Source organism: Rattus norvegicus, chromosome 4 (assembly GCF_021556685.1).
Source record: "Rattus norvegicus strain SHRSP/BbbUtx chromosome 4, alternate assembly SHRSP_T2T, whole genome shotgun sequence".
Taxonomy (NCBI): domain Eukaryota; kingdom Metazoa; phylum Chordata; class Mammalia; order Rodentia; family Muridae; genus Rattus; species Rattus norvegicus.
In genome coordinates, this window is record NC_141537.1 from 35,722,086 (window position 1) to 35,794,174 (window position 72,089).

At 43.0% G+C, this 72,089-nt stretch overlaps 1 protein-coding gene and 1 long non-coding RNA gene across 2 annotated transcripts; one reads left to right on the forward strand and one right to left on the reverse strand.

Annotated features, from left to right (window-relative positions):
• Nucleotides 1–23,791: 23,791 nt before the first annotated feature.
• Nucleotides 23,792–59,322, reverse strand: LOC100912227 (uncharacterized). The gene is made up of 2 exons (XR_015685943.1): nt 59,163–59,322; nt 23,792–24,093 (listed from the first exon to the last, which is right to left on the reverse strand). It is a non-coding gene; the product is annotated as an uncharacterized LOC100912227 (long non-coding RNA).
• A 1,562-nt stretch (nt 59,323–60,884) lies between these two features.
• Dlx6 (distal-less homeobox 6) lies at nt 60,885–66,236 on the forward strand. The gene is given in 3 exon segments (NM_001427389.1): nt 60,885–61,443; nt 62,650–62,843; nt 64,723–66,236. Coding segments are annotated over 3 exon segments (897 nt in total). The 5' UTR covers nt 60,885–60,992; the 3' UTR covers nt 64,975–66,236.
• The last annotated feature ends 5,853 nt before the right edge of the window (nt 66,237–72,089 follow it).

Below are 72,089 nucleotides of genomic sequence, written 5' to 3' on the forward strand. Positions count from 1 at the left end.
AGAAACTTCATCTGGGGTCATATACAAACATACCTGATGATGTATATTCAGTCCCTGGAACTCACATAAGAGAAGAAAGAGCCACCTGTGTGTGTGTATCTGTGACATCAGTTTCTCTGGCAAGCCAGGAGGCTGGCACAGGATAATCACCAGGAATTTCCCAGGCCAGCTAGTCTGCAGTCTACAGCAGGACAGGAAAAGCAAGAGAGACCTTGACTCAAGGAGATAGAAGGTGAGACAATTTCCCAAATGTCCCAAATTACCTTATGACCTCCAGATGTATGCCGTGACACAGACAGACAGACAAAAATGAACAATATATGCATATATATTTTAACTTTTTTTGAAGAAACTTCACCTGGAGGCCTATTAGATCTGTGTGTGTGTGTGTGTGTGTGTGTGTGTGTATTTGAACTTTCTTCATTCTTATTCAAATCAACAGCCTGATACTTAACCTGTCCTAGTTAATCTGGTGTGTCCCTTTCATCAATGACACCTATGACAATTTTTTTCTTCATCTTCTATATATACTTTTAAGTAATTCTGAAGCAAATAAAATTGCTAATAAATTTTGAAAGCATGATCCAGAAGATGGCTGAGATGGGAAAGTGATGCTAGCTAGGTTTTGAGTCTGCCATATTTTATCAGACTCGTTAAGTGTTCGCTAATATGAGATTCACAATAAAATTGTTCTAAAATGGTCAGTGGGGTAAGGAAAACCACCAACTGTGAAAAATCAAATTTTCAAACTGCTTTGAAGAGAATTGACTATTTTTGCAAGACTCATTTCTCCATCCTTCACCAAGGCTTTTTTTTTTATCCTGAACTGTGGAGGTTAGTGGGGGAGGGAGAAAATTCAGCGTGATACTGCAGCAGAATGTCTAGGAACCTTGGGAGGGAATGCCGCATACCCCATGGCCCCTTTGTGTCCTGCAGTAAATTGCTGCTTTGTTATTGCTTTGTTTTATGCCTGTGCATTTTGAATACATATCATCCTGGCTTTTGTGATTGTCGGAGGGAACCAAACAAACAGCTCTGTGATTACAGAGCTTCTGTAGAAGCTGGCCAGGCAAAATTATAACATAAGCTCGAGCCAGCACAAAAGGACACAGCAAGAAAGTCCAGGTAAAATTAAAGGGACTAGAAGAGTGAAAGGGAAATGCATTTGTCTTTTTGTGAGGTAGAACTGTGGGGTGACTTGGGAGTCAGGAAAATAAGGGAAATGACATGAGAGGGCCGAGATTTCAGTGTAAGCATTTAGCTGGCTCCCAAGGCTCATATATCCACTGGTCAGTTACTGTCCAATCCAACTCAAAACCAGAAGGGGCCAATTCCAGACAGTGAATAGGCATGAATTCTCTTGCATCTTCCCATTTTGATCCCTCCTTACCTCTTTTTTATCATTTCAGTTCTATTTTAGAGAGAAGGTTGTTTCGTTTTTGTTTTTTTCCAGAGACAATGTTTCTTTGTGTAGCTCTGGCTATCCTGGAACTCACTCTGTAGACTAGGCTGGTCAAGAACTCAGAGATCTGTTTGCCTCTACCTCCCAAGTGCTGGGATTAAAGGCATGAGACACCACATCTGGCTAATCACTTCATCTCTTATACTTAGATTTTGATAAGGAGAGTTCATAGAAGTTCACAGGAGAGTTGAGTCTTACAAAATAAAATGTGGCATCACTTTGGATGAATGTCATTGCTACTTGATAGATCGAAGGATAAATATATGATAGGATCATGAGATATGAAAATAGATAGGTGATAGACACATAGACAGATAATAGATATATGGTAGGTAAATAATTAAAAGATAGATGACAGATAACAGATAGATAGATAGATAGATAGATGGATGGATGGATAGATAGGTAGATAGATGATAGATGGATAGATAGATAGGTAGATAATAGATACATGATAGATGACAGATAGATAACAGATAGATAATAGATGATATAGATAAATGATAGATAATAGATCAATAAATAATAGATAGATAATAAATGGATAGATAGATAATAGATACATGATAGATGACAGAGATAATAGATAATAGATGATAGATAGATAGATGATAGATGACAGATATAGATAGATAGATAATAGATGGATAGATAGATAATAGCTGGCATATAGTTAGATACATGATAGATGACAGAGATAGATAGATAGATAATAGATGGATAGATAGATAATAGATGACAGATAGATAGATAGATGATAGATGACAGATAGATATAGATAGATAATAGATAAATAATAGATGAATAAATAAATAGATAATAGATAAATGGTAGATGACAGATAGATAATAGATGGGTAGATAGATAATAGATGACAGATAGATAGATAGATAGATGATAGATGACAGATAGATAGATAGATAGATGATAGATAAATAATAGATGAATAAATAAATGGATAATAGATAAATGGTAGATGACAGATAGATAGATAATAGATGGATAGATAGATAATAGATACATGATAGATGATAGATAGATGATAGATACATGATAGATAAAGTTAATGTACTACTGGCTATATAAATTTGTACAACAATAATAAAGACTGTGAAACCACTTACAAGAATATGTATTTTATTTTATATTGATATGGACAGTCCTTTGTACCCTCACCTAAGTATTGTCACTTGCTCCTCTTAACATTATAAACACAGTAAAGTGATGTTCCCACTTGACCAGGCGGGAAGCTATGTGAGAAAGCGCTCTGCCCAGGATCGTACCTATAAGCACGAAATCCCAATCCAAAATCACTCCCTTTTCCAACTTTTAAGTCAGTTGGACTTCCATCTGGGATAGAGATCCTGCCGAGCCCTGGACCCTCAGCAAGCTGTGCCATCTCTGAGTATTGTTGTATTATGCTGTGTATCACGGTGTGTGTGTGTGTGTGTGTGTGTGTGTGTGTGTGTGTGTCTGTGCTATGCCACACTGTACATCAATCACTCAGTGTGTCACACTGTGCATGACACTGTATTTAAATTATTGGGTCATTCATCATTCATCCCCACTTCATCAACTTCAAGCTTCTTTTTTTTTTTTTTTTTGGTTCTTTTTTGTTTCGGAGCTAGGGACCGAACCCAGGGCCTTGCGCTTCCTAGGCAAGCGCTCTACCACTGAGCTAAATCCCCAACCCCAACTTCAAACTTCTTGATATGAAGAACTGTCACATCTATTTAAAATTTTTTAAAAAATCCAATTTACCTTTCATTGTATTATTATTTTATGGTATGAGTGTTTTGCCGGAGTTTATATCTGTGTATTGTGTATTCAATGCATTCTGAGAAGGCCAGAAGAGGGTATTGGAATCCTTGAAACTGGAATTGTGAGCTGCCATTGTGGGTGCTGGGAATCCAAGCCGAGTCCTCTGGAGCACTAATACCCCTAATGACCAAGCAACCTGTCCAGATCTTTATTTACCTCTGCAACGACAACAAACTGGGGACAGGGAAATGGTTCCGTGGATAAGCACACAAGCCTGACAGCCCAATTCAATCCCTGGAACCAATGTTTAAAAATATGAAATCAAATGTATTGGTGTGCAGCTGGAATATCAATATTTCTACAGCAATAACGTTAATAAAGAGACAGGAGACTCCTTCGGATCCTTGAGGGCCAGCTAGCCTATGGTATGCATTGAAGCAGCAGAAACAAAAGAGACTCTGCTTTAACAAAGTAGGGGGGAAAATCCCACAATGAATCAATCTTGCTTGGTATTGATTTATGGTTCCTTCAATTGTTTAAATGAAAGACTCCATCTTGAATCTCAGGGGCCACCATGAACCTACACAACCTACACAAGAGTAGAAAAATCACACGCAACCAAACTCACGTTCAATGGGCAAGCACGCACACTGCCTCGGAGAGCATGCTGTTCTAGGTCAAGTGCTATCTGTGATGTGTGATCAAGGAGTTAAGTTCTAAAGGAAATGCCGACAGTCTGGAGTGGACACAGTACAGGTCTGTCTCCTTCAGTCTTCAGTTAGGGAATCTTATCCTTGACGCCATATCCGTCTTGGGAATGGTAGCCTCACTAAGTGTTTTGTAGGAGTTACGCGGTATGGGCCAGACCCTGGGTTTGGAAAAGAGGCGAAGCAAAATGACTTTGTGGCTCACTATGAGATCCTGGGAGGGGCGTGGAGTGCTGCAGAACTCTCCCCTAGCAACCCTCACAGCCTACTATTCCCTGGGGAGTCTCGCTCCTTTTATTTTTTCATGAAAGTTTGGCAGGCTGAGTAAGAAAGACTAATTGGAGAAAAAGTCCTCTCAGCACAGGTCTCCTTTGGTATGACCTGTGATGACAGCCACACGAGGAGATTGTGAGGCTGGGTTCCTTCTTTCATTGAGTCTGTCTTACTGAGAGGGAAAAACTGCTTTGTGTGATGGCTTCATGGCAAATGCTGGCAAAGGCTTTGCCTGCATACTGAGAGACATTTCTGACCGCAGCTCATGAACCACACTTATTTACTCTGGCACATGCCCACTATTTGTTCATAGGCTTTCTGTCTCTACTAAATGTGTTCCAATTTTGGAGGCTAAATCATTGCCAGTAGTTTCCAAGACATTCCGCTAGGCTAAGCAAATTGCCCTAAGTGGTAGTCAGAAACGACTGGCATGGTACTGTAAATACAGACTATTTGCAGAAAATCAACGACAAAGGACATCTTATCTTTCCTGTGCCACTGAGACCCATAGGTTGTATCCTTCAGAAAGGCATCCAAGGTGGTAACAAGAAGAATACAAGGGATTTTATCTGCACTAGCACTCAGAAATTGCACCGACATTAAAAATGAGTTAGATAGCCTAAAACAGTTCTGGCTGTAGTATTCGGGAGGTGTGCCGCTGACCACAGACCAATTGGTATCACCTTTTGCCTATGACGGCTTTAAGATGAGCATAATGAGATCCGAGAGCAATGGAGAAGAAAATGGTGGTCTTCGTGGTTTCCTCACAAACCGTTTCTCCGTCTGTTTACCCCATCCCACGGGGAATCAGCACTAACGATGACAGCGTGTGCTATACTGAGTGATACTGACCGGAGATCTGGGGTGACTGGGAAATTCTCTTTCTGTACTTAAACTTCCCAGTACTCCTAAACTGATCTGGGCCATATCGCACCCGAGGCAGACGAAACAAGAGATCTACTGTTTGCCGTTGCTTCCCAATATGTAACTTCTTTGAAATTCTCTTACTAGGTTTGTTCCTAACCAGAGATGAGATTTTAATTACATGTGCTCGTGAAAAATAAATCAGTCTGTGCACTACATGGCTGGAAACATTAGTATCAGCTCACCAATATGACATGGTTTCGTTTGGAAAGAGTTTACTCCAAAAACAAATAAGCGATTAGAAATACTGATTTTTCTTTGGAGGAGGCAAACAAAATTCTTGCAAGTCCTTACATATTTTATGGTACCTCTTGAGTCACACTGAAACTAGTGTCTTTCAGCCCAAGGGTGAAGCAAAATTAAGTTGAAACAAGCCACAATTAAAACTCTCTGTGGCGGGTTAGAAGGGAGACAGAAGAGCCTACGAATCTCTCTTTGTATGTATTCTGTTACCATTTCGGCTGTTTTAACGTTGGATGGCGAACAGCATGACAGAGGACTAGGTAGGAACAAGGCTACCACATCAAACTGATAGTGGGTAGAGAAAACATTTGACACCTCCCGCCTTCCTTGCCCCTTGTCTGTTTTTAATTTTGCTAAATCATTCCCGTCTGGAGATTGTATATTTTAAATTGACTCTCTGAGCAACATAGAGGTACAGTGTCAGGGAGCCCGAACTCAGGCTTAGGCAAAGATCTGCAGAAACTGTAAGACTCTAAGTCACAAAAAAAAAAAAAAGAAAACAAAAGTCAGACAAGGAACAGGGTATCTGACAGCTCAAATGGCGTTACCTTTACATCACCTGGAAAGATGGCCTTTCGACAAGGTTTCTCTCGTCATGAATTGAAAATTTAGTGTGTTTCGAAACTTTTTGAGGTGATGCCCTGGGAAATGAGAACCTCCATTAAATTTCACTGAAAAAGAGATTTAACAGTGGAGAGAACTTCGAAGTGGGCCTGTCTGCCCACCAAAATGCAAAGCTGATAAAAAGCAGAAAAACACTGAACAGACTCCTCGGGTATGGGATGCATACACATGCTCGCACAGAAACCCTGGTAGCATTGGAAGCATCAACACTGGGTGTAAGAGCAAAACTGACTTCTGTCTCAGTGTGTCCTGGGCTCCGTCTCTGGGAGTGGCAGATGGAAGGAATTTGAAACTCACTTGTTTTAGGCAGTAGCTTTTAGCATCCACTCCCAGTGCATATGTGCCTGTGTAATGACGGCAAGATGCATGATGGTAATTTCTAACCAAGGAGTAAGTATGAGGCTCAAATGAGATCAAAGCCACTATGGTTAAGTTCAGGAAAGGGACAGGTAAGTAATCAAAAATTGTTATCCACTGTTTTTATCCAGAGACTTAAAACAGTATATGGGGTGATAGATAGATAGATGTACATATATACATATGTATGCATACACATATATGTATACAGATATAGATATACATACACATATATGTATTTATATGTGTTAATATATTGTTATTAATACTAATTAATGCATATATTAGTTTCCTTTCCTGGGGAACTAGCCTTGACCATAATCTATAATTACTGTTATCATCATTGACTGCTTTATCATAAATGTTTTCTCCTGCACAGTTTGGAAGAGAGCTCTCAGAATTTGGCATGACCATGGCATTGCACATCCCTGTAATATCTCTTGGCATCATTGATACTGTGGTTCCCAAGCAAGCAGGCTTGGTGTGGGCTTACACATAGATCTGCACCATGCTGTAAGGGAAATTCCTGTTGAATGGCATTTCTTCATGTTTTTGTCAACATTACCATTTAAGGGAGTGACCGGGATGACTTGTTCATTTTTTTCACTAATAAAAGAGATACGATTTCTTTTTCCGTGGCCTTGCTTCCAAGAAAAATTCATGTCTAGAGTCAATGCCATTCTTAAAAGTGAAGATTTACCATGACTCTAATTTCTTTGGAGTACAGATTTTATTAAATTTACTTGTGTGTGGAGGGCAGGCGTTGACCCCAGGCATTTTACTCAATCACTGGCTACCTTATTTCTCAAGATCGGTCTCCCACTGAACCTCGACCTCACCAATTCAGCTATGCTGGCTGGCTAGCAAGTTCCAGAGGTGACTGTATCCTCTTCCTGGCATTGGATTCAGGGTTTTGTTTTTTTTTTTGCTTGTTTGTTTTATTTTTTGAGATGGAGTCTCTCTGTGTATCACTGGCTGTCCTGGAACTTGCTCTCTAGACCAGGCTGGCCTCCAACTCAGAGATCCTCCTGCCTCTACCTCCTGGGTGCTGGGATTAAGTGTGTGTACTACAACTGCTCAGCCCACGTTCAGCTTTTGATGTGAGTGTTAGGGATCCAAGCTCAGGTCCTATTTTTCTGCGAGCACTTTGCCAATACAGCATCTTCTCAGGCCTCTGCCTTTGTCAGTTCAGTTAGAGGAGTAGTGGAGTCTCATTTAAAGGGGAAATAGCTGTTAAGGGGAGAGCAGAGATTCATAAGGTGTGTGCATTTGTGAACATCCTTATACTAGTGCTGGAAAGTCTATGCCCTGCACACATTTACACATGTACAATAGGGGTTCACATATAGAAACCACATAATTAGTTAGACTCACCACCAGTGTCTGTGGTTCTCACTGGGAATCAATATAAATCACGGGGGAAATTTTTCTGTGTTTCAAGCTAAACCAAAACTTTGCCTCGGAAATACCTCAGTGGGTGTGTTCTGTCTATGCTAGAATGATATTCAGAAAAATCTTGGATTAACAGAGCAAAGCGAAAGAGTGTCAAATCGGAACTGATGTAGGTATCTCAATGAGAAAATTCCCTGCCTTAACTCTGTATGTTATGAGAAACAGCACATCATCACCGCTGTTTCCTACACGATGGTAAGGAAGAGATTTGATCTGCAGTACAGGCGTACTTAGAAAGAAAGAGAGAAGAGAGAGGGGGGGAGGAAGGGGGAAGAAGGGAGAGAGAGAAGGAAGGAAAGAAAGAAAGAAACAAAGAAAGAAAGAAAGAAAAACAAAGAAAGAAAGAAACAAAGAAAAAACAAAGAAAGAAAGAAAAAACAAAGAAAGAAAGAAAAAACAAAGAAAGAAAGAAAGAAAGAAAGAAAGAAAGAGAGAGAGAGAAGGAAAGGAAGGAAGGAAGAGCAGGCTCAGATCATGGGATTACAGTCTAAGCAGGGCAGAGCTTCAGGCTCTTCTGAATCATTCATCTTTCTGATCTTTGAGGAATCGGCCTGTGGGGTGATGCTGGGTGTGCCTGGGTGAGGGTGTGTGCCTTGGTGAGGGTGTGTACCTGTGGGAGGGATGCCCAGAATCCTTTCTCAGCGCCAACCCCCAGGAGGAGAAAGGCATAGACAGTCCTTGGTCTTCTGTTGACAGAAAAGTCAGACACGTTCTAGTGCCCTTTGCTCCCTGACAGCACCTCCTCCCTCCACTGTAGTAAGACCTGACTACAAAACAGATACTCTGCTCTCTCAGCCACTGGTGCTGGTCCTTCCTACCCACAGCAGGCAGTCTATGGGCTTGAGTCTAAAATTTCCCTTGTCCCTTGTCCCCTAAAGTTTACTTCACCCTCATGAAATGTCACCACCAAAAGTTCACCTGTTTTTTGCTCTTGTTTTTGTTTTCTGGTGGCCAGGGACTGCCTTAGCAGTTATAGCCCCTCTTCATTATTTTTTTTTAATTTTGACACTATCATTGGAAGTTGCCCAGTTGAACTTGAACTTAATACGTAACCCAGGAAGTCCCTGATCTTAGCAAGCCTTATACCTTGGCATAAGAAGCAGTTGAATTTCCATCCAACTGAAAATTCCCACCTTCAAGCCAAAGTTCTGTGGCTCTTGAGTTATCCAAGAAGCCTTGCCCTTGCCTTCACCCCGCCTCTTTAGGAGACAGAGCACATTAAGCTGTCTATACCCCTCTGCTGTCGTTCTGACTAGATTATCAGGTACAATTCTGATCCTTTGGAAATTCCTGATTCTGTTTGAAAAGCAAGTAACATCGGGATAGGGGTCAGGATGTGTGCTACGTATGGTAGGAAGTTCAGCCTGTATAAGAAACAGACAAAATACAAAGCATATTCATCCCCATGAGACAACACAGCACAGGGGCTCTGGGTGGCCAGGTAACAGAATTACTGGTCTGGACAGAGGAAGGGATGTGCATAAAGAAAGAAGAACCCCTGCAAATCAAGAACTGTTCCTGGCCCTTCCTAAGTGAGCAAAACACAACCAGTCAACTCACCCTCCTATGCTCCTTTTCTAAGCCAGTCCCCACGCTGTGTTATTTAAACAGTCTGAACAATTCTTTAGCCAAATGATCGTGTCCCAGATTTCTCAATTCTGACACCCAAACCTTGGATTTGGCACTTCAATAAAACGTTGTCACCGTGTCAGCTGGAAAGCAGTAAGTCCCTTGAGGACTGCAGAGATGGGCACAAGCTAGTCACACTCAACTTGTAAGGAAGATGTACTATATGCTAAGTAGTTCAAACCCACAATTAAAAGTAAGTCATCATTTTTGGAATTGTTTTTATTTTCTTTTTAAAGTTCTTTTTGGCTCTAGTATACACATCTTTTTTCTTGAGGACACCTAAGTGTTTTTCATGCACTATATAACACATGAGATACTAACATGATCCCAGTAGAATTGGTTTCCCAGAAGGTGATACTCCAGGCCCTCAAACCACCTGATGCCACCTCTTCCAACTCAAGGAACGTCCCTATCCACTCAGGAGCTGTGACACTCTGGGGACAATTGCCCAGGCCAATTTTTATAAACAGGCCCTGAAAACTCAGCAAAGAAATCCATCTTTGTGGGTGGATGTGTGTGTGGACGGATGTGTGTGTGGATGGATGTGTGTGTGGATGGATGTGTGTGTGGACGGATGTGTGTGTGGATGGATGTGTGTGGATGGATGTGTGTGTGGATGGATGTGTGTGTAGAATGGATGTCTATAGGGCTTGTTATAGGTTTTCTATATGGAACAAGTGAAGAATGAAGAGAGTAGGACTGATACTTAAAACCAGGAGAGAGATGATTATTAGACATTTACTTGATCTGTCTAACCTGGGTCTTTGAATTAAGAAGGGATTTAGGACTCCAACTTTTCTGCCTCTTTCTACATTTTGACAAGAGCATGAAGTTTATTTAAGTCAGCACCAAAGTAGTATCATTAGTATTTCAAGGTTCATCAGTGTTTGATGACAAAGTTACCTCTGCACATAATAACAGTTGTTATGTGCAGATAATGATCAAAGGAGAGAAGAAAAAACACACATGAGACACTTTGTTTATTTTTAACAGTCAATTTTTTTTCAAACAAGCTACAAATGATAGTCATTCCACATCTTCTGTCCTGAATACGATCTTTCACAAAAGAAATATTACTTCTTCTCACAGAATAAGTCTGCCAAGACAGAAAACAGCAGAAATTTCCATAGTTTGCTAGTGAATTACAAAACAGCAAAACAATTAACAGTGAACACAATGAATCCCTTACCTCCCCGGGTGATGGGGGTGGGGGGTTTATCCTATGTCTCCATAATTTCACATTTTGAAAGGTGTTTTTACATTAATTCTTTCTCTTATGTTGTACTGTAAGGACAACACTTTGATGGAGAAAATTCATGATTGACTTTCCAAGGTATAGGAATGAATCAGTGTTTGTACCGCTCCTTTGTCAGCCGAGAAGGGAGCTGCAGAAACCTGTGACTTTGCAGTCAGAGACTGAAGAGCATCTTTTCCATGTGAATCTATGAGATTATTTCATTTTAGCTGAGATTACTCTTGAGGAGGAAGGAGGCGACCCATATTCTCTTTCCAGCTACTCAACCCCCAGGAGCAATTCCCGAGACATCAAGATCTCAGTCCAGAATACATGAGACTCCTTACAGCCACAAACTCATTGGGTTTTCCATTCTCCGAACTAAAAATTGGTAGAAAAAAGGAAGAGGAGGAGGAAGAGGAGGAGGAGAAGAAGAAGAAAAAAATCTCGAAGGGATTTAAAAAAAAAACTCAAGAGTAGGGAGGTGCTCAGAGAAATAAGCAAGCAGAAAGTCTCAGCCTTTTTCTACAAGATAATATTCCTATGAAGAAATGTCTCTTGCAGATTTTTGTGGATTAAAGAGACAGTATTTCCCCCATGCAAGGCTCATGTCTCTGAAGAATTTGATCTCGACGCAGCAGAAGCAATCTCTGTATTTGGTGTTTGGAGTCTCAAGAGGAAAGCTAAAACAAGTGGTCATTACCGAAAAGTCCCAATAATTACTTTAATGGGAGAGGGTGATTTTATGTGAAGGTCTTTGTGACAAGTCAGGAAGAAACAATCAAAAAGGAAAGTGTTTTCACAGCTTGTGACAAGGTAATACCAATAAATAGGAATGGTGCCTCCATCCTTCATCACAGAGACCCTAATACTTGAATTGACCATATAATTTATTGTCAATGCCAAGGTTCTGTAGCGGGGGAAAGGGGCTGCAATTAGCAATTATGCTGGAACAACAGGTAGGAACAGTTTATACAAATAACATATGTTCACCTTATTGATACTGGAGATGAGATTGTGGAAGAACAATGGCAGACAGTTATCTAATTAACGTTTACTGTGTGTGAATGGGCTTTTATGAGACGCCTAACACTCATTTTAACTATAGTGTCTTCTGTTAACCAATTACTAAATCAGTAAGTCTTTTAAAAATGCAAAACTTATTGGATATCTATTTGTTATATATGGGTGTATTCGTGCATGATATGGAGGATAGAGGTTTGGGCATACATACGTGATGACACATGTGCACAGATCAAGGGAAACTCTGTGAGGTCAGATCTCTCCTCCTTTCCCTCCACCATGTGAGTTCTGGGGATTGAACATAGGTCCTCAGGTTTGGCAGCAAGTACCTTCATCTCCTCACCTACTGAGCCATCTCTACAACTAACCTCTCCACACAACCAGATCCTGCACATCTTTCTTCAGGGTCTACAGTGATGAGTCTACAGATCTTCCCTTCTATGTGTGAACCCCCATCACACAGATCTACATCCACATCCAGTGCTGGGTCAGGTTTCACATCAGTCCAGTTTCCAGCACTTCATTCCACCTAAGTTATTTCCAACCTCTAGGCAGGCCCTTACCTGCCTACGAGCTCTCTCCTGCCCCAACTTACCTTGTCTGTATCAGACACGGAATTAACAAAAGAAGTTGACATACCCAGATCTCATCACAAAAACACTGACAATTTGAAAAATCAAGTCTCTACAATTTAGAAATGCTTGCCCATGATAATTACCTCAAGACACAGAATTTAAAGGAGCAATCAAAGAACTCAAGGAGTTGAAAAAAGATGCAAAGAAGTGCCTCAGTAAAGAGAAAGGTTAAGAGAATCAATGCCTATGTGGTACCTGATAGAACACAAACATAGGGCTCATAGAAATGACAGAGACATCTAAGACTTGAAAGCAGAATTCAATAAAGAAAAACACACAAGAGTTGACATAAAGATGGAATTGAAAACACCCAATGACCCAACCACACAACTCAAGGGAAAGAATGAACCCAACAGAAGATAGTGTTCACCAAGACTAGAGGTTAAAATGGAGAGTCTGGGCAAAAGAAGCAAGGAATATGAAAAAGAAATTAAAATCTCAAGAATGGAGCATCCAAGAAATGTGGGACATAATGAAAACATCAAACAACCTAATTGTGGGCATAGATGAAGCAGAAGAATTCCAAATGAATGACAGATCTTCAATAAGGTCCTACGAAGCCACCTCAATGGCCCTGCCTTATCTTTGAAAATCCGGAGTTGCCTCATACACATCAGCCATGTTGTAAGGAGCACTGGCTCTCTTTTTTAAGAATTGCTGCAAAGGGATATGGAGATATGAAGCAATATTTGAGAGAGGTGTGTAGGTCAGGTTTCTTGGGTTTTGTTTTTTGACACTGCAGACACAAAACTATAAGACACTGGGCTTGTGTGATGATACAAATGATCCAGAAAACATGGGTACTTTCGTAAAAATAGATAGGGATTTTTTATTTAACCCAAAGAAAAGGCTCAACAGTGGGGAACAGGGGGTTTAGAGCACATCATTCTGTATTAATCACGAAGAAAATGGATGTGGTTGAGGGTGTAGCTCAGTTGATACAGTGCTCCTCTAGAGAGGGTGAAGGTCTGGATTCACCCCTGGTACTGCATAAACCAGAAACGGACCCCAGGACTTCAGAGGTACATGTAGGAGGATCAGGAGTTCAAGGTCATCGTTAGCTATATAGCAAGCTCATAGGAAGCTTGAAATGACATGAAACCCTATCTCCAAAAATTTGGCTAATCTAAAAAGAAAGTGGTGAACAGAGAGTTCACACTGGTGTTATCATGATTTCTTAGTCACAACCTTAGCTAAACCCTATTGAGGACTGGAAAATTAGTGAGAAACAGGGCAAGCTTCAAAGAGGATTCAGGAAGCTTCTAAGAGGAAGTGAAAGGAGATATGGGAACTGAGTGTGAGATACAACAGGCAGAACTGAAAGATTGGTCTGTAAAGTTTGTTTAATGTCTAATTTAGTTGATGTTTTATGAATTCTTTACTATGTATTGATTTGTGATATGGTAGTTATGAAAAAAGTCAGACAAAACAGGGGCACATTGGATAAAAAATGAAGGTCTATGCATGAACAGATTTTTTTCTCCCCTGAGTATGCCACTATTAACATATTGACACACATTCATGTGTGTGTGTGTTTGTGTGTGTGTGTGTGTGTGTGTGTACCATACATATATGTATCTATATACTTATGATTACAAAAACCAGATTCTATACTATTTATACTATTCTGTAATTTGCTCTTTACACATAACAATGTCTCTTTTGTACTTTCCATCTCAGCAAAAATAACTCTGCCTTCTGCCTTATAAAAATATGAATAGATAATACATGAACATGATACACTATATAATAGGACAACAGGATAGTCTTCCAATCTCCCAACCAATTTCTCCCCAGAGACAACCACTATTATCACTTCCTTAAATGTCTTTCCACAGTCACACAATGCATATAAACATACTGAATATACATACGTATGTGCATATACAAACAGTTACACCCCACACATATTGTTCTATACTTTTCCTACTAACGTTGGTTATATATTTTGAAAGTGATTCCATATAGAAAGCTACCTCATCCCCTTAAATGGCAACATAGTATTTTACTGTATTTTTACTTAACCAAATTCCATGCTTGAGTATTTTTTCATTTTTCACACTTAACTAAATACAACCACATTGAATAAAAGATAGCATTATTCAATGAGAGAGAGAGAGAGAGAGAGAGAGAGAGAGAGAGAGAGAGAGAGAGATGGCAGGAGAGAGAGATGGCAGGAGAGAGAGGGGGGAGGGAGAGGGAGGGAATAAATTGAAGGCAAAAAAGTTTTTCAAAAAGGCATTTGCGATATAAAAAAGTGTGCACGGAGAATAAGTTTAGAGCTGAGGTAGAGCAATAAGATTCCTTGCATAGCATTCACAAGACCTTAGATTCAGTCGAGCACTGCAAACCTATATATAAAATAATAAAGTCTGAAGCTAGAGCTTTGTCTAGGAGATGCTGGGTAAACATTTGACAGACAATTTAAAATCCTAGGTGCCCATGTTTTTATCAAATAGAACTGGCTGTCTCTGTTACTTCCAAACAAGATTTGCTAAGGGGGAGCCTCTCTGTTCTGATGCCTTACACCTCTAGATCAACCTTGATGCAGCTTCCTTCTTCAGTCAGTCAGTAGATATTCAAAGCTCAGCCTTACATGGAGAGCCACGCCCACATGTGGGTCACATGGCAGAATCCAGGGGTTGCAAAGAATGCAGCAGCAGCGAAGGGTTTCTGAGTGTACAGTAACCAATGGTTAATTTAAATTCAAATGCGTAGTAAGTCTGAGGTGCCTCTGACCATGCTCATCTGTGCTGCACTCTGCATGGTCATTGATTGTATTCTTCCTTCTAAGGACACAGAACATGCACACTTAACACTGTACATGTTGTAGGCAACAGAAACAAAAGCTGACCTGAGAATACTCTGCCCCAAGTATCACAATGATTTTATTGTCTATACAAGGTTTTCTGTCAGCTTAGAGACACAACGGTTTAATTATGGAGAGACTTTCAATATTGACTTGTCCTTATTTCTAATATTGAGATATCAAATTACTATATTTTTGAATTGGACTGGATTCAAATGTTAGGTTTTTTTTAATTTGCTATTTTATTTACTGACTTGATTTAAATTTTAAATTTTTTGAATGAGTTTTGGCTTTGGATTCAGGCAGAATTGGCAACAATCTCTGAAATGACCCTAAATGGACTTCAACCATTTTGCAAACCTTTATATGAAGTAGTTTTCTCAGCATTGATTATAAAATCAAAATAAAATAAAATCTCTGGAGAATATTGAAAATGTTGTATATCTGCAATAACCAATATCCTGGCAAGATTTAATTCTTTCTGTTTGAATGAGCAAGTACCTGAATCTCTTTAGTACACAGATTTGTTTTGTACTTACTATATACAATTAATTATTTGTATTAAAATTATTTTAATGTATATTTCTTAATGACTTATTATGAGTCAATGTTTGATTTATATAACGACTTTACAGACATGGAGTCACACAAAAATTTCTTAACGGAAAGGGGTCATCAATAGAAAACCTTAAGAAGCCCTGGCCTAGATGGCCCTTTTTTGTTTACGAGCCTGCCTGGCTAAGAAATCATGCTCCTTTGTGTGATCATGATTATTGCATTGTCACTTTTTAGAGGGGCATATAATACAGATGGCAACCAAGTAGAAGTATTGAAATTATCTATTTGCTGGGGGAAGAAATCAGAAGATGTAGTTTCTTTCATATAAAATGAATTATTAACTAAATTGACAAAACAGGCACTTTTAGTGGCCCAAATCTTTTTTTTTTGGGGGGGGGGACAAGAGGTGTTGCTGCTCTTTTGTTTTGAGATAGAGTCTCTCTATGTAACCCCGTCAGAACTCCACTGTAAGAATCTCCTATTCTAGCCTCCTGTGTGTGAGAACTTCAGGTGTGTAACACCACACCCAGCTAGTTAGAATCAGGATGTGGATGGGTGTCGGTCTGTACCCACTGGGTAGGTGAGAGAAGCTGTACCATTTGGTCCTCTTTGCTCAGTGTCCCTCCCTCCACATGCTGGAAGACAGACGTATGTGAAGAAGACCATGGCAGATGGGTTTCAAGCATGGCGCTTCTTAGGTAATCATGTTAATAACTGCTCCGGTGAGAGCTCAGAGGAAGCAGGGTTGCTGGAATCAAAGGGATGCTTAAGTGGAAGCCAGGAGTCTTTACTAATTCCTTGCCTTGCACCTACCTACCTACCTACCTACCTCACTTCCCAGCTGAGAGTCTTGAAGGCTGGCAAAAGCTCAATGACTGGTTCCATAAGTTCTAGAAGTGAGCACTGTTGGCCTTTTGTTCGTTTGTTTTTGTTTTGTGTCTTTGCTTTTCTTACTTTCTTGCCTTTTATTGAAAATGGATTTCTTTTTCGCCTAATAGATCCTAATTATGGTTCCTCCTCCCTCTGCTCCTTCCAGTTCCTCCACACCTCTCTGCCCAGCCAGATCTACCCCCTTTCTGTCTCTCATTAGAAAATGGGCTTCTAAGGGATGATAATTAAATAAAAACTAATACGTTGGAATTGGACAGAACAAACAGAAGGAAAAGAGCCCAAGAGGAGTCACAGGAGTTGGAGATCCACTCATTTGCACACTCAGGAACCCCACAGAAACACTAAACTGGAAGCCATAATATACACACAGAGAACCTGATACAGACCCAGATAGGCCTTGAACACACTATCTCGGCTTCCAATGTGAGCTCTGCTCATGCTCTTTAAGACAACCTTGTTTCCCTGGTGTGCTCTGTCCATGATGGCTCTTACACTCTTTCCACATCTTCTGTGATGTTCTCACCAAGCCTTGAAGGGAGGTATTTGATAAAGACATCCCACTGAAGGCTGCTTCAGGGTCTCTCACTCTTCACATCATGTCTGGCTATGGGTCTCTACATTTGTTCCCATCTGCTTCAGAAAGAAGATTTTCTGATGGTGGATGAACAGGAATCTGATTGATGAGTATAGCAGTAAGTGGGAAGGAAGGAAGGAAGGAAGGAAGGAAGGAAGGAAGGAAGGAAGGGAGAAAGGGAGGGAGGGAGGGAGGGTGGAAGGGAAAGGAAGGGAAGAAAAGGGAAAGGAAGGAAAGGAAAGGAAAGGAAAGGAAAGGAAAGGGAAGGGAAGGGAAGGGAAGGGAAGGGAAGGGAAGGAGGGAGGGAGGGAAGGAAAGAGAAAGAAAGGAAGGAAAACCTTCTGGACTCCTTATCTAAGACAAGTTGTAAAAAACAATCACATAGCTATACTCCATGTCTGACTGGCCAGACTCAGTGGTGAAGGGGAAGGTTGGCGACCTAGAAGCATACCCAGATCACTCTGGGACCCTTCGTGTCTGTCCCTGAATACTGTAGAATCAAGCAGACTCCCCCAGATCTTCACCTAGAGTCTATGTTTCTGCATATGGACCTGGAAATCACACAGGCCTCCTCTTCAGTTCTGCCCACCATCAGGGAAGTGCCCATTACTTTTTGCACGGCCTCTAGCTGGGTGGTAGCTAGTATAATCCTGCAGCCATAAATTCCAAACACAGCTAACTGTTGACCTCGTTCTAAAGCCAGCTGACGGTGGCTTTGCCTCTGGGAGTCAGCCATACAACTGAGTACTCTCTGCTAACCGGGTGCCACCTTGTCTCTCTCCTCTACATCATCATTATAATTAATAAGCAACAATATCATCCCTCGTGGTTACGTGCTCATTAGGTGTTAACTGGCCTTAGCATCATTATCTCATTAAGCCTTTCCAGCTAAATTACTTTATCAGCTTCCCTCCAAAGGGGGTCTGTGCTGTCTGCTTGCAAGGAATCCTAAGCACGAGCTAAGGAAAGCAAAAGGGGAAATCACGGCGCCTACAACAGTTTGCAGCGCGAACATTTCTTTCAATATTAATTTTTTTCAATATACTTCACATTGCTATAAATCCTCTCACATAAGTGTTTCAAACAATATCCAAAAGCTTTGTAGTGTATGGCAATCGTTTTTGTGGATGGGGAGAATGTTGTAGGAAAATAAAGTATTTACAGCAGTTTCAACTTCCTCCCTCCTCCCTCCTTACACTTCTGTTCGAATAACTGATCTCTCCGTCTTTTCTGGGATGCTCAATTTGGAAATCTCATATTAAAGGCTGTGAAGGGGCTTGTTCATGGACCCCCTGCTTCAGCTTCTCTAGATGGGGATCTTTTCTTAACTTCCCTGGCAATGCTTACCTTTTCTAATAGCAATCATTTTATAAGCCGGCCTGTTACAAAGGGAGATGAGGAACAGTCTACTCATAAACGAATGGAGAATATAGACTAATGCATTCCTCCTGATGTGCTTTCATTCCTAAGGGATGACACTCACCGCTACTGCTCCGTCTATTGTTCTCGACTTTTCGCGGGAACCATGGATTGTTTTGGTCTTTTCCACCGTTATATTCCAGCTCTCGAACCTTCCCTAGAGGTTGCTAGGTCGCCATGCAGAGTCTGAACTTGCCCTTTCGCAGCCACTTAGTCACCCTCTGCTTCCCATTTCAATTATCCCTCCCCCCTGCCTTCCCCAATCCTTAATCATCTCCCATGTAATTCATCATTCACTGTTTCCCAAGTAATTTTCCCTTCTAAATATCTTATTATTTCACACTCCTTCTCGAACATGTCCTTCAAACTTGATTGTTCATTTGATTTTCTCACAAATTGGACCATCTTACTGGACAGGCAACCGTTCCTGTGTGCCATTGTCTTCTTCCTCCTCTGCCTCCCTCTCTACTTGATAAATTCGTTATTTCCATCAGAGCCGGCTAGGAGCTGAAATGATACAGGTAAAAATCTGTTCCTCTCCTTCCGTTTATTCAGTTAATTGTAGAAACCCAATTCTCGTTTTAGGTGGAAAAAAATCGAGATTTTGTAACTCAAAAGCCTTCCCCACATAAACAATCTAGGCTTTTTGTTTTGTTTTATTTTGTTTAATCTCATCAAGGGCAATAAAAGAGATCTGTCCCCACCCCCAGATAAAATAGTGTAACATAGTACTGCTCTAAGATAAATCAGCCATTTTTTTTCTTCTTTGGGGATGAAGCCCAGCATCATATCCAAAAGTTGTTTGTGCCATAACCCTTCCTTTCCTGGGTTGAAAAACAAGCCCTACACACAAATCTCGCTTTCCTCACGTTTTCTGGTCCTGTTCATTGTTGTCTTGGAATAGCATTTAGCTTTCCAGTTTGCATGTTTTGCTTTCTTTAAGAGCTCCAGTCTTTGAGGGTCTTGACCTTCCTTTTTAGTTTCCTTTCCTTTCCTTTCCTTTGTTTGTTTGTTTGTTTGTTTGAAGTCTCAGAAAAGTTTGTTTTTACCCTGAAGACATTCGTTATTTTCCATTTTATTATTTTCTCGGCCTCCAGAGCCTCCCGCAGTGAAATGTGTCCCTTTCCTAGATTCCTGTCAGGAGGAAAAGGTCCAATTTTTCATCTGTGGTCCTTGTCACCTTTCCATTTTCATTCTCTGCCCCTTAGCTGCTTGATTTTACTCCACACACAGCCTGTGTTTAAGCCTAACTATCCTTCGCAGTTCGTATGCTTGCTGAATTTCCCCCGCCCAGTTTCCCTAGTCCAGGGGCAGCCATGTTGTTCCCATGATGCCCCTGGATGCTAGTAAAGGAAAGACATCAAGATCATGTACTTCATTAGCCATAACACCACGATGATAGGATTAAACGCTCCAGAAAGAGGACAGACTCATTGTCTTATGCTTATAGGAAGAACTGCAGCAATTTCCCAAATTCCCTCTCTTTATCGAACTTCTCTGAAAAACGGTGCTCATTTTTCAAGGCTATTGATTTTCCCTTTCCATCGCAGGTATATAAAGTCCTTATATGAGAATGAGTTTAGTGGATTGTAAGCACAGAAACCTGGCATGCGTTTCCCACTTATCTGGGTTCCTTTTACTATAAACTGGGAATAGGTATAGACTGCCTGGGTTGAGGTGAAACCAACGTTTTGCATGAATTAACCGAATGTGTGTATCCTTGAAAAGACCTGAGCTTTCCTAAGTTCATCCTTTTTTAAAATAATCCAAATTATCTAGTGTTATTGCTACAATATGACCCTTTTCTCCCTCAATTTTCTATTACAATTCACACACGATTTCTCTTGAGGGTACGATAGAGTCTAATTTTCTTCATTATTCAATTTGGTTCCTGTTAAGCGAGACAGGCATTCACTGACAAGAAGAACATTTAAATTTTGGCAAATAAGTTCATTAGTATTCAGAAAGCTTTGCAACCCTCATATTTAATAAACCTTTCCATTACAGAGTAAGAAATCGTAGAAAATAGTCAAACAAATTAGTAATGGGGCCACCAAGAGAGTACATTCAACCCTCATAAGAAGATGTCTCGGTTTATCAGTTTTCTGTCAATCATTAAAGCAAGAAAGATGAAACTTGCAATTATATACAATGAAACACAACTCCTAATTCTTCTATCCTACCTGAAGCAGAAGAGTCTTAATTGCTTGGAAAAAAAATATTTTTCTTTCTCTTGAAGGATAAAGAAAACATAGACGTTGCTTCAAGGTCAATGGCTGGAAGTAGAACACACCAGACCATTCACACATACATACCTTCACAGGGCTAGCACTCAGATGCTCGGAGCTTTCACACAAAAGGCTTCACACTTGGAAGTGTGAGGTGCTCAGCAGAACGTTTTCACTAGAACGGTTGGAATTCTATGGGTTTACTGATTCCACTTCTGCACCACAGAGGGAGGAATGGTGCCTTCTCCACAAAGGGAGGCATGCTACCTACAGGATCTGAACATTAACTGTGTGTGTTTATACCAGTCACAAGACCAGTTTGGGTTACCTGTGACTATCTCAAAAGATAAACAGTTTTAGTTAAAAATTACACAACACCCCCCCCACACACACACACATATATATTTGAAATAGGATTTCTTTGTGTAACAGAGCCCTGTTCTGGTCTTCCTTTGTCTACCAGGCTGGCCTCCAATTTACAGAGATCCACCTGCCTCTGCATCCTGAGTGCTGGGATTAAAGACATACACCACTATGCTCCACCCATCATAAAATACATTTGATCATGTACTTTTCCCTCCTCCCAACTCCATCCAGATAGATCCTCTCTACCTTCCTATCCACCCAACCTTCTGTTCTTTCTCAAATAACAAACAAACAACATCATCATCAATAAGAACAAAAATAGAAAACAAGACAAAACCAAAATGGTACAATAGACATTTATTCCAATACATATCTTGGATATGTTGATTATTTAAGTTGATTTTTCACTCATTTATCTGGACTCCTTGTTTTTCTAAATTCCTATCCAAAAAGCTTATCTCATGAATTTTATACTCTCTTTAGTACATTTGTCACATAGAAAAGAAATGCTAACATATGCCTGCATAAAGAAAGGCAACAGAAATAGTTAGAGTCCTTAGTCATAGGAAAGTGTAGACATTACCTGGAGGTAGCTATTCCTTGACCTGAACTGAAAAGGAAAGTTGAAAGTCAAGAGCTATCCATTTTACCACTTAAGTCATAAATTGGAATGTCTAAAGTCATTCCCTATAATAAAAATACTCAAAACGAATAGTATATGTCAGTGCTCTGAATTTGAAATTTCATTGTTTTATGTATTATAAAATATGCCCTGGACTCAAGAGAGAAGTATTCAGTAGATTTGTTGATAATGAAGAGATAGAAATGATTAATTTTTAAAAGGATTTCCAATGAGGTCAGACTGAATTTGTGATAACATGTTTGTCTGTTTGGTGTTTTTCCCATTCCTTCTTAAAGAAGTAGCAATCCACCGGGATGATACAGGAAAACACTCTCACTCCTTAGGCTAGGATGAGGTGCAGGCAGTATTCAGTGTTCTTCCCAGGATGGAGGGTTGTCATACACACATCTCAGAAGTAAAATCTCCCTCTTCCTTATATTTGGAGAAAGTTCTTGTGGTAATCTGGACAGTTACTGGGATGTGTATCTTAGTGCACAATGAAATTGCTTAGGCAGAATGAAGCGCCTGGGTGGTTACCTCAGGGGCGCCACAGCACAGTCTGCCTAGATACAACAGACTCCCTCCAAAGAAAGCACCAGAAGAGAAAGGGAAGACCCCTCTGAGTCAGGTTTATCCTGTATCTCCAAACCTAGGGTATACCTGATGCAGTGCATAGCACAAACTCAACAGGGATGGGAATAAGGGACGAACAGGAAGAAAGGCAGGCAGTATGGAAGGCAGGGGACTTGGAGTTTGCATCTTCTTAATTCCAGAAAAGAACCGGATGTGTGTTTTTTAAAAGTTGATAAGAATAGACCCTCCCTCAAAAATAAAAATGTTTATGTAACTGCTGGAAACGTTAAGACCTAACAACCATAGGGAGGGTATTTTTAAAGTGGCCACTGTAGCCTGGGGACTTATGTTAAAGGCCTTTGAGAACTAGAACAGGTTTAGAGTCATTCAGGAGACATCCACAGGGGATGGGAAATGGCTTGCCTACAACCACATAGCTTTTTAAGTATTACTTTTTAAAAGGGACAAAAACCAAGTTTTAGTATCAAAGTTTCCGTGCCCAGCGTATTTCATATTATTGTTTCCTACATAGAATAGAGGTAATTGTTGGTTCTGAACCCCATCCCCTTTTTCTTTTCTGGTCCAAATCATTTAATATTTCCCTCCCTAGAAGCCCTGCCAACCCCAAGACACTTCCCTGACATCCTGGAACTTTTCAAGGCTTGCTAAAGAAAAGCAGTCCAGGTTCACAAAGTGTTTGTAAAATTCAGGCTTAGAGAAGACAGCCATGGCCTACAGCAGTAGGAACTCTCCCACTGACTAGAGGCTGTGCTCAAGAACATCTGTGTGGCCACATACACATGATAGCCTCTGCTTTCTACAGGGACATTTGGTTGTAAGATCCATGGAAAAGGAACCATGTCTACCTGCTGCTAGTTTCTGCAGGTTCTATGCTGAACTTGCCTGGTTGCTGGGTTTCCAAGTCTGACCAGTAATCCCATGTTTTGTGATGTTTGCATGTTCCATATCGTCCTCTTCTACAGATAACTAGCAATGCCAGGTTTCAGCCAAATATTTTTAGAGGTCAGTATCACCCTGTAACTCCACTGATCTAATTAGTTCAATACACAGTGTCATCACTTGGTGTACAAACAAAAAGTTCGAGGGGAGTTGAAGTACTTTTATCATTGACCTTTATCATATAAGAGAATCATTGCCAATATCTCCCAGGTCGTGAGTGCAGACCTACAGTGCAGATCAGTAATACCAAGTCTAATGAGTTAGTGTCTCTTACTAAAGCACAAGAGCTAAGTAGGAGCACCACTAGAATACATAGCCTTGCCTGAGTCCTGATGCAGTAGTAACACCAGAATATGTATCCCAGTAGGGACAAAACAAAAATCCTGCAGTAAAACAAGTCCGCATTCCTCTATATTTTGATTGTTCCTTGATTTCAGCCTTTAAGGAATTATAAACATCCCACTCCCTTGCATGGAACGTATTTTTATTATTTCTCTATGGGTCTGACAGCAAACTGTTGACTGTTAGCACTCTAAGAGGTCAGCGCTCCAATCTGTTCTCCAGCTGGTTCATCTCTAATCTGACCCAGATGAGAGCATCACTGGAGAAAACACACAGGGAAAACTGTGGTTCATAAGACTGGACAGCCATCACGAAGTCTTCTTGAAGTTGGTGTCCAGGGACCAGTGTTCAGGGGACTCCACAGCAGTGGGGAAGCAGTGTATGGAAATGTTCTTCTGGGAGGAGGTTTCCCTCTGGTTCTCAGCAGCTGTAAATTGTAAATGAAAGATTATAAAGTTAAGCCACAGCACAAGTGGGGATCTTGGTAAGCACAAGGCTTAACCAAAGCCTGATGTAGGATTCACTGGCTTTTAAGTGAAGTTTGAGGTTTTCTTCAGACAATGGAGGAGACAATAGGAGCACAGAAAATAGACCTAAGCCTCCATTGTTCTCTTATCAACTTTTCAGTACCAGGAAAAAATTAAAAAATAATATTTGCAGTTAGATCCAAGTGAATCTGCATGTATATAGTTTACAATATAAATGAGCTAAGATAGAGGACATAAGAGGAAAAAGAAAGAGTCCAGGAGTGTAAAAACTTCTGTGTAATATTGCATGGAATTGACCCAGAGAACTGATGGGACAAGCTAAGAACCAAGGACATGCTAATATTTAGGGACGAACTTGGATTTAAGACTACATGAAAAGTCAGAGAAGCACAGTTACCCAAGCCATCTTCAATTCCTGGGCAAATGATATGATTCCTTCCCAGAGTCATTAACAAAATAGGACACAATGTCCCTCCCATGCCAAAGGTCGGTAGTCTAGATGAGGGATTTCTAGTTTGGAGCATAATCTATGAAAATCATCAAAGGCATTATGTTATAGTGCCACCACTTTGGTATTTAGGAAAATCACCAAACCCTTACTCTACCCACCTGTCCCCTTTCTCAAGTCCAGGAACCCAGAATCCATGCTATATTTAATTGTCCACTCTAGTTTCTCTAACAGATAATGTTAGAAAGTGTCTTCCAATCACTAGATCTACATTTTTTTATATTAGAGTATTGTTAACAATTGGTTGCACAATGTGGCAGCACACATCTTTAATGCCAATAATTGAGAGACAGAGGCAGGTGGATCTCTGTGAGTTCAAGGCCAGCCTGGTCTACTCAACAACTTCCAGGCCAGGATGGACCACATACAGAGATTCTGTTTCAAAACAAAACAAAACTAACAGTTGGTAAATGTGGTAGTTTGAATGAGAATGATCCCTATATGCTCAAATGTTTGAATGCTTGGTCCCTAATTGGTGGACCTGTTTTGGGAAGGTTTAGGACACATGGCTTTTTTAAGTTGTGTCACTGGGGATGGTCTTTGAAGTTTCAAAGTCTCAAACCATTCCCTCTCTTCTCTGTGTCTCAGTCTCTCTGTCTCTGTTTCTCTGTCTGTCTGTCTGTTTCTGTCTCTCTCTGTCTCTCCGTCCCTCCCTCCCTCCAACTTGCGGATAAGGTATAAGCTCTCACCTTCTGCTCTAGCAACATTCCTGCCTGCCTGCTTCCACACTCCCCGCTATGATGATCAAGGACTCACCAATCGAAAGTGCTAGCAAGCCTCCAATTAAATGCTTTCTTCTATAAGTTCCTTTGGACGTGGTGTCTTTTCACAGAAATAGAACAGTAGCCAAGACATTGACACTAGCACTCCCATGCCATGTTCACAACTTGTAAATGGAGCTTACACACATGAAAGTCTAAATTACCAGAATCTGAGGAGAAAAGAGAAGGAAGAGACGAAGAAGCAAGGAAAGCGTGGTGTGTCTTTACACACTTCTTGTTTAATCTTATCAGACCTACACAAAGTCTCTTCAGATACTTTGATTCCAAAACAAACAAACAAACAAACAAAAAAAAAAACAAAAAAAAAAACAGAAAACCTGTCAAGATGAGACTGAGAAAAAAAGAGTCCTGCTCTCAGAGTGCATAGAAGAGATGGCTGCCTTAGAGCTGATTCTGTGGTGAAGCCTACACTCCCAGGACCTCCCCTAGTGAACTGTCTCCACTTAAAAGCAAGCGAGCTAGAGAGTAATGGTTTAGTCAGCGTTACCCGGGGGCTGACTAAAAGCTAAAACACCGATAAGCCCAGATCTTTCAAATCCCAGCTCTCAGCAAGGCTCAGGTAAACCCACATGAGCACAACAGCTTTCACTGCAGACCCAGACAGAAAGATCATCCTTTTCAAACTCCAGAACAGTATATTGGTGTCATCTGGCTATCCCTTTTCCCTTCCTGGATAACAGGCTGTGGCCTGGCATGAGAACCTGCCTGCTAATAACTTCCCGGGGAATTCTAGCATTCTGTGCATAGGGACCACCCTGTAGTGAGAGACCTAGAAGGTCTCTCTGAAAGGGACTTCTAGGGACATCATCTGAGCCCAAACATCACAGGACTGTATAAAGTAACCTGCTATCTTGTGGTGTGATCATACACAGGAGTGGACACTAAAGACGCACAAAGAAAATGCCCTCTAGTTGTAATATCTATTAAGGCTGTGACTATGTAGCTTAGGAGCCTCTAATTCAAAGCCCTGGACCCTATTCTCTGTAATGAAAGGAAAATAAGAAAGGGAGGAAGATGAAGAAGAAGGAAGGAGGACAGCAAGAAGATCAGACTTAAACATGCGAAAGGGATATTCAAGGACTCTAGGGAAGATTCAGCCGGTAAGGGGCTGGCCAAGTAAACCTGAGGACCTGAGCAAATATCACTTATGTCAAAGCCAGGCACAGTAGCACACGTCTAATCACAGTGCTGCTGGGGCCTTGCTGAACAGCTGAGACAGTGGAACTCTGTCTCAAAAATAAGAGAAAGAGCAGTTTGAGGAGATACCCAACATGTCTTCTAACCACGAGACTCACCCACAGGCATGGGCTCACACCCACACAGACACATACATACACCACAGGGGGTGGGATGGGGGGAAAGAGAGGGAGGAAGGATGTCAACATTACAAAAGAACGCCATTGAGAAGGAACACAGATTAGTGTCATATAAACAAGCATGTTCTGCATAACAATATCCAGCCCTTCTGCCTGGCAGAATCTCTTTTGTCAGTCCTAAGCCCCTATCCAGAGTGATTTGGTGAGCCTTTTGGTGAGCCTGAGAAAAGTCTGAAATCTGCGCTTTTCACCACCTCTTAGATGAATCTGGTGCAACCAACAGCAGGTAGGTGGGCATTTGGACTGCACATGTGAGTAGTGGGCTTTAAAGTTTCCTAACCATATCTTGATTTTTTGGGGGGAAAAACCCTAAAGAAGTATGGATGCCTCATGTCACACACAAGTGGGTTATCTGCCTCCCTGGGTCTTCATGACTATCAGATAGCATCCTCTTGGCAAAGAGATAGGAAAGCTGATATTACTAGCACCGATTGATCAAATGCTTCACAAACAGCCAACAGCAGCAATGGAACTTTGTCCTCTGCACCTTGACATGTCACATGAGAGCTGAAGACCAGAGACACGGCTGACATTATTGGGCTACTGTTATTACTAAGATTTTAAGTGTCCGCAAACTGAAAGCCTAATGAAGTTAAATTACCCGACCAGGCCCACATCTAGGAAGCTGTGGCTAGGAAACCAAATGCCCCCTTCTCCGAATCATACCTCTCGTGGATTTGACACTTCTACCATTAGATTTGGAAACAAAGGAATAATGGTGACCATGATCTGAGAATGTCTGCGTTTATTCCAATGTATCTGTTAAATACAAATCTTCCCATACTGTCCTTACCAGAACTCTGCCGGGTGCGCACTTCCCCCAATCTATGTGAGAAAAAACTAAGGTAGACAAAGTTGAAGTCATTTTTCCAAAGGCACACAACTAGTAATCAATGAAACCAATGGAGATTGGAGATCCTTAGCACGAAACTAGTTAAAGATCCAAACTGAGATGCCTACAGAGACAGTAATAAAAAGGTGACGTGTCCCCACCCCTGGGAAGTGTGTTTGTATACAAAATAACATCTGCCCACCTCTTCTTTATCTACAGCAAAGTAGTATAATCTCTCCCCACACCCTCTCTGCTGGGGTTTAGTTTGTTTGCTTGTTACATGTTAGGAGAAGACATCTCACCATATACCTCACACTTGTTGACCTTTCCTCTTCAGCCCAAGCTGGTCCTAAATTCATGATCCTCTGGCCTCTGCTTCTAGACTACCTAGGTCATAGCAGTCTAGAGCTGCACCCAGATCACCATCTTTCTTAATGCGCAACATCAATGATAAATTTCAGTGTTGGGGATGCTAAAGGATACAAATGCTGTGGAAAATTGGAGAGTCCACTCTATCAAAGGGGGCTTTAAAAGCGTGGGAGGAGGCATCATCGTCACAGCGCTAAGAAGAAGCCAAGAAAGCAAGATGGTTACGATGCTCTGCTTTTAAAAAAGAAAAATAACAAGGTGTTGTACAAACCAAATGTGGCCTGCAGCAGTCACTACTTCTCCCCAGTCTATGTGACCGAGGTAGGACCTAGAGAGATGTGAGTCTGGAATTGGGGGTGGAGGGGTTTGGCAGGAACTGAGGGTTCTTTCTTTAGGGAAAGCCAAAAGCCTGGTTGCTTTGTTTTGTTGAAGAAGGAAAGTGGATCAGATCAGAAGACATTTCTGGCAGTGCTGTGAAGGCAAACTAGAAGAGATGGCTGAAGGAGTGATATCAAAGGAGCAGGAGGCAGCTGCTGTGGGCCCCAAACCTGAGACTGCAGGGGTGGCCTTAATTCAGTGAAACAAGGTAGAGATTTCCTCACACAATTATGGATTTGTAAAAATCAAGAGGACGTGTTCATACTCTCACGTAGCTAGACTATCACTTTATTTTAAAAAAAAATCTTGAGAAAAAAGTTAACCAAAGTGAGAAAGAAAGCTAGAAAAGGGGCGGAGCTTACAGGACAAATGTGTGTGCAGCTTGTTGGCATTTAGAAAGGAAAGAAAATGTTCTTGGCTAGGGAGGAGACAGCTTTAAAACTGTCTCCTAAAAAAATAAATGGGAATGAGAAGAATTAAACACACACACACACACACACACACACACACACACACACACACGCATGCACCCACGCACCCACGCACGCATGTGGAGGTAAGGTATTAAGAAATTAAGAAGAAATGTGAGAGGTCAGCAGGGGAAACAAATAACCAGGCAATGAACAACAGTAAAGTCTCCCAAAGTCAGAGTCAATGCGGAGAGAAACCAGTGCAGGCATTTTTAAAACATGTTGTCATGAGGACACCACGGACAGAGATCACTTTAACAGAGGCAGAACTCAAGAACACAGACCACAGTGGAGATTTTTAGAAGGAACAGAACTAAAGGAGCCAAAATATAGGAAAGGATTTTGGTTACTGGAGACCAATGGGGAAAGATGAGTCTTGGAGATGTCAGAGAGGAAAATGTGACAGGATTCTGGAGTAGCCTCAAAGTGAAAAATAAAGCTTACTCTGTAGAAAAGAAATACAAGTCCTCTCTCCACAACTGCTTGAGGAGCAGCCCCAAGGAGAGCCAAAGATAACACCGAACCTGCATTCCAAGAGCATGAGGAAGAAGCTACAGTTACCAGAAAGCCCCAAAGGGAAGGAAGAGAAGATTGCAGTCTTCGCCAGGCTTCCTTTTCATTGGCTGTAACTTCACCCAAACCGGAATAAAGTTTCAACAGAACTGACTTTTGCAGGGATACTCTTTCGATGGTCCACAGAATTCTGGGAGGGTTGCAGCGGGCAGGAAGAGAGAAGGAAAGGGGAGGGATCGTCACTATCCACATAGCCCAGAGATAAAAAGGACCACGACCAAAAGTAATGTAACATCCTATCTAAAGGCATCAAGCTGGACATTGCAAGGGAGCAAAATACCGGAAGAGACCATAACATCGAGTGCAGCAGGGACTAGTACTGACCACTCTGCTCTGCGTCCTCTGTCATTTTTCCCACTGTTTCCTATTTACATGCTATGATAAAGTCACTTCATTTTTCCAGAAATAAAAAATTATTGGTGCCTATATAAAAGCTTACTGGAAGTGGCACAAAGCTGAGATTTAATTGGATTTACACACATCAGTACTTTGTTTTAGGACCATTTTACCATATTGTCTGTCCACTTCTGAGTTCCAGTGATCCTCTGACCCCAGCCTTCAGAGTCCTATGCATTCCAGGTCTGGATTCTGGCCTGCACATTGTCTACTAAAGAGACCATTGGACTCTGGTCCTGTCTTCCGCCCAGATGATTATAGAAAACTTGCTAACCCATACTCTCCCATTTCCAATCAATATGTCATCTGGATGGTCTTTCTTTTTTAATAAACTTTATTTTTAAAAGATATATCTTTTATTTATATAAGTACACTGTAACTGCTTCAAACACGCCATAAGAAGGCATTGGTTCCCATTACAGATGGTTGTAAGCCAGTGTGTGGTTGCTGGGAATTGAACTCAGGACCTCTGGAAGAACAATCAGTGCTCTTAACTACTGAGCCATCTCTTCAGCCCCCCTGAATGTTCTTTCTATCCTTCTTTTCTTCTTCTTCTTCTTCTTTCTATTTCTGAGACAGGGCTTCTCTGTGTGGCCTTGGCTGCCTTAGAACTAGCTCTGTAGACTAGGCTGGCCTTGAATTCACAGAGATCCAACTGCCTCTACCTCTGAAGTTCTGGGATTAATGACGTTGGTCACTGTGCCCAGCTCTGAATGATCTTTCTAACATTAACATTTAATTATAGTACCACCTTTACTCAAGTCCTCTCAGTAAATTTCCTTGAATCTTAAGGAGAGATCAAACAGAGCACAGCCTTCAAAGCTCTTGAGGACCTGGTCTCGCTCACCCTCAGGCCTCCTCTCAAGTTCTCTTCCCTGCAGGTGATAATGCAGTGATTCCAAGTAGATTTAAGTCTCTGGAATGAGCCTGTTTATTCTCCCCTCCAGGCCTCTGAATCGTTTTTTCTCCCTGACCTCTGACCTTCCTTTTATGTAATGTAGACAACCGTTACTCTCTCCTCTCAGGCAACTTAATGCTCTTGGCTGCAATTTTCTCTACCTGTTCTAAGGCCTCCAAACCTCTTCCACCATGAGGCTCAGGAGAAAAGATCTCAATTCCACCTCTGCTGTCTTTTAGCTCTCTGTACCTACTATGTGCCTCGACAGGTCATAGATACCTACATGTTTGTTTTGAAGGGGATGGATAAATTCAATAGAGTGGGGATAGCAGTGGTTACTAAGTCAAATTCTCAGAAACCTGATCCTACATTTTTAAAAGCAAATCTTCCTATGTAATCCCATGCTATCCTTTGATTTGAGATCCTCCTGTCTCAGCCTTCTAAGTGCCACCACATCCATCTTCCAAAGTCTTTATTTAAAAAAATATTAACTATATTTTATTTGTGTATTTGTATTTATTTTATATTATATCTTTACTATATTATGTATTCAGAGTCCAGCGTGGTGGTACTCACCTTTAATTCCAGCACTTTAGAGGCAGAAGCAGTTGGATCTCTGGGTTCAAGGCTGGCCTGGTCTACAGAGCCAGTTCTAAGACAGCCAAGGCTACACAGAGCAGCCCTGTCTTGAGAACAAATCAAAACAACAATAGCAAAGTATGTGGTGTTTGCCTGCATGTGCCAGTGTACACCACGTGAGTGCCTCATGCCCTCAGATGCCAGACAAGGATATCAGATCCCCTGGAACTGGAGTAGCAGACAGTTGAGAGCTGCCATATAAGTGCTGGGATTGAAACCCTGCTCCTCCAGAAGACCGACCGATGCTCTTAATTACCGAGCCGTCTCTCCTGCCTCCCAAGTCCCTACTCTTGATTTACCTTCCTTTGCCAACGATTCTTGTCTTAAACATTGCAAACAACTCACTAACATTTTGTGGAACATGTACTCTGTGTGCCTCCTGTGGCCTGAGTTACATGTAATTGCAGAAGCAAAACTCGGTTTTTGCCCTAGTGTAGAGAACGAATCTTCCTTTTTGCCCCCTTGCTACGATCAAGGATCCTTGGCAGTCCGTGAAACATTTGGAAATTATCATCTGGCCCTACAAGACCTCAAATGTCATAGTCACTGAGACTGAATTTTGTTTCTTATCATCCTAGTGAATAGCATAATAACTGGACTCGAAGAAAGGGCATAAATTAACTATATGAATGAGTGAACGCACGAACAATCAAAGCAAACCAAGTCGGGGATTGAGCTTTAGAGTCGAACTGGGCAACATGGTCCACACCTTTAACCATGTCACTCTGGGGGCAGAGGCAGGCAGAATCTCTAGTTCAAGGACAAATCAAGTTCTGGGACAGCCAGGGTGTTTACACAGAGAAACCCTGCCTCAAAAACAAAAACAAAAAGCAATCAAGCGAGGCAAAAGCTTTACAAACTGGGTCAGAGCTTCAGAAGGGATCTCCATCACTACACAGACAACTCCGTGACAGAGCACCTAAGGTATCAGCCCTTTAGAAACACACACACAAAACACACACACACACACACACACACACACACACAAAACACACACACACACAAAACACACACACACAAAACACAAAAACACACACACACAAAACACACACACAAAACACACACACACAAAACATACACACAAAACACACACACACAAAACACACACACACACACACACACACACACACACACACACACACACACCAGAAGGCAGGATCTATAAGATATAGTCAGTGCAAAGAGAGACGGGACCTAATTTAGATGGCACCAGACTGGATTTTTCCCTTGGTCTCAGGTCCAGCAAAACATTGTGAGTAGGCTACATCATGTACAGACTGGAATGGCTTCATCTGGCTCCTATAGTCCCTACCTACTCATTGAGGCAAACCATAGACTGTATTTACCAGAAGATAAATAGATAGACAGACTGATAAAGTATCTACCACACACTTTCAGAATCTACTAAGAAAACTCTTTGGTGACAACTCACACATCAATAGTAGCAAAGAATAAGTGTCCAGATGAAACAAAGGTATTTGGCTAGCTCCTACGCCTTTCAAAGTTGGAGACAAAAATCCAAAACTCAGCAGAAATATCAAGGCAGCATCATTTCACACACAGACACTTTGAAGTTTACTTGCTGCCAACTCATAAGTTATTTAAATAAACATTTCTGCCACATGCTTTAGCACCAAATAGTACCTTGTAGTCAGTTTAAAAACCTTTATCAAAGTTGGAGTACAGTATTATTTTGACACTAGACAGTCCTTTGCTTTTGTGTGGAATCACTGTGTTGCCTGAACAGCGTATGATTTCGCTTTTGTGCAGACAATCAGCAGGTCATTAGTGTACCATACAAATTGCCCTGGACTCAGGATGGAACCCTGAGGGACTGAAGCCATAATAGACTGGAGAGTAGATATAGTGTAGCTGACAGTTACCTCTGATGGCAGTTAAAAGGTATGATTGCGACCACATGACAGCTTAATACAACAGATCCCTGAGCGGTTCACATGGCAAATTCTGATTAATGGTGTCAATAGTCATTGTGAATTTTTTAAGTTCTGTGAAGCACTCCATTGCATCCTACCACCAGAGCATAAAACTACACAATGACGTGGTTATTTATTAAATAAAATGTCTTCCCATTATTTTGCTACATTGGTTTTACATATTGGTTAACATGAGTTTACTCAGACACAGGTGAAAGAGTTTTGCTGAATATTTAGAAGACTCAGGATAAAATTCTTGAGGATGAGTTATACTGAAAGTCTATATAGGAACTGGAGTTTTCTACCTTTATATACGTGCATGAGTACACACACACACACATACACACACACACACACACACACACACACACACACACACACACAGAGGGGTCTAATTCGCTCTGTCCACATCTGGTAATGATATGGGCATAATGAAAAGATTTCAAATTCCCTCCAGAAAGCCCTTAGGCTACAAGCATCCTACATCTAATAAACCCATCTTAGATAGATCTCCCTTATGGCAAAACCCTGTTTTGCTTTATTCCAACAAATTGGTCCATGGGTTCCTCTCAACAGCTGTTGCTACTATTGTTTAGGATACATTGTATCCTGGCAACGCTCCAGAGGTCAATGTGTAACAGATTTAGGATATCCCATCACTGAGCTGTGTAGTATAAAGTGATGTCATCTGTGAGGACGCCGGGACACTCAGGAAATGTAAGGGTAGGATACACAAGAACCATTCAATGGAGAGAGTGAGGAGACGAAGAAGCCCAATCACCATTATCAGGACCCTTAGTGCTAGAAGAAAAATCAAAGTTGGTTTCTAAGCCAGAGTATACTTTTATTTCTGAGAATTTCCCTACCTCGGTTTGGTTTGACATGAGAATCATTGGTATCCCTGCACTAAAACTGAAAAGTGGGGGAGCTATGGCCGTGGGGGACCATCATGCCAGGGTAGTGAACTGGGAGGCTTTTTAAGGCAGCTTTTCCCTGTTACCACAGTGTTTAGAAAGTTTACCATATACACCATATGAACACTACCAATCTGTAAAAGAAAAAACATGCTTTTCTTAATCATGACTTCAGTTCACTGGCTTTGCATATGTGGGGAGTTTCCTCCTTAATTTAAAGCCTCCATATGTAACAATGACTACTTTTTTGTTTTCCCACGTCATGCCTAGTATTAGTATATCTTTTCAATAACTAAAATGTAAGCAAATAAGTGAAATGCTTCAAAACTAAGGCCTGCTTAATAGCAGAATTGAATTCACCTGTCGAAAACAGTTTTACCAAGAAATGTGTCTGAAATTAAAAATCAGCGATATTAGCAAAACATTAGTTATTAATACCAATATCTAGCTCTACTCTGAGTGCATCCGATCCGTCTGCATGAGTCCCCTAGGCACAGTCCCACAACACTTTGAGTTGTACAGCACAGTCACTAGGCTTTCAGAAGTGTCCTTCTACTTCTTCACATGTCTTCCCCATTCCCCTTCCAATCTACAACAAGTTCTTTATAAAACCTAGACGAAAACACGCTACCTGTTCTGTATTGATCAGAGCTTCCTGTTTGCAATGTAGGGGCTAACTCTGCCTCCCCCCCCCTCTTTCCTTGTGGTCTTTCCTTTACAGCTAGCTCTTCCCTTCCCTATCCCTTCTGGGCATTCATTCCTCTGCCTCCTTGTTTTGAGTGTTAATTGTAAAGCTCTCATGGATAGATTTTAAAATAGAGGCTAGGATCAGGAGAGCAGGAGATTATGAAAAGGCAAGAACTTGGAAGTTCCTCAGTCTATGACTCTCAGCTTCTCTTTGTGTGAAAGCCAGAAGTGCCTACACATTCCAGAAAGGCTAAAATGAAAAGGACAATTGAAGAGAGAGCCCTCTAGAGAAAGGATTCCCTTGGTTATTCCCATCTCACCTTACGGCTTACCTCCAGTAGCCCTCGCTCTTCCGGATGGATTGAATCCATTGGAAAGTTTTAAGTACATATAAAGGATGAGATAATATGGTAAAACCCCACTTAGAAAACCAAAACACCACCACCACCACCAACACACACACACACACACACACACACACACACACACACAGTTCCCCAGGGCCTCTTCATTCATTGTGTTTTCCATTGTACTCCACCTACTCTTCCAGGCCAACACATACCACCAGGTCCACCTCACACTTGAACTTCTGGTTGAGCCAGAAGAGCACTGGAAGTTTAGGGGCAGGGCCAGGAACCCAGCAGATCCTCAGGCAGAAGGCACACCCACGATCTGTGCAGTGCCTAGAAACCCAGCGCCTCTACAGCCAGCCCTGGAAAGTTGGGTAGGAAGGCCAGCTGGGAAGGCCAGAAGCAACTTGGGTTGGTGCTAGGCAGGATCTCACTCATCTTCCAGCAGCTCTAGCCCAGGCTGCATTGTTAGAATGTCCTAATTCCAACTTCCAGTTAAACCAGAATCTGGGCATTTAGAGGAGGAGCTGAGAATGTGACCAGCCAGGTGTAGTGACATTTCTGCCTCAGTTCTTTTCACTGTTTCCAAGCATGACACAAGCTATCTAAGAGTGTTTGTGGCTGCAACATTCAGAAATTGTGTTTAAAAAAGAAAATCTTCTGTTCTAGCCTTTGATATGAAGAATCAATGATGTCTGTCATCTGTTGAACACTTCCTACACATGGTCTACATTCTGCAGAATAAGTCACTTAATCCTAACAAACACAGAATGCAGTAGGGACTGTAATTATCTCTCCTTTACATATTTTACAACTGAGACTCGGAAGAATAAAATAATTTAATTCCAGCTACTAAAGAGTCAGGTGCAGAATTCCAAAGCAGATAAAGCTGACTCTCCCCATGTTTACCCAAATTGTAGAGAAAGCCCAAATTCTAGACCTTTGAAAACATTTTTCCTGCATAGGACTGAAGGATCTTTGGCCCTGTTTGGTTAAGGAGCAGAACCAAGTAGCAGGACGTGCAGAGTTTATCCCTCTCTGTCATGGCGCCTGAGGCGAGAGGTAGATGGAAGAAATTGGATAAACAAGTGTCAGAGATAATCCACTTTCAAAACAGAATAGAAGGGGACGGGCATATCCCTTGGCTCAGTCTCCCCAGAGATGTTTTTCTCAGGGCTAAAGTATCTTCTTCTCTTGCAGGGATAATCAAAAGATGAACTGGGAGGGATGACATAAGATGAGTCACCATGTAGAGACTCTGTGTAAACCTACTGACCTGGGTTAGATAAAGACCCCAAAACCCACCTAAGGGTGAAAAGAGAGAATGGTCTGCAGAAATGTGTCCTTTGACCTCTGCATGTAACCCATGGGATATGTCCACACAGACACACATCACACAAGCAAACAATGTACACTAATAAAAATAAATAAATGAATGATTTTTTAAAAAAATAATGAAGATACTGAAAATATAACCATCATGACTTCAGTCAAGGCTCCAAACAGATAAGTGCTAATAGTTCATGTCTTAATATCACCCACCTAATTCTAAGTTTCCCATGAATCATTTTTCTGAGAGGTGCATACTTGAGCCAAGGAGAAACATAATTAAAGTCCCAGGAAAGTTCTGAGAACTTAAAAGAAAGCAATTGATGTATTCACTGAGGACAGACTCAACAATACTTTTAAGTTCCCATAGCTCCTAGATCTTAAAATAAGAACACTCCTATTTTATAGTAGTAGCAATAATTAATGTAATTGATTATTTAGCATAAAGATGATATACATGCTATGAGATACATATATGAATAATTATCTCTTCCCCAGTCCCTTACAGCATCCTCACAGCTGAATATCAGGACGGTTTTTTTCCTAACAAATTGCAAGTTAACAACAATATCCTTTTGGATGCCCATAATTACCACCTGGAAAATCAAGGATGAAAAATCTCAGACTCTGGCTGCTCTGATCTCCAACCAAAACAGCCAGGTGTGATGGTGCAGGTCTTTGATCCCAGCATTTGGGGGCCAGAGGCAGGCAGGTTTCTGAATTCGAGGTCAGGCTGTGAAGTAAGATTTCTGGACTGCTAGGGCTGCACAGAAAAGCCCTATAAAAACAAAAACAAAACAAAAACAAACAAACCGCAGTCAAGGTCTGAGATTATGCAGCCTACAGATTGAGACAGCTCCTTTTTTTTTTCAGTTTACATCCCACACACTGCCCCTTCTCCTGTTCACCCACTTCCACAATCCTTCCCCCATATCCCCTTCTCTCCCCCTGAATATCCCACCATGGCACATCAAGTTTCTCACTGAGGCCAGACAAGACAGCTCATCTTAGAAAAACATATCCCATGAACAGGCAACAGCTATTGCGGTAGCCCCTGCTCCAGTTGTTGGGGACCCACATGAAGACCAAGCTGCACATCTGCTACATATGTGCAGGGAGGCCTAGGCCCAGCCCATGTATGCTCTTTGGTTGGTGGATCAGACTCTGAGAGCCCCAAGGGTCCAGGTTAGTTGACTCTATTGGTCTTTCTATGGCATTCCCACCCCCTTCAGGGCCGCAATCCTTCCCTCTACTCTTCCATAAGAGTCCCAAGCTCCATCCATTGTTTGACTGTGGGTTTCTGTATCTATCTGAGTCAGCTGCTGGGTGTCGCCTCTCAGAGGACAACTTGCTCCTGTCTGCGAGTATAACCAAGTATCATTAATATTGTCAGAGACTGGTGCTTGCCTGTGGGTGGAATGAGTACAAGGTGGGCTGGTTATTGGTTGCCATTCCCTCAGGCTCTGCTCTATCCCTGTGCCTGCATTTCTTGTAGAAAGGATAAATTTTCCATCAAAAGTTTTGTGGGTGGGTTGGTGTCCCTATAGATCCACTGGGGTTGCCCATTGATTCACGAGCACCGCCCTTATCCCAGGCCTCTGTCAGGTCCTAGAGATGCCCTCACCTCCCCACCCCGTCAGTTTCAGATTTCCATTCATTCTCATGGCCGTCTATCCATCTCTCCTATTCCTCCTCACGCCTGACCCTGAATCCCCATTTCCCTCTCCATCCCCTCTCACCCAGTCCCCTCCCTCCATCTGCCTCCTATGACTCTTTTATTCCCCCTTCTAAGTGAGATTCAAGCATGTGCCTTCCTTATTGTTTAGCTTCTTTGGGTCTGTGGAGTGTAGCACGGGTGTCCTATATTTTATGGCTTCTTACAAGTGAGTACAAACCATGCATGTCCTTTTAGGACTAGGTTACCTCGCTCAGAATGATGTTCTCAAGTTCCATGCAAAATTCATGATGTCTTTGTTTTTAATAGCTGAATATCATTCCATTATGTAAATATACCACATTCTCTTTATCCATTCTTCAGTTGAGGGACATCTAGGTTGTTTAAAGTTTCTGGCTCTTCTGATATAGCTGCTATGAACATCGTTGAGCAAGTGTCTTTGTGGGATGGTGGAGCGTCTTTTGGGAAGTTGCCCAGGAGTGGTATAGCTGGGTTTGGAGGTATAACTATTCCCAGATTTCTGAGAAACTGCCAAATTGACTTCCAAAGTGGTTGTACAAGTTTGTACTCTCTCCAGCAATGGAGGACTGTTCCTCTTGTGAGTCAGCTCTTAGGAGATCAAATGCTACAAAGCTACAGGTCTAGGTGCTCCATGTACTGATTTATCACCAATGCTTCCTGAACGTCTGCTATGTGGGAGCTACTAGGAGATGAAGATGCAGTGAGCGTGGACTATCATAGCCACAGAATGGAAATTCTGCATTTTTGTCTAGACAGTTAGCGAGAGGCCATGCCTGCCCAGAAGAAACTTACAATCTGGTATCCCCTGCATTCTTTCAGATTCATCTGACTCAACTCAAACTGCACAGCCTGAAGGAATGATACATGGAGAGATAAAGGCTGAGAAAAAGGTTACAAAGGGTCCAAGACAAAGCAACTATGAGGAAGATGTCAGAGACATAGACTAACTAACCGAGACAACAGCGTGACTCCGTGTTCCAAGCTGTGTGGCGGAGTAGTTCAATGGGATGAAAATAAAGGAACCATTGCTAAGAGTTCAGTCTGTGTCACCTACGGTCCAAGTCACTGCCAAGTTTATGAAAATGCTGTCAAGGTTGCTCTATGTTTTCTAGGGCATCTACACCCATGCCAACTTACAGTGTGGGGTAGAAACCATACAAAATGTGGTGGTTTTATAGGGTTTGAACCTGAAGGGAAGCAGAATGTGGTGGTTTAAGCTGTATTTTTCTTGCAGTTCTTTTTTAGGTACTCAGGCATAAAAAACCCAGAGACAAGCTTGGGAGGTCCAACCTGAAACAATAAAACATTTTTACACTATACTTTCAGTAACCACACCGGGTAGGTGGCCAAGAGAGGCTACACAAGCTTGATTGAGTGTCTTCAGCAGGGTTCCGAGATGGACTAGGTAGGCCATATTTATTTGACAAAAACCAAGTTTGAGGTAAGAAGGTTGTCTTTTTCTGAGCCAATTGTTACATGGGTAAGAGAAATTACAGAGGGTTTTATGCATGTTGTTGTATTAATAATAAAACTCCCTAATGAATGTTCCTTTGGCAGAAACGTCTTGGTCAGCCTGCTGCGAGAAAGTCCATAGGTTGACTCAGAAGTGAGAGTGGGCAGAATGAATTGTTTGTTTCTGTTATTAAACACACTTCAAATCATTCACGGAAAGGTACAGAGTATAAATAAATTGGAAGTGCCATAAAAGAGGTGACGGAGATGGAAAACCTGTGAGGCCCAAATCTTCGCATATGCAACCAAACCACACCTCCACTTACTTCTTTTAGGCTAAGGATACCAAGATTTCTTCATTGATGATGGAAATTCTACTTCCTCACAAAGAAATAAAATAAAAATTATTTTCTTTAATAATTTTGTTTTAATTTATTTTCTTCTTGCGGGCAGATTATAAACATTCCCTGCAATTCATATGACCAGAAGAAGAGGAAATCATTCTTTTTAACCACTGAATGCAAATATTTATAAGTTATTCCGAAAGTTTGTTGATGTGGACCGTATGTCTTTGACACACTTAATAATCCGTGATGGGGAATTGGTTTAACTGTTCCTTTGGTGGAAGAGAGTTTACAATCTAATTAAATTAGCCTTGCAGGGGGTGATTAATCTTCTTAAGAAAACAAACTGCTTTCAAACACTCCAGTAACCACTGCTTCTGGAGATTAATGAAATAATTATCAAGAGTTCTGGCCTACTATGAAGCAGACCAGTTAAGAATCTCAGACGAAGAGCCTTTGTCCCTGCCTAGTAGAAATGTGTTCTGCACTGCTAATAACAACATTCTATAATTTTGTTTTTGTTTTGAATTGCTTTGATTTAATTTTGAAACAAGGTCTCACAGTGGAACCCTAGCTGGCCTGGAATTCACTATGCAGTCCAGGATGACTTCAAACAATTGGCAATCCTCCTGTCTCAACCACCACAGTGCTGGACTACAGACCTTAGCCACTATGCCTATCTAGTGTTCTATAATTTGCAAATACATGTTTTATCCTGGTCTGTCCTTAATTAAGCCTTCCATAATAATGAAACTTCCCTGTATTTCTGTTTGAATTATTCAAACTGAAGGAGCCAATGAGGGAAGTTTAAATAATTGTCTATTGAAATGTTTGTGCTGGCCCACTCCACCTTAGCAAGCAGGAGCAAGATTTCAAATTTTTAGTCAGTCTAGGCTATACAGTAAGTTTCCCCTATAGCCAGTGCTCTGAGATCAGGGGAGGGGAGGAAAAAGGGAGTTTTTCTATTGACTACTTTTACAAATACATAGGACCTTCATTCAAGGATATGACTTACTCCGATTTGTTGGTAGCCCATTTGGCCAGGGTATCATAAAGCTAAAATATAACTATTGACACTCAAATAGATCATTGTAATAACCATGCATCAACCATGTGCTTGAGGAGTAGACAGGCAACCCGACTTGTCCACAAGGTCTTCAATTAAAGTAGGAAAGTCTCCAAAGATAGTTTGGTCTGAAAACATCAATTTACTACAGAACCACAATTAAAACACTTTCACAAAGTTACTTATGGGAATAATATGTTCTGTTTTCCGCTCTCCTTAACGAACTGATGCCATTTTCTGTGTAAGGAAAATTAAATTTAGAAGAATCCATCCAGTTACAACTGATTTATAACTATATCCAAAGGAGAAAGTAAAAGGCTGGATGTTTCATAGTGTTTACTACTCATCAGACTCAGTTGTGAGCTCTGAAAAAGATAAATGTTGTAATTTATATTCCAGGGAAGGAGACGAGGAAAGCAATAGTTACAACAAAACCTGTAAAATGCTATAAAAGAAGCAAGCAATGAGCTCTGGGTGGGGTTGAAAGCAAGAACTTAATTTGAAGTGTCAGATTTTTCAGGACCCGTATCACCTGAGCTGAGTCGACGAGGTTTTAAGGTAGACAAGGGGGCAGTGAGCCCTAGAGACCTCCTAGAGCAGGAGGGATAGAATCCGAGACCATAAACTAAAAAGTCTTAATAAAACCCCATTTGATGTTCGTGTTGAGCCTTACCTTGTACTCGCTGAATGTTCCCTTTTCACACTGTACCTCGCTAAGACCTTCCCAGGCACTATCTCTTGTCTAATTTTACAGTCACAGTATCAGTTGGTTCTATTCCAATCACCAATATTCCAGTTGTTCTGAACGGAAGCTGCAGTCTAAGAAAGCAACATAAGTTGTAGTACCTCGCAGTCAGGCTGCAGAGACCGTCAGGTTCAGAACACTCTAGTACCTCCCACAGACTCTAAAATAAGGGCCTTGTTTTTCCTGGAGACAAGAGGAAGCCACTAAGAAATTTAGGTAATTCTCCTAAAAGTTAGCATTAACAGTTTTTTGTTTTGTTTTTTTTTTTTTTGGTCTTTGAAAAGTGACTTCTATTCTTTGGCACTTTTTTTAATCTTTTGGATCAATACTTGATTACCTCTAACTAAATTTGATTCCCACCTTTGTTAGAAAAGATGATTTGAGAGAGCACTTTCTAGGGCTGGAGAGATGGCTCAGCGGTGAAGAGCAGTTTCCAGCTTCTACGCCGCAGCTCACAACCATCTATAACTCCAGTTTCAGGGGGACAGTGGGCATGGTACTAGGGAAGCATGATGGCCAGGGTACATGGTACACACACATACATGCATTCAGACAAAAAAATCATACATTAATATAAAAATAAATTAATGTTTTGAAAAGGGGAGAGAGAGAGAGAGAGAGAGAGAGAGAGAGAGAGAGTCTGTCATCCACACGTCATTACTCTCAGAAGAGAGTGTAAAACAGTGGTGTGGTTTCCAGAAATGGGAACTGACTTATGTCACTCTGATACAGCATACAGAATCTAACATGGTTGTCATGCCACATGTACATGGTGAACTCCATTATTACATCTACTCTCATAAAGCAGGAATCAGATTCCTAAACCTGATGTCTTCAGTTCAGAATTTCCCAGCAATCTTTGCTTCATAATTGATGGTTTTAAAGGGCAAGATTTGCTTAGAACCATGTAAAAGGCAGAAGGGTGGAACTACAGTGATCTAAAATGATTGAATTTTCTAGAAAATTACTACTTTCTACAAGCTGTATAAACTTTAATTAAAAAGACAAGGAGGTCTATTCTTTCTTCCACACACATGAGACTCTTGAGATCCTGCTTGAGTGGGGCCAGGGGAACTGAAAAGATTGTCATTTCTAACAAAACTCTAACTGTAGTTAAAGTGGAATGTTTATTGCCATGTTTAATGACCAACAACTAACCAACATTTGTTGCTTCTTCATGGAGAAAGTTTTAACTTCAAGTTTTGTATAAAGTCAACTTATAAATTGAACTCAGAGCTATACTACGCTGTAAGGTAAGACAGTGAACCAATCAGGTCCTACAAACAAGATACCCTCAGCTAAACATCACCCAAATGAGCATGCCTGTGATTCCTAATGCAACACTTTTGTCTCTGTGTTCAAACACAAGGTCCCCAACATCTTATAAAGGAATATCTTGATCGTGTCCATTCTAAGTTCTCTAGAATCAAACTTAGAAGAATGATCCAGAAAAAAAAAGAGAGAGAGAAGACTAGAAGACAGCAAACATTGACTCTGGAGGTATCTTCAACAATTTATGAGACATGGTAGGGTCACACCAAAAAAGAAAAATTCTCCACCTAAATCACCATGAGTACTGCTCTCTTGCCTTCACTCCTTTCTCTTACAGTTCCCTCATTGTATACCTTAGATTGCTTTCCAAACTTTGTTCATACCAGTGGGCAAAGACATTTCAAAGGGGCATGTTTGATTCACAGCAATTTAATGTACTTTGTCCTGCTTGTAAATGGGTTTAGGAAGCTTGGGGGTTAGGATTTGGACTATCATCAAGAATGGCCCATTATGGATAGTTGAAAACCGACTTGATAATGAGGATTTGCAGTGGAATCAATCTCTCTCTCTCTCTCTCTCTCTCTCTCTCTCTCTCTCTCTCTCTCTCTCTCTCAAGCAAACTCAAATATCTTCATATGTTCCTTCCATGATTCAACTTCCAAAGGAAGGTTGTGGTAGCTATAGCATCATAAGCAGCCTCTTGCAATATAATGCTGATGTGATGACAGAAAAGTAGGAAATGAGAGGTAGGGTATGTAGACAGCACAAATGCTTGTGATTATATATACGTCACTTGAGAGTGTATATAGCTCAGCCATACTTAACTATGCCAACTGATTAACTCTCTCTCTCTCTCTCTCTCTCTCTCTCTCTCACTCTGTGTGTGTGTTATATGAATTAGCTGATTTGAAACATGCTACAAAATATGCCTGTATGTATATGTATAAGCACAGTGAAATATGGTATTGTATTTATAAATATCAGGTAGTATAAAATACTCCTGTACTTGTTTGTTTAGGAACACATTTGGATTGAATGAGTTTTGTAACAATCATTTCGTTCAAAGCCACACAACACACACAAAATCACACATTTTAGTTTTATAGTCTGTTTTTTGGCAGTCCTTTTATCACATCTGTCATCTCCTAAGCATTACTTAGCCAAAGCACTCAGACTTGAAATTTGAAATTGTCAATATAGTCTCCTAATCTTTAAGTCTTAAATTATCTAAGAAGATTAACTACCATCATTCTATGCTTACAGTACTTAGGGGTTAAAAAACAAGGAAAGTACAACTCTTTACTTTCAGGCAGTAAGTTCCCATGGAGGTTGTGTGAGTGATATGGGTTAGGAGCATGGATTTATGTAAATAACCAGGCAGACACGGTGAATGCATTAACTCTATTCTCTACATCTGCGGGACAGAAAATGGCTCCCATCGCCTTAATTACCCTGAGTTTACATCACAACTTAGTCATAGTCATAGTCATATTTTGTAGTCTGTCAACTTGGGGTGGATATTCTGGATCCAAGGAAAACTTCAAGAAGGGAGGAAGGAAAGAAGGAAAGATAGAGAGAGAGAGAGAGAGAGAGAGAGAGAGAGAGAGAGAGAGAGAGAGAGAGAGAGAGATTGGGCTCATTTTTTTCCCAATAGCCAGTGCTGACCCGGTATCTGCTATGACCTAGATTTTGAGATCAAAGCAGGATTAGTGCGACTCTTTACTGTTGCACTGCCCACCTCAAACTTCTGGAGAGTTAGTAAGTACAAATGCAGTCCCAGAAGGCAATCAAGGCGAAGCTTGAGTGAGGTGGGTTAATAGCATAAGGGCTATGTAATTGCAAAAAGTTACTTGGAATTTGGGAGGAAAATGCAGGATTTAAAGTACCTTTAAACACAGTTGCTTTTTTCCCCCCTCCTTTTCTGAGGCAAGACTTTTGGCTAGTTGAGGCTGGCCCTGAATGTCATCATCTTCATAGTCTCCATAATGACCTTCTACCTCATTTGGACTGTTTTTCGCCACTGCTCATACACATGAAAAGGAGAGAGACCCCTGCTGCATGTTTTCACAGGAAAGCACTCTCACATAGCTACAACCAGGCATTTACAAGAAGGATTTAAAAGGGGAGAGAAATCTCTTAAAATATCAAAATGTTGAGCTTTTGTGTTTCCACTGCATGGGACATTCCTGGATACTGGAACCCCTAAAGGGTGAGTGGTTCTGCAGCCTTTCAGAATTGCTTGTTCTTTTGTTGAAGAAAAAGGCAAGTCCATATTCCTGGGATCCCAGAGGTGAAGAAAAATTTTCATTTGTAATGCTTAGCTTACACGCCCCATAGGGCTGGGGCGTGGGGCACACTTCCCTCCTCCAAACTTGACTGATTTTAGTTGCATTATGTGGAAGAGCGTGCCACGGTGTAGCTCAAACAAGCAGCTATAAGTGGACTCCAAAACTCCCTGCAGAACAGGATCTGGGGGGGGGGGGGGGGATGGGGGATGGGGTTCTGTAAACCTAAGGAAACCTAAGGAAATGATCTCACGGTCTCTACTACATAGTTCCGGTGCTCAACTTTCCCACAGCTCCACAGGCCTAGCTGCACCAAGACACCCACATAACAAGAGGGGTCAATACCTACACTCCACCCCAAAAGTGGAACCAGGTTAGAGATGCAAGGCCTGATCTTCTGTTCAAACCACTTCTACCTCCGCCCAGCTAGAGACTGCCCACCAACGACCTCCAGCATAGTAAGAGCCTGGTAAATGTCTGGAAATGAAGATACCCCAGAACTGACTAATAAAGGTCTTGGCACAGTCCTACAATGGGATAAGCCCTGAAGGACAGGCCAGCCTCGACACCCCAGAAGATTTCACCTCCTATTGACAGCCGGTACTGAGGATCCCTCAGGGGCTTAGCACCAGTGTGTTGCCAGCACAGGAGGTACAGAGGTTGGGGAAAGGGTGCAGGTTTTGTAGCATACTCGCCAAGGCCTTGAGTTCTGAGGCTCCAGATTCAATCTGTGAGCCCCAAGTTAGTCTCTAGAGGAGAAATTCACCTCACTTTTTGAGGTGTCTCGGGTGGGGAAATCCCTGCCAAGTGGAGCTCTTCCTTCTGAACACAATCCTCAGGCCATGAATTTGGGAAAGGGACTCTCCACTCGCCTGAACACTCCCGATAATAAACGCAAGCACACTTGACTTTATAGGGCCAGTTCCTAGTTTTATTTAGCTTTACCTGGCGCGGTACTTTTCTCATTATTATGCTAATATCTTAGAGGGGAAATGTCTTACAGCTAATGAATTATTCTGCAGCCTGTAACTAGATACCACAGCTGCCTGGAACACCCTATGGGAAAAGTTCAACACATCACTATCACCTCTTTCTCCTTTGTGCAGCCCTGGTTTGCCCAACTGTTCCCTGTCTCTAGAACAGCTGTGTACCCCAAAACGCAGTAGTCTGAGAGACAGAACTTGCTAACGTTATTTAAACGGAGGCGATCTAAACTGTGGAGTATGTTTCTTAATATCAGATGACTCTCAAATAAGATTAGTTGTTGCATTTTAGAGGCCTTTACATTGCTGGATTTTTCTAACCTATTATATTACTGAAAAACATCAGTTAGAGTTCAATGAGAGTTATTTAATCATTAAAACACAATGAGGGTCCCCCATGGGGAAGTGGGGAGGGAGACAAAGAGGGAGAGGGGGAGTGGGAAGGAGGGAGAGGTTGGCTAAGAGTTGTATTTATTAAATTTTCATTTTTTTAAATGTCACATTTTGGGGATGGTTCCTTGAGTATATGATCTTTTGAAACTAGAAAAGTATCCAAAGTTTAAAGAAGCAAAGTACAGATTTTAGTCTCCTCATTATGCTTTAGGGGCACAGCACATCAATTCTTTAAAATAGTCCTTTCAGCTTATAGTTTCCAGCATTGAAAAAGACTCTAAAGAAAGATGTATTTGGAAAACTAACTTATAAAAAAAAAGAGTGACTCTTATCTATTTGATTTTATTTATTTAGAGAGGAAAACGTTTAAACTAACTAAGGGATACCGAGTCAAAAAAAAAAGGCACAACATCTGAAATACAAAGAGAGGGCTCTAAATTTTTCCCCGTCTAATAACATTCATAGATGTGTAACTAGAGGCCCACATGCAGAGCAAGTAGTGTTACTTGCAAATTATATTCATTGAAATGCTACTGGGTTTACCTAGCATTGTACTTGGAGTTGTGTAAAGATGAGTATTATGTTATCTATGTATATATACTTCTTATACGTCGAATATATTTAGAAGCACACTCCTTTTTTAAGTGTTTATGCAGTTAGTCACTTAAAGAGTATCAAAATAAATCCTGCTTTGGCTTCCACGATCTCCTAGGTATTCCTAAACACTGATGAGCAAAATTCTTTCTATGGGAAATGAAGAACCTCCCATTTAAAGGAGAGAATGGAAAGGGGAACTCGATTTATTCTCATTTGTTTATCGCTAGACTTTCCCCCCACTCTGCAAATTCATTTGAATAGCTTTCAAGCCGGAAAATGGAAACGCGGCTCCTGCCCTCTATTTCAGCGGCTGCAGCGGCGTCCTGGCAACAGCGCAATTTTCTATCATCAAGGATAAATGGCATCGAACAGAACATTCTGATAAAAAAAAAAGAAAGAAAGAAAGAAAAGAAAAGAAAGAAAAAAAGAAAGGAAGAAAGAAAAAAAGCTTCAGCCAAGGAGTCAGGCCATGATTGCTGGCCTTCTTGTCTGTCATCCCTTTACAAAACCCTCTCGCAAACCTGAGCGGCATGCTGTCAGAGCTAATAACGTCTGCTGAAGGGGGTGAAGGGGGCGCACAGTCGTCCCTGTACAATGTTCCCATTTATTAAATCGAGTGCTTATTTTAAAATTGCAAATATCTTTGTTGGGTTCAGTGAAAATTAAAACCAAGATGTAGGAAGTTACATGATGCAACAATTATTCGTATCATTCATATCAGAGAATCAAATCCCTACTTGGGGAAGGTTGGGTGAGGGGGAAGGGGGAGCAGGGAGTAGGAGCTTTCTGATAGAAAAACAGGAACCCATTGGCTTTGCAGGTAAACCAAGAGACCGCTGGAGGAGCGTGCTACCAGCGATACCCAGAAGAAAGGGCTACTGAGAGGCCCCAATGGTGTGCAGGGCGGTTCAGGCTCCGGCGCCTGGTGGGCCAGTTCCATCAGAAGTCCCAAGAGTTTCTTCGGGAAGCTTCAAATGCACCGGTTATTTCTCATCTAGGGATGTGCCTTTCTGGAAAAGACCGTTCCACCACTCCAGTTGAGGGATCTCTGAGGTCCCTGTGCCTAGGAGGGATGTAGGACACTCCGGGTAGCTCGCCTGCTCTTAAGTCCTTTATCAAGAGGTCAGGGATGTAGAGGGACTAAAAGCATTATCCACACACCCTTTCGGGGCAGCTGACTCCAGATATACTTCTTAGCGGTTCCAAGCTACTCCCTTTAGGGGTAGGGAGCGCTTGTTCAGTTCTTAGTCAACTACGCTCTGCGCTTTGACCTTAAATCAACATGCCTGAGAGGTTTAGCAACGGTTTGCTGTAGTTTTGATACCCTTCTCTAAGATTTTGCATTGGGGGATGATATGCCTGTGGGGGAAGTGGGGAATGAAGAAGGGGCCTACAACTAAAGCCAATCAAAGGGAAAAGGTTGATGAGAAAGGATACAGGGGATCCTAAAATTTGGGCAGCCTGTGAAGAAGTTGGTCCAATGTCTGGCCCCAAAAAGCAAAGCACTAGGCGGATGGGTGAGTGTCCTAGAGGCTGGGAACCTTAGAAGCAGGTGATGATTGGGGAAACCTTTAATAAAGAAACCTAATTATTGCGCACCTGGATCGCAACAACTAGACGGAAGTGGTACCGGAGGGATACAACGCGCATGCCTTAGATTTGCATGCAAGAATATACACGTGAGCCAACTCCTGCACACACCCTCCCCCCCCCAGACGCTGCCACCAATAGAATCCCGCTTTTCCTGAGCCTCGGGGTCACAATGACATCTCATTTCCCCCACAATAGGCCTTTAAAACCCACTTTAAAAATAAAAAGGGCGTTTTAGTTTTGATCCTCACCTAGATAGTGAAAATCTCTGTGGGAGACATATTTTAGAACTATAAATATATTTACTACAAGCAAGGGTTAAAGTATTCCGGATTTGAGAAAAAGTTAAAGGCAGGAGACATTTTTAGAGCCCTAGGGAAGTTTGGGATTGCTGTTGCCTTTCTTGGGGGCTTGGGCCTCATCTGTCATATGAAAAATCACATCTCCTTAATTGACCAAATAAGCTTCACAAAAACAGAAACGTTACCTGTATGTGCCTGTCTCAGAACAGTAGTCTCAAAGCCCACTTTTCCCCAACCCTATCCCCAGTCACACATGGTTACCAGGGTGATAGGAAGTTGGAACACCTGTGTTCCATCTCTCACCTTTGCCCAGACACCAAAGAAGTCTGTGGTCTGGGCCCCATATGTTAGCGTTCACATCTGTGAAATGGGGTTAATTATAGAAAGGCAGAGGACTAGAAAGGTAGATGTGTGACAGGATTTGCACCCTGTCTGGGCCTCTCCTGACTGCTTCTAAGCTGGGAATGACAAGCTTGATTCCTAGGTCTACAGAAGGGGTGGGGCGGCTGGGAAACATTACTGCTTCTGCACACCAGAGTTGCTGCCTGCCTTGACTCCAGACCTTGCTGGCCATTATGAGGTGCCTTCCTCATCCTCTGCCTACCATATTTTCCTTCCAGAACATGCTGCCTAAAATGGACCTCTAACACCTAAGGGGATTCATACCCCATGACAAGAAAACTGCTTGTTCTTCTGACTGCAATAAAACAGGAGGGGATTGTTACTTATAGCTTCCTCTTTCTGTGTAACTCACAAGTTCCAACATAGAATTAAACTGCAGATGAACATGGCCAGGAACACAGGACCTTATTATGTTCAGCTCACACAGTGTGATACTTAGAGAGACTCCAGAAGTGCCTCTCTTTTCCCACCCTTACTTATAGCCTGATTACAACAAGCTTAAAACAACAACAACGACAACAAAAACAAAACAATGTGAGATGTGAGAGAGCTAAAGTGTCATAATTACAACCCTCCAAAATATGGGCCACAAAAAGGTGACCTCCAGGCCTTCTGTTCATAAAAATCTACTTTTATTTGGTATTTGGCCACTAGTTGGTCAGCATACAGTATATAACATTCAATAGTCATATCCATTTCAAGAAAGGAGAACTCCACTCAGTCTTCAGAAATGTTTTCTTGTACCTTCTGTCCACAACCACTCTTTTCACAATTGTACTTTGCAAAATCTTAAGCTTTCTTAGTAAACCCAGACCAATAAAACCAGAGTGCTGACTCCAGCCGTATAAGGTCAGGACTGAACTGAAGGCCTGGCATGCATTCTACCACCGTAGCCTAAAATCTTCCTTGAACACTTTGGATTTGGGGTGTTCTCCTTGTAAAAGATTTGTCCTTTAAGAAATAGGAAAATAATAGTGTGTTTGAAATGAAAGATAGGGTAAGGAAAAGAGCTTATCAATTATCCAATCAATTATTTTATTGCAACCAATTGAAGTACAGTTCCCCCCTTTCCAGTGCCATGGGTGGTTGGGATGCTTGAAAAGATTTTCCTGGTATTTCAAGAATAATCAGACCAACACAAGTCACAAACCCACAGCCTGGCCTCTTTCTATGTTAGGCTTTTACATCAGCAGGTTAGGCATCTGGAGAGGATCACTTGAGGTGTGGGCTCCAGATTAGAACCAGAAAATCCAGCATCAACCACGGCTTCTCTCTCTGAAACTGCTCTTTCCTGGGACCGCCCCCTCCTACTCTACAAAGTTCTACAGAATCTCTTTGTCTCCTATTTGTAGATGCCAAGGACCTACAGATCCTTCCCACCCATAATCATTTATAACAGAGCTAGGAGAGGTTGGGAGGGAGGAGAGAGAAAGGACAGGGAGGGAGGGAGATTTCCTTCCCATGTGGGGCTAACCCACTCTGAATTGATCGATTTCTGAAGATTATTGAGGGCAATTACTTAAAAATGGGGCACCATTCCGAGCTTCTTCCGTGAGGACACTGAGGGCTGTGTCAGCTAGACAGACAAACCACCACACCTCAGGTTTTGGGCCATCATAAATGGGGTACTATGCGAGATTCTCTTTCTCTAGTATTGGTGAGTAGGATCAAGGAAGATATGGGGCCTCTCAGAAGTCTTCCCTCTGGGGGAAGGCAACTGTTTTCCTTGGGAGTTTGGTATGCCTAGGGTCCCCCTGACCTTTCCTTCCTCTGGAATCCTTCTCTAAGGTCTCTGTTTCTCTGTCTCTGTCTCTCTGTCTCTCTGTCTCTCTCCTAATATACTTCATCGAAGAGCACCTGAAGCTTGGATGAACACATAGGTACTCCATTCTGTTCCATTATGGCCTCAAGAGTCCACAAGTCCTTAAGGAGGAAATCAGAAGAGCAACTCATTGTTCCGACTGGCCCGAATTTTCAAACAACTTGAATTACAGACTATATCTTGAATATGAATTAGCCTTCCGTGCTGGTGTGGCTCTGCTTTGAAACTCAACTTGTCAAAGTATGGTTTTAATTAAAAGTCTTCCGGCCTGGAAAGATTACATGTTTTGTAAAATATATCCTACCATGAAATTTACTTCCACAATCTGAAATTAGGCTCCTTGTAAATGTTTTTACAAAAAGGAAGAAAGAAATAGGAGGGGACGGGTGTGTGTGAGAATGGTGCGGTTTATATTATTCGCTGTGTTCCTTTAAGATATCCAGTGAACCTCGGCACCCCGACAGGTAGCCAGCCTGGTCCATCCAGAGCTGGGACAAGGCCTGCAGCTCAACGCCAGCTAGTAACCCGAAGCCGCCCTGGCAGGTGCGGCCCACGCAGCTTTAGCGGTTGGAGACAATTCAGAAGACAGACAAGTTAATCCCGCACTGATTTGTTTCGGATCCATCTGCAGGATGCAGGATACCCCCTAGGCTGCTGTAGGCTATAGACACCTGCCTCCTTCCCCATCCCCAACCTACGATGCGGATAGGAGACAAGGTGTTTGTTACCGGACTCAGCAGAATTCCAGACAATACACATCTCGAAATTTAAAGTTCTCTCTTAAGACCTCTTAGCTATTATGACGAAAAATAGACATTCATGCAAACTGTTCCAACTGCTCCAGGTCATTCGAAAAGCTTGGCTTGGCTTAGAAAGACCCCCCTGAAAGAGCTCTTTATCATTAAATCTTGGGGGCTTGTACTCTGCCCCCTCATAGCATGAGGAGGAAAAGGGCCCTACTTCCTAGCGTGGGGGGCAGGGAAGATGCCTCCTCCGTCTCAGGATGCATCTTTCTATTCAAGGACAGAATTAAGATCTGGGTCTCCAAAGAATTCTTTTTTTCCCCTAACAACTCTCTGTGGAACCAGCCAATTCTGACGGGATCCGCTGGATTTAAGAATAAAACTTGGTGTGCAGCAAGTGGATGTGATGAGGAGAGCACAAGGGAGGGGCACACAGCTCCTTTCTTCTAGGTAATTGGTACCCAAGAACCAAAGGCAGGGAGGGGGTGACGCTGTAGGGAGAGTTATTTACCACCCTCCACCTGAAATAAGCGAGACCAATAACGCGCCTGGCTTTTCGCCCTGTTTACTCCATCCGCGTTCAGTGATTGGCAAAGGAGGCCCTACAGGCAAAGGCAATAATTGCTCTGCTCTCCTTACTAGGAAAAGTGTGTAGGCATTTGAAGTGTACTAAAAATAAACGAAGGGGTGAGAAAATGAAAAGGGGACAGAGTGACAATTTGCAGCAATTAAGGCGTCTGCGCGCTGTTGCCTGAGGAACAGGGACCCACAGAGGTTTTTGTTTTCCCAGGCCTGATGATGTGACTAACTTGTTAGGGCATTTGTGACCCAAGGTTTTGCACCGGGCGTGCTCCTGTATATGAGTGTCAAGAAAGCCCATGTTGTGTCCTGATCTTTAGGAAAAGAGGGGTGGGAAGCTTCAGTCTGTTTCTGAGCCCCTAAAAGAGCAAGGGGAAAAAAAGCTTCAAGAAAGAGCGGATTCAGTTCACTGTCTTTCTTCCACCCCAGGCTTGTTTCGAGTGAATGCCTCCCCATTAGCGCTCAGGCACTTCTTACAAGAACTTTAAGCAAGTCTTCAGCTCCAAGGTGTCTAACCTTAGAGGGGGGAAAAGAACCCAACGCCAACACCTATTTCACAACCACGTGAACCACTGAATGGGAAGGATGAGAGGTGGGGTTGGGGGGAGGGAGAGGGGGCGGCCAGCCAAATCAAAGCTTGGGAGACATTTTGACAGCAGGCTTGAAATATTACCCTTAATTTTTGGAAGATTTTCAAGAAGGGGGGGAGTGAGAGCCACAACTTTCTCTTGTCTGCCACTCAGGCGGCCAGAGAGGGCTCCAACCTCCAGCACACGCGGAAACACACGTTAAGAAATTGCTTCAAGATACAGTAGGGCTCTCTTTCTTCCCTACCCCCTTCACCTCTAATTGCCAAGAACTTCGCAGAGAGAGAGGGAAAGATTGGGGTAGCCTTTGGGTGTCAGAAGTCTGTGCATTGCCCCCTGAGATCAAGGGTTAGCCCCGGGCGGTGAGACACCCCTGGGCCTGGCTCCTGACCACCAGTCTAGAGACCAAACTGGCCCCCTGGTTGATCAACACCCGCCTTAACCCCCATCCCACCTCCAACTGGCAGGGTCGGGGAGCCACCGCCTAAATCCTCCCTAGCTGGCTTCAATGAAAGCTGGCAAATCCGGCGAGTCTCGCAGAAAATTTATTCGACCCTAATTCAATTTTAAAGCGGATTTTTACTATTAAAAATGCTGCCGAGCAACACATTGAATTAATCTGACTGTACGGTTTTAATTACACTGAGGGTTTCTCTACAAATCTGTACAAGACAGTGGCTGGCTCTCTGAGGATCCCTGCCTGCTGAATTCCATTATCCTGCCCCTGGCTTTCTGCAGGCGGCGGCGCGTGGGAGCCAGCTGCGGGCGCGGGCGTTCCGCCTTCTCGGCTCCTGCCCCTCGCCCCTTCCTTCACCCCAGACCCACAGATAGGCTGGGATGCCAGCCTGTCTGCTTGGGACTGCTGGACCGGCATCCTGAATTGCTGCCCTTGCTTTTTTTAATTGTTGGGCCCAACACGTTAGAGCTTCACAATCTTGTTATTAAAGAATGGCTGGTTTTGTCCAGGAGAGGTGGCCTCTTGTAATTTTTGGATGACTTTCCTATTACGACCTTGCGGAAGTGGTCAGTGTGAGGAGAGAGAAGGAGGATGAGAAATGAGGAGGAAGGGAGGAAGGTGTAGGGTAAAAGTCTAGCAAATGGAGAGCTGGTTTGGCAGGACTAGTCCACCCACTTCCACCCCACCCCCTCACTCCAAGAGTAAATACACACCACTGCAGGGCCGGGAAACCTTTGTTAGTTTTAATTTTGTTGATTTGTTGTGAAGCTAACATTAAAGTGCTGTGGTACCCAGCGAACAGGAAGACCTACAACAAAGCTGGTTGACACTCATCCTCTATACTCTTAACCCAACAACAACAACAACAACAACAACTACTACTACTACTACTACTACTACTACTACTACTACTACTACTCTTGTATTCTCCTTTATTTTCTGTCTTCCAAAGATGACAAAGTCAAATGCTAGCTTGCCAAATGGGCATGGCCTCTCAGTGTGTTTAAAGAACCAAAGACTTTGAGTCTCTGAGGGAAGGAGCCCCCATTTGCTGGCATAAAGATGCTAAACAACATTTTCATGCATAAAATTATTTAAAACAGTATGGCGAAAAATGTTATCCCAAGGGTAGAAAGGAATGAGTTTCCTCGATCCTAGATTTGCATAAAGATTTTTTTTTCCTGAACAAAAGAAAAAAGAAATGGCGCAGTAGTAATTTGAGGGTTTTTTTTTTTAATCCTAACTTCCAAGGACTGGTCAGTGAGTGGTCCTCTAAGGAACGTTCCATTTTAAAAGAAAAAAATAATAAACTGTCTTCCCATTTATTGGGATGTTCCAGAAATAAGTGTCTGTGAAAAGATAAATAAGAAAATTATAGAAAAGCACATATATAAAACGATGGTCAGACACAGAACATGACTCCTTCTTCTCACTAGTGAAAAAGGTTCCCACTTACATTTTTGTTTCCATTATAACAAGAGGATGCTTTTCATCCAGGTTTCCTTGAAGAGCTGTCCCAAGCCTGGCTCTTTATTAATTATAGAGACATTTGCTATGACTTTATTATTGTTACTGCTGATGAAGAGGTGAAAGAATTAAGCAGAAGATGCTTCCAGGCATTTAGGAAGACACTGAGCAGCTATATTAACTCCTTATTAAGCCTAAAAATAGTCTGCCATTTCCTGTTGATGCTTGTTCCCTGCCACTCTGGGGCTGCATTTACTCTATGATGGCCAGGGGTCCTGCTTTTCAAAGACCGGTAAATGAAAGCTGATTTCTAGCATTCCTTCCCGTCTTCCTCTACTCTGCTCCATTTCCCAGCAGGGCAAATATGGGGCAGGGGAAGGTCAGCCTTGGTTTAGCCTGTATATTGAAAAGACAAACATCTGCATTTACCGTGTTTAAAACTGTTTAAGCTCTGTGGGTTCGTCAACCCTCTTCTCTCTAGAGCCGAGGGGACATATGTTTATGTATTAGGGGTAAGGGTCTAATGTTTGAGACCGAAAAGCAACTGAAAGAGGGAAGGAAGGGAAGGAGAAAAGAGAGGACAGGTTTTTAATGTACAACCCCAAAACCAAGAGGTGGGGAAAGACTTGTTTCAAGCTTGTTGACATCCAGTTCTCCCAAATAAAAAAGTTTGGGGTACTCACACATCCAGAAATGATTCCAAGGAGGAGTCAAATGATGGCGAGGTTAGAGGAAAGATCTAGGTATCTGTGCGTTAATTAACACCATGAAATTTCAGATTTTAAAAAGTCTACAATAGAAGCCTCTGGGTTGAGACTTGTTTAGTGATATTCTTCAAATGAGCACTTTTGAAAACTCTGAGGAGCCCTGCCACAGGTCAGTGGCAGGTTGGAGTTTCCCAGGTGCCTGTGCTTGGAAATCAGAACTGGAGAGATAAGGGTTGTTAGCCTCAAACTCTGGTCAACCTTCCTTCTGGACATTTACTAGATAAACCCACTTTTAATCTGGATCTGGAGAAACCTGGAAGAGTAGGATATTAGCATGGCCATTGCAGTTTTATTGCTAAAGAAACACCACCAAATCCTCAGCATTTTCTTGCCTAGGCTGGCTCTTGGAGCTACTCCTAAAGGTGCCACTGTTAGCCTGCACTGGAAAATGGAAAGAGGCGTTTTTCTATCTCTTGACCTGGAGATTTTACAGGTGTGTGTGTGTGTGTGTGTGTGTGTGTGTGTGTGTGTGTGTGTGTGTCTCTGTGTGTCTCTGTGTGTCTCTGTGTGTTAGGGGGATAAAGGGTTCTTGAGTGTCTAGAATATCAGGTACCCTTTCCTTACACACACACACACACACACACACACAGAGAGAGAGAGAGAGAGAGAGAGAGAGAGAGAGAGAGAGAGAGAGAGAGAGAGAGAGAGAGAGAGAGAATTTCATGTTAAATGAGGAAAGAACTAGCAGGAATTTTTCCACCAATGTCTCCCATTGAGAAGGGGGTTCTTAACGTGGCTATGTAAAACAACACCGAGTTATTTCTTTGAATTCAAAGACCATTTCTCCAGGTCTAATTTCTTGAGAATTAACGTGATAACTGAGCCCAACTTAGCAACCGTCCTGGACGGCTTGAATTTACTGCCATAGCTCCCACCAACACTGCAAACCTTCCCGGGAGATCCAGGCATTCTCAGCCCTGCACAGGTCTGCAAACATCTCCAGAACCAAACTGGGACGAATCTCAAGCCCAATGAGCCCGCTCTTACACACCTATCCCGGCAAGATAGAAGCAATGGGTGTTCAAAAAGCAGTGTGTTGGTGTTCGTGGACCGTAGTCCACAACACCTTAACACCTTTAAAAATCAAATGCAATTTAGGCCTCCAATCCCGCTTCCTAAAACTTCAATGAATATAATTCTTATCTTACAGTAACAGGCCCTTAAAAAAAACCGCTTAGGCCTCCAGATTTCTAAGTTTACTTGTATTTTGAATGATAAAGGCTTCAGTGGCCCTACTAGCTCTCCTTTCCCTCCCACTGGCAAGAGTTGGCGGAGGCTCCCCAGAGAGCGAAACAAAGAGGAAAGGAGCCTGGACTGCGCGGGAGGCGCCGGGGCCGAGAGCCCCTGAGGTGTTCGCCTTTTTGCTAGACTCTGAAAAGCCCGGCGTTTTACCTTTAACCGAAAATATGGTAGCCGGTTGCACTACCGTAAAGTAGGGGTGACTTCTACTGTCCCGTTTCGCAGTTTAACCCAGATGCTCCAGACACCAGGTGAGGGACTAGGAACGGAACTGCCCAACTTCAGTTTGAGCAAAGCTCTGTGCAAAGAACACTAAACCTTTGCCAGTGGCAGAGGCCACATTGTGTCAAGCACTAGCTGCCTACCTTTGGGCCACAGTAGTCTTCCTCTGGCTACTTCCTAGACTGGGAAGTGAGATAGTTATTCCTAGTCTTCTATCCCGAATGAGAACACCGAGACCTCTGTCTAGCTGGGTGAGACCCTCTTGCTCACTACTCTGTCTCTCAGAGCCCAGCTTGGGTCACCCAGCAAATCTCAACAGAACCTACACCGTGCACAACTACCAACCTAGCTGCACATTTGCACCCCCAGGAACAGAGATACACCTGAAAGGACAATTCCAACTATCGCCGCTTCTTCACACTTTAAACAAACAAGAAGGAAATCCCTTTGCAAACAGGCGCTGTGCGCCTTGGATCTGGCGCTTAAGTGGTGAGAGGACATTTCCCGGCCCCACCATCATCCAGATGCTATCAGAGTTAGTGGGCAAAGCAGTGCACCTGCGAACATTACGGCAGAGACACAGAAACGCCTTCATCATGTTAACAGCAAGCTGCAGGGTATAGAGCAATAAAACTGCCATGTCTACCTGCTGGCTTTGAGGACATTACGAGCTGGGCTCGCAGCCCGGGTGCACCGCCGGGGGAGGGGGTGCTCTCTTTCCCTGACTTCCCTTTCAGCACCCCACCACTACCTCACCCAGCCTATCTTTCATTTTCCTAGAAGATGTTGTTGTTTTAATCCACTGCCGATATGTAAACGCACGGATCGCGTTACAGGTTCGCGTGTTAAACTGCACCTCTTGTTAAAAGGGAAGGAACAAGGGAGCCACTTAAAAATGAATTCAGAGTTACTGAACCGGCACCCGGGACTCAAGAAGTTAAGCGTGGCGGGCTGGGTAAAAGAAGAGGGCGCGAATGTAGCTGCGGGCGAAACTAGAGGGAAAACCGGCGGGCTGCGAGCCGCTGAAGGAAAGAAAGGAAAAAGAAAAGGCAAACTGGCCTGAGGATACCTGGAGACCCCGGGCGGGTAGCTGGGAAAATCAATTAGCATAAGCTGCAGTCACTGACTCCTGCGCCACGGGAAATTGTGAAGCTCCGTCTACTATCATCCCTTTCTGGAGTTCCATTGGCAAGCCGCACCACTAAATTCTCCATTCTAGGTTTCCTGGGGTGGTGTAGCGTATGGGCTACAGACGACGTACGGTGCAAAAATGTCCCAGTAGTTTTTCCAAAAAGACAAACTAGTCCTCCCGCAACCTCCGGACACCACCACACAGGGTTGCTACCCCACATATTTCTTGTGACCAAAAGCTCACAATTTGTTCCCTGTACCCACCGAAAGCAGGCAACGAGCCCAGGTGGGTAGGGTAGGGTACTCAGATTTCGCCCACCTAGTCTCCGTCGTCTGGCCACGCGAGCTCCGAGAGCCTACCTGCCGCCCCAGGACCGGACCCGGTGCGGCCTGGCTTGTCCCCAAGCCTAGAGTTAGATCCGGTTCTCCTACCTGGTGGCTGGGCCTGAAGGTGGCCGCCTGGGCTCCGTTGTCCCTGCTCCGCAGCTTGGACCTAAGTGAGTCTGGAGACCCGAGGGAGAAAGGCTAGATCCGTTGTACTGAGCTGCTCCAAACTTAATGTCTTTCCCCAGTCCATCTTTGAAACAGAAGTGGTGCTACCACCTGGATGTGCGGATATAAACCCCCTTGCAAATAATAAATGGATTAATAATAACAAGGTATGAAGTTCTTTTTATAGAAAAAAAGGAGAGAATTGAAACTAAATGCGGCAGTTAGACAACCATTTTGATAAGAGGATAATTGAGGCGACACTGGTGTATAATTAGAGGATAATTTATGCTATATCCACTTTTATTCCACCTCCCAAAATAAACCCAGTCCATGATCATTACAGGCAAATTGTTCTGAATTTTATAGCAGCAATTTGAACAAAGTGCTGCAGTTAATCATGGGAGATTTTTTTGTGTATTCCTGATTAGAACTCTAATTGCCTCCTTCCAGAAAGTAAAAATAACTGTAAAACGACTCTATTTTTATCATTAACAATGTTGACAATAAAATAAAATCAATTGGAATTGTAATCGAGAGACAAATTTAGGACGAAGGCACTTTTACTTGGGTAGTTTATATTGTAATCAAGATTTGCCAAACCACTAACCGCATGTATCATTTGCATATATTTGAAAGCATTACAGTAGCTTCTGTTTTCAATAGGAAAAAAAAATGCATTACTGTCAGCCCTCCAAGGATTCGCTTTCAGAGCAGGCTGCTGCGTTCTGGGGGTGGGAGGTGTTCCTCCTTTATTGGGGGGTCAACATATAGGAAATAGGGCCTAAAACAGCAGGAATCTCGCCAGAGCAGGGTCTGATTTTTCTTTCTCTACTACCCCCGACCCCTGCCATGAGATGAAGCCCAGATGTAGGGTTTTTTCTTCCCTCTATGGCTTCAAGAAAGTACTTCTGGAAAAACCCACAGTGCCAAGGTGTTCCCTTGGGAGGAGAGTAGAGTTGGGATCCTGAGGGAGGGGGAAGGTCAAGTGAGGGGGTCTGACTTTAAATGCTAGGGCCACTGCTTCTGAACACAAGCAACCTGAAAGGGTGCAAATGAATTGTAAGAGATCAGCCTCCAGCCAGGCTATTCCAAAGTCTCCAATCCTGGAAACAAGGGCTCTAGGATACAGGGTTGGAGCTTCCATGGGATGCGTCTGCAGCCTACCGGGCGCCTCCCTCCACCGCTGCTCCCCTTTAACTCCGGGCGGCCCCAGGTTGCAGCTCTGGGCTGAGCTTGTAGTTGCTTAAGGTAGGCGAAGAACTCCGCAAGCAGCGCACACGCCAGTAGAAGCGGTGCGCCTGTGACGTCAGGGGGCGACTGACCAATAGGGAGGCGCTGCCCTTTGGAGACAAACCATTCGACTCGTGGCGTCTGCATCAAGTCTGAAAGCAGACGCGCAACTTTCGCAGAATCCACCTTAAAATCTCTGCTTTAAACTGCACCAGCCCCCAAAAATCCAAGGGGGGAAAAGCAAGGGGGGGAGAAGAGAGCAGATTCCCCCTCCCCCCTCTCCTCTCCCATCCCTCCCCCTTCCTCCTCCCTTTGGGTTAACAAGGCCCTGCTCACTATATCTCTTTATATTAAATATATATATATTAGAGAAGAGTGAGGAAGAGAACCACCTCCGCCCCCTCCTTTTAAATTTTTTTTAATTTTTTTTTGCAAGGATCCCGGGAGCTAAGGTGGCTGCAAAGGGGAGAGCGGTGCGAGCCAAGTGGGGGAGGGTGAAGGAAACCCGGGAGAAGGCTTTCTCCAGCCCCCAAAGTTTTGATGATGACCATGACTACGATGGCTGACGGCTTGGAAGGCCAGGACTCGTCCAAATCCGCCTTCATGGAGTTCGGGCAGCAGCAACAGCAGCAGCAGCAACAGCAGCAACAGCAGCAGCAGCAGCAGCAGCAGCAGCAACAGCAGCCGCCGCCGCCGCCACCGCCGCCGCCGCCGCAGCCGCACTCGCAGCAGACCTCCCCGGCCATGGCAGGCGCACATTACCCTCTGCACTGCTTGCACTCGGCCGCCGCGGCGGCGGCGGCGGCCGGCTCCCACCACCACCACCACCAGCACCACCACCACGGCTCGCCCTACGCGTCGGGCGGAGGCAACTCCTACAACCACCGATCGCTCGCCGCCTACCCCTACATGAGCCACTCGCAGCACAGCCCTTACCTCCAGTCCTACCACAACAGCAGCGCGGCCGCCCAGACGCGCGGGGACGACACAGGTGAGAGGCCGCCTAGGCAGCTAGCTTCGCCCGCCTCCCCACTGCCTCCGACCCCTCCCGCCCCGCTCACTTCCTCCACGCCGGGGCCTCCGCCGGCCCCCTCCTGCGGGCGGCCCCGCGCGCCCCAAATCGGGCCCCGTGCGCTCCCGATTGCCTGGCGCCTGCCTGCCGGCCTCTCCCAGCCGTGCCCCTTCCCGCCGCCGTGGACCCCCGGCTGGCTCGCCCGCGTGTGTTTCCCACTGAACCTCCGGGCTGTGCGCTAGCCTGGCCTTACGGTCCGCACTGCGCCCTCCAGCCCACCAGGTCTATGTGCTCTCTGCTTGTCCCTTCCCTCTCCTCTGGGACCCGCGTTTGTCGGGACTGGAGACAATTCTGGGCCAGGACTGAAGGGCTAGTTAAGGCTTCCTATCCCAACGCTGGACGAGCAGTGGCCTACTTTGCGTGGGGCACTTGGTGCGCCTTGGTGACTTTTAACGAAGCTGTTGCGGCCGATAGATACTAATGACAACTGGGGTTTGTTTCTTTTTTAATTCTTCCCTTGTGAGCTTTGAGGTGTCCCCTGCCCCCAATCCTGACCCGGCCCCCTCTCTCTGGGTTTTCGATAGTACTTTGACCGCTCCTTTGTTCTTGGAGGCGAAGCAGAGGCCCTGGGGTTGATAGCTCTCTGTTGTCCAGAATGTCTCAGCCTGCTCTGGATCTGCTCTGAGCTCCTGGTTGTGTTTTGTGTTTGTGTTTTGATCCACGCGAGCATAATCATTTCAAACATTCAGAAGGGACTTAAAACACTAAGCTTGCAGTTGGGTGACACAAAACTAACTGGTCAAGTAAACACCCTGGTGTCTCTGATAAAGCTCTAGGCGCTGTAAAAAGTCAGGCCAAGAAACCACTCTCCGCCCAGAGAAGAGAAGCCTTGCAGTGCCGCGGACTCCGGAAAGCGGCCCGCGCTGTCTCCGTTCTTATGCAGCGCCTCTTTTATGCCCCGGGCTTCCTAGATTCGACCAATATTATGCATTGTTAGGGTCAGAGACACGGTCACAGAGAAGCTTTCCCAGACTCTGGGGGCACGTGCCCACGGTGGTATAGCGGTGATATTACGAGGAACCTTGTTTAAACTTGGGAGAAGCTCCTCGCAGGCCTTGTCACACGAAGGGGAGAAAGCAGCAATGGCCTCAAGGGTGACCGCTCCTCTGTGTCATTTGCTTACAGATCAACAAAAAACGACAGTGATCGAAAACGGGGAAATCAGGTTCAACGGAAAGGGGAAAAAGATTCGGAAGCCTCGGACCATTTATTCCAGCCTGCAGCTCCAGGCTTTAAACCACCGCTTTCAGCAGACTCAATACCTGGCCCTTCCAGAGAGAGCCGAACTGGCTGCTTCCTTAGGACTGACACAAACACAGGTAATTCCCGGGAAGCCCGAGTACCCCTGAAATGCTGGCCCCGCTTGCTAACCGTGCAGAAAGCACACCAGGAGGAATTCTTGGCCTAGTCAACCAAGGATGGAAGGAGCTAAATGACAAATGCCTGTGCTCCAGTTGTGCACTTTCCTGGGATCACAGTTTGGAACAAATGACCTGGTATTGAATACTGGATTGGATTTGCATATACACCAACCCTCTGCGACCCCAGCTGAGCCTAGGATCTTTTGGTGAACAAATTCAATCAAATCTTATTCCAGAACAGAATAACATGAAGTAGAACAAGTGTGTGTGTGTGTGTGTGTGTGTGTGTGTCTGTGTCTGTGTCTGTGTGGTGTGTGTGTGTCTGTGCGTGCATGTGTGTGTGTGTGTGCGTGTGCGTGTGTGTGTGTGTGTGTGGTGTATTGGGGGTATCCAGCTAGAAAGTAAACTAAGGCCCTTTCTTAAGGACCCTTTAGTGGTCCCTAGAAACTAATGAATTTCAAGTCATTGTCATAGGAAGGAAACTTGGGAGCTGAGACTAGCAGCAAAAGTTAAATAGACATATTTTCTAGTAGCTTAATAAGGCATCTATAGGTAAGCTATTCACTCCAGGATGGGTAAGATAGGGTTTTATGAAAATTGCTTTAAGCTCTGTAGTCAAATCAAACAGTGCAGGTTGAGATACCTCCCTGGAGCACAGAACTTGACAGAATTGGGAAACAAAGAGAATGCTCCCCAAATCATGGCCTGGGACACCACAGATAACAGTCCTGCTGACCTGAAAGCTATACTGGACATTTCAGATTTCCCAGAAAGGGGCCTAGCGGTGAGTACAGCAATCTGCACTTTAAAGCCAGCAGTCAAGCAAGACAACTGCACGGGATGCTAAGGCCTCTTCTGATGTTCACCCTCTCTATCCAGCAAGGGTCCTGCAGGTCTAATAACACAGTTGCCAAGACCTTACAGAACTGTGTCTTCAGGCTGCATCCCTGAGCTCTTCTCAGCCAGCCTGGTTTCTATTGCCATGTTGCCTCTTGAGAATATTTGAGGTTTGCTAGGAAAGGGCTCAAGATGCTCTTGTTCTTGGAAAAAACAGATTCTGGGATTTTAAAGGTAATGCTACATTGTAGGTTTTCTTTCATCCAAAGATTTGACTTGTTGACTTAAGTCAGCTGCCAACTTAGATTCCTGATTCTGGAGTTTTCAGAAGCCTTTGACTTTAGTAGATATCCCAACAATCATGTGATGATTGATGACTTCTGTTTGCTTTAGCAACATAGGAGGTAGGGAGTGGGGGCTGGCGCATTTCTTAATCTTTGCAGGACTGGAGAATATTTATGTCTGGAGAAAGCTATCCCAGACATATCCTATGGCATGTGCACAATATGCATAGGTATGTTTGAGGAATTTTGTTGTGAACATACAACCTTTAACCAATTCATAATTGTCTACTACTTGAATATACATAGCATAGTGAACTTGGGGATTGGTAAATATGAACACTGAATAAACCAAGGGAGGTAAATTCTGCTGTAGAATTGTGAGTCAAACTCTATTCCACTTAAAAGTCCTTCATAAAATTTTAGGTCCACTGATCTCATTTGATTTTTTTTCTAAGTTTATGCTGATACTTTAAAACCCAGGCTATAGGATTAAACTCAAGAATCACAAGAACTATAGGTATCCTAATAAGATATCTAACAGGCCTAGAGTGGAGGGATGGAGATGGTTTGGAAGAGGGAAGGGAGGGGGAAAGGAATGCCAAGGGGTGTTTTGTTTGTTTGTTTGCTTGTTTGTATATTACTTCTTAGGTCTGGGATGACACTGAAGGCACCAGTATGATGTCCGTCTGGCCTAACGATTACTACATGTCTTGCAGGTGAAGATATGGTTTCAGAATAAACGCTCTAAATTTAAGAAATTGCTGAAGCAGGGTAGTAACCCACATGAGAGTGACCCCCTCCCGGGTTCAGCAGCCCTGTCACCACGCTCACCAGCCCTGCCTCCAGTGTGGGACGTTTCCGCCTCTGCCAAGGGCGTCAGTATGCCTCCCAACAGCTATATGCCTGGGTATTCGCACTGGTATTCCTCACCACACCAGGACACCATGCAGAGACCACAGATGATGTGACTTGTCTGTGTGAACAGCCTACGGGAGCTTCTGAAGGAGGCAAGGAGAATCCAGGACTCTCTTGCATCTGCCAAACAGCCTAAGCATTGAGCTCAGAGGAACTGTCCCTGTGATATCTCTCTCTCTCTCTCTCTCTCTCTCTCTCCTTCCTTTCCTTCCCTCCTTCTATTCTCCATCTCCCTTTCTCCCTTCCTTCCTTTCATTTTTTTGTTTTTCATCCCTGTTAATCTTTCTTTATTTCTTGCCCATCTTTCCACGTTTTCTTTATTTCCCTTCCCTCCTGTCCTGCAATCTCCTAATCTCCTGTCTTCAGCAACCTTAATAAGTAACCTTGTAACACACACACACACACACACACACACACACACACACACACAGAGAGAGAGAGAAAGAGAGAGAGAGAGAGAGAGAGAGAGAGAGAGAGAGAGAGAGAGAGAGAGAGAGACTGGCTTTTGTGCCAGTGTTCTGGAAACCCATCACTGCAAGGATATTTTCCTTCACACTCTGGGATCCAGGCCCTGAGCCTCCTCTTTAGTACTCTCCATCCAAATGACTTTTTTTTTACAGACATTCTCCACCGGCAGAAGAATCTGCACAAACATGGCAGCATTTTTACTTGTTAATGAGTTTAAGACATTATGTGGTGAAAGACAAGGATTTTGGACTCCTGAATTTTTATTTACCAATGCAAGACTGAGAGGAGGAGGAGGAAGAGGAGGAAGAGGAGGGGGAGGAGGAGGAGGGGAGGAGGAAGAAGAAGAAGAAGAAGAAGAAGAAGAAGAAGAAGAAGAAGAAGAAAGAAAGAAAGAAAGAAAGAAAGAAAGAAAGAAAGAAGGAAGGAAAGAAGGAAAGAAGGAAAGAAGGAAAGAAAGGGAAGGAAACCCCCCCCCTCAAAATCCCTTCTCTAAAGAAAGAAGAAAATTTGGCTGTAAAACTAGAACATTGCCACAAAGGAAACGCTGCATGTCTTTTCAAAATGCAATGATCAGGAACGGCAACTCAGCTAGATACAAACAGTAACAGCAACAAGGAAGATGCTCTTTGTGTAACCCACCTCCAAACCCTGAACTGGAATCAAGAACAGCCAAGAAACAACCAAAACCACCATTCGATTGCTTTGACACCTTTCCTAGTGAATAGTGGCATTCACTAAGCTAATAGGGACGTTTATATCAAGGAACATTTCTGTATATATTGTTGAATTTTAGTTGTATATATACTTTGTATGTTTTTGTCTTCTTTCATATATGGAGTAAAAGCCACAAAATGTTGGGAGTGTCCTCTATTGCTCCATGTCTCTGTCTGTCCGTCCTTCCTCCCTCTCCACTATATTTTCTATCTCTCTTAAAGTAATTTTAGTTTCCTAATATGGTGTGCCCTATACATGCGTCTCTAGTGACTGACGAGATGTCAGTTTGCACCACAAGCCTTTGTCTTCGGTACTTTAACATGATCCGTGAATGTTTTCCCCTGCCTTTCATTTTAATTTTGCTGTGGTTCATACACATTTTTGTATTTTTTAAACATTTAGAATAACTTAGACCCAGCTTAACTTCTAGACATTCAGTCAATACCAGTACTGTATCTGAATAGTCTCCTTCTCCTTTCCCCAGCTAACATAGTACAGCTATATTAATTTGCCTTTGGAAACAGATTTAAAAAAAAAAAAGGTAAAAAGAAAAAAAAGAATGCAAACCCAGAAAGCGAAGTGCACAATTTTGACTGCTTAATGTTGAGAACCCGTTGCAAGCTAGCAAGGTAGGAAAATGCTCTAGCCTGCAAGAAACACATCCTTCCGATCTGGTGGAAAGCAAAGAAATAATGAAAATGAAAAGTCCTTTCGTCATACAAGCAGGAAGCCCCATACTGTGAGAATTAATGGCTACAGACCTGGGCATCCTTCAAATTATGAACCTTGAAACCACTGAGCCATTTATCAGAAGTCAATAGAGATACTCAGAGTGCTCCATATAATGACAGCGACATACAGTCGTGCAAAAGGACAGTCACTATAATTAGACACAAAGCAAAGACTACTTACCAATATCCCCGTTCCTTTTTTTGTTGAGCAACTTCCACACTCAGTCAGTCTTCAGAATGGTTTAAAACCGATCAGTCTTGTCATTTTCTACCATTCGCATTGTTACATTAGGAAAAATGTTTTCTTTTCTTTTTTCCCCCTTCCTACTGTGAAACTTTGGGTTTGTAGCTCCCCAGGATCAATTCTGAACAAAGCCTCCAGCTGCAGTGCCATCCAATTTGAAGCAGACATTGGGGACAATTTAAGGTTTTTATCCACAAGAAGGTTTTTTTCCATTCTCTTAAATGCAGCCATAATTAGAGTAATTTTTCATGTAGCCCGCTGATTACAGCGTTTTTACCGTCAAAGATAATTACCTGTAATTTTCTTCCACTTTTAATACTAAAAAGCCATCTTTATTTAGATTCAGGAACAGGAAAGGCGAAACAAAAGAGGGAAATTATTCTGTTATTCATACACAAATTGCAGAGACGTAGGACCTAAAATTGAAAATTAACCAAAATTATAATGCTGAAAAGAATGGAAAAGGGCTGCAGAAGAGCAGCTGGTAGTGGGGCTTTGCTGAATTATTCAAATTATGTTAGAGAGAAAGCTACCATATATCGAAACCAACACTAATTTTTTTCCTTAAAAATAAATTCACCAAATATATGCCAAACCACTGTGAGTGTATAGAAATCCTGAAACCCAGAAAATGTATGTTACTATGTTGGAGGTGGGGTACTGTTACCTCTGCACCCATCTTTCTCTCTCATTTAACAGGAGCTTAATTACAGAGATGTTGTCAGATAGTTCCCTGGAACCCTGCTTAGAGCTGGGCTCCCACAGGATCCCCCGAACTTCAAGGGTTAATATTTTTTTTCTCCTTTAAAAATGTATTGACCCCCAAGGAAACTGGCTCTCCTGGGAGGGATTGGTAGGAGGAGCAAGGGTGAAAGGCGTTGCCAGTTGAGGTGTCTACTACGCCTCCCCTCGGTCAAACTCCCTACTAGGCTGTAGAGTTTGAGTTCCCAAGCCCTGTTCTGACCACATTGAGGTGTTGGAGTGGGAAGCATAGCTATTGGGTAAGAATATAGGAGAGAGACCATTTCTCCTCCTCTCTAATAAATAAACACCGCGTTATCTTTGGACACAACTTAGTGCAAAGGTTCTTGCTACGGTAGAGAAGCTTTTCTCTGCAGGGTGGGACAGTCAAAGATGGTGTGGGATCCTACACTAAGCGCTCCTAGCTACTTATAAAATTTACAGGGTCAGGAAACAGCGTCATCTAGAGAGAGAACAGCACAGCTTGTGGCCAATATCTTCCTTGGTACATAGATGAGACTTGTTCCTTGGCTTCCTAAGTTGTCAGTTCTGTGTCCCAACCAATCATTCCCCCCTCTAAGCCCAGGATCACAGAATTTGGTCTCGGCAGGCAATAAGCTCCACGATCTGGATACCTTCCCCTCCCCCACTCCCCACCCCCCTACAAGACAGAAACAGAGACAGAGACAGAGGGAGACAGAGACAGAGACAGAGACTACAGTTCTAAGCAAGGCCCTAAGGAGCATCCTTGAAGGTGCCGTTTATTCTAACTTTCCCCCAGCTGGAGAGATGTCCAAAGGGCTGCAATGCCCAGAGATTCAGGCACACCTGCTTTTGCTAACATCCCTCCGCACGGCTGACTGCAAAGAACAAGCCACACAGCCAGTTTTGTTTGATCTCTTGATGCCCCAGAACCTAAAATCATGGCCGCATGTAAAAACCTCAATGTATTTACTTAAGATCAATTGTAAGTAACAGTTTTCAGGTAGATTTTTTAGCTTGGCCTTTCAGGCCCCTTCCACACCTCACAGAAACCTGGTCCTTTCCTAGTCTCCAGTGACAAACCACACCAAACGCATCAGCGGCACAGAAGCAAGACAGGCAAGTCAGGTTCTTAAAGAGCCCATCCTCACCAGATCAACTCTTAACTGTTAAAGGAAGATTCTCGGTCAGAACCTAAACCTTGAAAACAAAGTTGCAATTCAAGGAAATCACAAGAATGTATCATATAGAGCTTACAGAGGTTGAGACAATTAATAAAAACAGTGCCTAGAAGTAAATATGCCAGAAATAAAAAACTTACCCCAGAGAATCTCTCTTAAGCAATGATCAGGGTCTAGAAATCTATACTGAGCCGAGGCACAGGAGAGTATTTTTCTGAGTCTCGGGGCAGAAGCTCTGTCTCTATATTCTTGGTTGAGTGAGCACATCCAGGTGTGAAATTGTTTGCACACCCCAGCACCTCTTATATTGCCAGCAAAATTAGCTGTTATTACTGTCACTGTTTAGTGATGGTTAGCGTGATACAAAAAAAAAAAAAAGCTGCTGTAATCAAGACCTGGCGCATCTTTGCAAATTACAGATAATTGTAAACGTCCAGATTATGATAATAGCATCCTAATCCAGCCTGCAATATAATTATTACAGAGTGTTACATCTGAAACTGTCCAGTAGGGCTAATTCAGCCATTATTTAGACCCTATTTTTTGTACTGCAAATGGGTTGCTGAGTTGAAAATGTACGATTGTAATTTCACGGGGCACTCAATGAGTAATAGTATAGGAAGAGGAAAATACAAAAGTGAAATGTGAACAGTAGCGATCAAATCAAACCCTGAAGGACAAAAGACTGTTTGATTCATATGGAAAAAGAAGAACCAGAATTAAGAAAATAGCAAATCAGTGGTCTGAAGTATTATGTGTCCAACTCTTCAACAGAGCAGAGCTGATGCATTTGCACGGGCTCCTGCTGCTGCTGCTGCTGCTGCTGCTGCTGCTGCTGCTGCTGCTGCTGTCTGCAGGATCAAATCATTTTTCTTCTTCTTTTTTTTCCTTTTCATGAAACACTCCTGTCTTCCCTCTACCATAGCATGTTCCTACTTTTAAAGGTGCCCTTCCCCCACAGCCCTTCCTCCACAGTCCCTCCCCCACAGTTCAGAACATTTGTCAGTCCCACAATTCTTTCCACCGAAACCACCTTAGAATGTGCCTGTCACTTGTTTATGAACATATTCTTAAATGAATCTACAATTACTCTTGTCATCAGAGCAAAGTGCCCTGGCTGCTGTGAAGTGTGCTTTCCCTCCATCTCCGTTCTCTTCTACAATAAAGAAGCTATACTGTATCCTAGAGGATATTAGCGGAGCATGTATTAATTGATGGTAATTAAATATAGCCAACTGGGAAGCTGTTGGTTTGACTATTTGCTTTAATTTCATCATTAACTTTATTAATGAAAATCTCCGCCAAGTAAACCATTCTGGCTGCTTCTATGTCACAATCCGCATAACAGGGTAAGGTTCGACATCAACTTCAAACAGGAAGGGACAAAATAAAAAGGAGGGAGAGAGCTGAAGAGAGATTGGGAGACTTGCTGCTTCCAGAGTCAAACCCTCTGAGGATTCTATTGCTTCCAGTAGTATAACCCATGTTCTAGTAGAGACTCCTCTGGATTCATCCTGGTAGTGACATCCCGGTCAAGAGATACCTAAAGACCCTATATTCCAGAAGTTCAGTTTTACCGTGTTGATCACAGCGAATGTCCTCAGCCTCTTTTCCAGTTTCTAGGCCAATTGTGTTGATTTCCCCTCCTCCCAAGAACATCTTACCGACCCACAGGAGCTGCACAGCCAAGGCCACCCTGCAGGGTGGCAAGCAGGCTCCCTAGCTCCTAGGAATTTAAGGGCAATCATGAAATGTCCCCTGTTTAGTGACCCCTGTTTATAGATGAAAGTTGAGTCCATATCCTGCACCCCCCTCCGCCCACCCTTTCCCCCCACCTTGCAAATGGCAAGTGGCAGAAATAGTCCTAGGTGACAATAAGCTTCCGCCGGCAGTTTCTGTTTTCACGCCTTTCAAGGAAAAAAAATGCTTTAAAATAAATCATAGCTTGGGAACTGTTTACCATCCTTCACACCCACCTACTTCTTAAAAAAAAATATAGTAGCCTGTATATGGTGGATTCCACAGAGAATTGTTACTGAAACGAGGAGAGACAGAGGGAGAGGCGCACGGAGGGGGTGGGGGGCGAGGGGGGAGATCAGGTCATGAAGCCATTTTCCTGTGGTGAAAGGTCGTAATGTGTGGTATTTCACGGTTTTATATAAATCTTGGTTTAGGATTTTGAACAGACTCAAAAGCACACAACATGTGCTTTTGGAAAAGAAATCTATTCAGAACCCCAAAAATCAGAAGTCCGAGAGAATAACAGCGCAGAAACATTTAATTGCTGTAAGAATCGAACTCGCGGAAATTCTGTTTGTATCTTCAAAGTTAGAACTCAAAGTATAAAACAGGTTATTACATTATAGTGGGCAGACCTAGGTGACTGAAAGGGAAAGGCTCCTCCATCTCTCAATCACTCATACTTCTGGCAGTATGATACCTTGTAGTTGTTCAGCCTTGCACTAAAAGCCGGTCAGAGGCAAGGGAAAACGCCAGGGATGACGCCAGGAATGTGGGTCGCCGGTACAGGCTATGTAGAAAAGATTTAACTAATATCACGTGCACCACCAGGATTTGGGCTGTTTTTTCTTGGACTGGGACTGGGTCAAAATATGCAAGATCTGTGGGCAACCTGGAAACAAGAGGGCGCGGGGTGGGGGGGGACCCATAGCGGGGGACAGGAGTTAAGTTGAAGAGCCCTCTGCCCAAGCGCTGGGCAATGAGAGCCTGCACCCAGCAGACCGGGCGGGAGGGGTGGGAGGGAGGTGCTTGAGAGTGGAGAAGGTGGGGGACAGCAGGCTGTTCCTCGCGGGTGGCGCACTTCCCAACCATGTCTCAGAGCTACTGCCCTCAGGGTGTGCCTTCTCCGAGGGCTGGAGAGATCTAGGTTGGCCAGATCCCAGCGGCCAGTGGGAGGCGCTGGATCCAGGAGGGGGCGGAGAAGGGGCCGGGATGGGGTGGCTGAGTAGTCCTAAAGGTCCCTCTTTAGGAATAACAGAAAACAAGAGGCAGAGAGGTTGTGCAGAGCAGTTTCCAGCAGGCATCCAGGGCAATCCAGAGCTAGAGAGTGCTCGATATTGAACCGTGGGGGCGGCTGTGTGCTGTAA